Here is a 72,089-nt window from a genome sequence, read left to right as displayed (position 1 = left end):
TGTTTAAACTATTTAGAATATACATTAATTCATATTACATATCTAGAAGGGAGATTACGCACGCATGCATTAGGCAAATACGCAATTCAAGTTTACTTATAACTTTATTACAGAGTCGGTTAGAAAAAAAACATAGCTGTAAAGAGTCTTCGGATAAGGAAATAGATGATGCAGCTAAAGATTGGCGGCGCTTAAGCCTTGACAGAGAAGGTGGCAAGAAACAGAGAAGAGAAAAAAAGAATAACAATTATAAATAATAATGACACTGTTGAAGTTCAAATTGAGGAGGACACTAATAGTGGTGACGACCAATGATATTAAATTTAAAATAAATATAGTTTCATCTTCTGAATTATTTAATTTTCATTCTGGATCTGGAACCAATACAACTAAAATTACATCTCCGAAAAAACTATTTGTTTGATCGCCTAACCATAAGCCATACGTCATTTGTTCTGTTAAAGAAATAAATAAAATTGATATGAAAAAAGAAGATGTGGTATGATTGCTAATGAGACAACTCTTTACAAGACACCAAATGACACAGAGTTTATCTGTTCGATCCATCAAACATTGCCAAAGAAAATATCTTAGCGTCACACAATAAATAAAATTAAAGAGGCAAAGTTCATGAAAAAAACAAGGACAGTAACAACAATGGGTAATACAAAAATACAGAATTGCTACATTAAACTTTGGCAGTTTGGAATACAAAAAAAGATCAAATGCGCTCCGGGGTATTTATCATATACAGCTCCTCATGCAGCATCCATTGTAATTTGGTTGAAACAATAGACCAACGTATTGCCAACATAAAAATGAGAAATACCTACCTTGGACCAACATAGTGCCAACATAAGAAAAGATATTTCTACGTTGGTCCAACGTTGTGCCAACATGGATTTCGTTTTTCATACAATGGGCCAACGTTGGCTCTATGTATTGCATATAACCGTACAACGTTGGGCCAACATGAAGCCATCATGTTGGGCCAACGTAGGCCCACTTTGCACTTATACGTTGGGCCAACGTTAAAATACAACGATGGCCCAATGCAATGATATACGTTGTGCCAATGTTGGGCCAACATACTCATGTTGTCTGGGTAATAAATAAGACACGCAATGTCAACTGACCCTCTAGTGTTAGAAGAAAACATTAAATTAACTTTGTTAACCCCAATATTAATGGACGAAAGTAAATATAAAAACAGACCTTCTCACAGTGTATGCAAAGCCTCTTCCTGATATTTTTTTGAAATGTTCCTTAATATATGTGACAATTTTTCGGGACGACAATTTCAGTCGGGACGACAGTGTCCTTCCAGTTGCTAAATATGTGATCTCAAGTAATGGAACAAAAACTGATGTGTTGGAAGTGTTTGCCAAACCTTAACACTTTTAATTGACTGCGTTACCCCCAATATTAATGGACGATAGGATTTATACAATCAATCGTTTAAGACGACGATTGATCTATGTACAATACAAATAAAAAATAGTTAATAAATAAGACATGCAATGTCAACTGTCCTTCTAGTGTGGGAAGAAAACATTAAATTGACTTTGTTAACCCCAATATTAATGGAAGAAAGTAAATATGTAAACAGACCTTCTCACAGTGTATGAAAAGCCTCTTCTTGACATTTGTTTTGAAATGTTCCTTTATATATGTGACAACTTTTCGGGACGACAATTTCAGTCGGAACGACAATGTCCTCCCAGTTGCTAAATATGTGATCTCAAGTAATGGAACAAAAACTGATGTGTTGGAAGTGTTTGCCAAACCTTAACACTTTTCATTGACTGCCTTACCTCCCATATTAATGGACGAAAGGAATTATACAATCAATCGTTTAAGACGACAATTGGTCTATGTACAATACAAAAAGTGGTTTATAAATAAGGCACGCAATGTTAATTGTCCCTCTCGATGTGAAAGAAAACATTAAATTGACCTTGTTACCCCCAATATTAATGGACGAAAAAAAATATAAAAACTGACCTTCTCACAGTGTATGAAAAGCCTCTTCTTGATATTTTTTTGAAATGTTCCTTTATATATGTGACAATTTTTGTGCGAAAACATCAATCGCCGTCCCGAAGATGTGGATCGATCAACTTTTCGGGTCGACAATTTTGGTCGGGATGACAGTGTCCTCCCAGTTTTTAAATATGTAATCTACAGTAATGGAACAAAAACTGATGTGTTGGAAGTGTTTGCCAAACCTCAACACTTTTAATTGACTGCGTTACCTGCAATATTAATGGACAAAATGATTTATACAATCAATTTTTTTAAAAGACAATTGGTCTATGTACAATACAAATAAAAAGTAGTTTTTAAAAAAAGACACGCAATGTCAATTGTCCCTTTCGTGGTGGAAGAAAACATTAAATGGACTTTGTTACCCCCAATATAAATGGACGAAAGAAAATAGAAAAACTGACCTCCTCACAGTGTATAAAAGTGCCTTTGACTTCGATGTTCAAACAGGTGTAGAAAGGATTCGACAATAGATAATTTCTTAAAGTTAACTGTTCTGATAAACTGAAAAAGCGTCCTAAGGGACGGAAACGTTTTGGTATCACTGAAGTGTACGGCCGCACTTTCCGACCTCACTGAAGAAACGTTTGTGTGAGAGTGAACCCTTAATCTTGAATGGTTTTACACTAGTAATTTTGGGGCCCTTTATAGCTTGTTGGTCGGTGTGAGCCAAGGCTCCGTGTTGAAGGCCGTACTTTAACCTATAATGGTTAATTTTTAAATTGTTATTTGTATGGAGAGTTGTCTCATTGGCACTCACACCACATCTTCCTATATCTATAAACACCAACTCAAAAACTACACAAGATAAAGACATGCAGTCTTCATCATAGTCATGCTCGTCCAAACATACTGTCTCTGTTAGGCCGTTCTTTTTAAATTTCTATCCGATCGTAGCACAGGATCATGGTGAGATTTTGGCTTCTAAAAGAGTGAAGCCTAACCACGACATTAACCACAACATCGAAACTACAAAAGATAAAGACTTAAGGTCCTCATCATAGGTTTGCTCGTCAAGTATTACTGCCCCAAATAGGGCCGATTTTTTTTATTTCAAGACGACTGAATCATAGTATTATACTGAGATGATGAAAAGATCGATTTGAAAAGTACCCAAAACCCTAACCTTACCCCCACCCCTTCCAAACTGTGATTTGTGAGAAATTCGTGAAAAAAACTTAATACGAAAATCCAATCGGTTACCCCTCTAGACTAACCCGTTCCAAGATAAAGTAAGGCCTTCAAAATAACGGTCGTAACGAATTTGGGGTTTTGGTTAGGATTAAGGTTTGAGTTTGGGTTAAGGTTCGGTTTAATGTTAGGGTTTGGGTTAGGTCTATAGACAAAGTTGGGGTAAAGACATAGATGGACGGATATATTATGGTTGTAATATGGCTGGTGTATGAATATTTAGGGGTTAGGGTAGACTTAGGGTTAGGCAGAACTTTTTTTTCCCCAAAAAATTGAAAAGTACAGTGTGCCTTTGACTTCAATGTTCAAACAAGTGTAGAAAGAATTCGAATAGAGATAGTTTCTTACAGTTAACTGTTCCGCAAAGCTGAAAGGGGGATCTAGAGGACGAAACCTTAATGATATCACTGAGGTATACAGCCGCAATTTCCGACCTCAATGAAGAAGCGTTTGTGTGAGAGTGAAGCCTAACCCCGACATTAACTCCAAATCCGAAACTACAAAAGATAAAGTAATGCGGTCTTCACTATAGGCTTGCTCGTCCAATAATACTGCACCTATGAGACCGATTTTTTAATTTTATTTTGATCGGAGCAAAGGATCATGTTGAGCTTAGGAAAAGATTGACTTTGAAAACAGTGAAGCATAACCCCGACATTACCCCCAACTCCGAAAAAAAAAAAAAAAAAAGACTTAAGGTCCTCACCATTGGCTTGCTCGTCAAAAAGTACTGTTCCTAAAGGGGTCGATTTTGAAGCCGATCGAAGCATAGGATCATACTGAGATTTTGAAAAGATCGATTTTAAAAGAACCAAAAACCCTAACCTGACCCCACCCCTCCCAAACTATTATTTGTGAGAAGTTCGTGAAAAATCTTAATACGAAAATCTAATCGGTTACCCGCCTAGACTAACCCGTTCCAAGATAAAGTAAGGTCTTCAAAATAAATATTTTAACGAATTTGGGGTTTGGGTTAGGGTTAACGTTTGGGTTTGGGTTGGGTTAGGGTTAAGGTTAGTGTTTGGCTAAGGTTTATAGACAAATGTCGGGTCTAGACATAGATTGAATGATATATTATGGTTGTGGTATGGCTGGTGTATGAATATATAGAGGTTAGGGTTAGGGTTAGGCAGAACCTATTTTCCCCCACAAAATTGCTAAGTACAGTATGTCTTTGACTTCAATGTTCAAACATGCGTAGAATAGATTCGAATAGAACTAGTTTATTACAGTTAACTGTTCCAAAAAGCTAAAAAGGCGATAAATTCATGTCTTAGTATTGAGATATGTGTCAACGGAAATGTTATTCCTGCAAAGCTTGTCAACTCGACTACTATTCCATCGATATCTGGCTGGAAATTCATTGAAGGAATGTCGCACTGGGGCAGTTTTGTCGCTCTTACAACTATTTCGTTGTTTCTATTCAATAAGTGCGACACTTCCTGATTCGCTTTTTGCCATTCCGACATGAAGTTGTCAGTGTTTTCCTCGGCACACTGATATAAGACTGACTCTACAAGGAAAAAAAGTATCAGCTGTTATTAATAAAACGCCAAACAAACTCTCCTTTTCCTAGTATATATAACCAATATAAGCAGTGGAAACAAAACACTTGCAATTTTACTTGCAGAACATAAAGATATTTTAAGTGATCACTAGAATACAACTTGTGAATTATGTCATGTGAAATAATGCAGAAAAAGTCTGGATAAAAACCGACTGCTGTTATAATATTGAAGTGCAATTTTGATTGAGCATACACCATTTCAAAACAAACATTTCATTACTATTAACTCGTTAAGGATGTGACAGGAAGATCTAATAAAATCAGTGTAACTTGTGAATCTGAGCAGGTACAATTTAAGATGGCATTGAACCGATGTGTTATACCAATCTATGCATCAGCTCGCAAATTTCTAGTAAAAGTGGTAGAATGAACTTTTGTTATCAGTACCATAATTGTCACCGAAATAATTTCTTTTTCTCAGATTTATTCGCTCAGGATGAAATATTGAAATCAACGATTTTACTAAAAAAAGAAGTTTTACTGCAATAATCATAAGTTTACCTGTATTACTGGGCTCATTTTCATCTAGTTCATCTTGTGTCTGAAAATCCAGAAAAAAAATTTGAATAATTCCTGTTATGTAGACGTTTGTTAAGATGACGAGGGAACACTTTATAAGAGGTTGTTTAAAAAATGATTTCAACATACGACGACAATAGTTTGTCCTTTGAGAATAAACACAGTTACTGTACCTAGTTGTGTAGATTAACAACTTGCATGCATGATTAAAAAGTCTCATATATTATTATTCTCAAGTATAGGTTTCCAAATGAGGATGCTTCAATTTGAGCGAATTATACATTTTTTTAATGCCAGTACAAATGTACAAATTGTAATTGATACAACACTGTGACGAGTAATGTAAAATCACGAAAAAAACATTAAGTCGTATAACTATAATGCTATCGATACATGCAAAAAGCAAAGAGGAAAATTCAAAACGAAAAGTGCCTAATCAAATGGCAAAATGAAACGACAAAACATATCAAACGAATGGACAACAACTGTCATACTCCTGACTTGGTACGGGCATTTTTAAATGGTTGATTGAACCTGGTTGTATAGCGCTAAAACTATCATTTGTATGACAGTCGCATCAAATTCCGTTATTTTCACATCGATGCGTAAACAAAACAGACACAATCGGTAAAATAGTCAAAATATGGTCACATCACTGTGTTACAATCTCCAAACAAAAAAATCATTTACAAAAAAGCACAAACAGCATCTATCAAATAAAAAAAACACATTCAGTGTTTCGCATGTTTGGCGTAAGAAAATGTAAACGTAACATAGGAAGAAATTTTGTCGTTCAAAGCATGTTCAAAACAATTATAATTCCGGATGGGGAATGGTGGTATGCAGGGATAAAAAATGAAAAATGATGTTAGAATTACTTTCAGAAACAGACCGAGTTTATAAATTATCCAGAGGTCTTTTTAAGCGGTAGACATATTTATCGCCCAAAAATAGCCCTCTTGTTCTAATGTGACGTTTAGAAACCATCAATAGCTATCAAAGGTACCAGGATTATAATTTAGTACGCCAGACGCGCGTTTCGTCTACATAAGACTCATCAGTGACGCTCAAATCAAAAATATTTATAAACCCAAACTAGTACAAAGTTGAAGAGCATTGAGGATCCAAAATTCCAAAAAGTTGTGCCAAATACGGCTAAGGTAATCTATGCTTGGGATAAGAAAATCCTTAGTTTTTCAAACAATTCAAAGTTTTTTATACAGGAAATTTATAAAAATGACCACATTATTGATATTCATGTCAACACCGAAGTGTTGACTACTGGGCTGGTGATACCCTCGGGGACGAAACGTCCGCCAGAAGTGGCATCGATCCAGTGGTGTGAATAGCTATCAAAGGTACCAGGATTATAATTTAGTACGCCAGACGCGCGTTTCGTCTACATAAGACTCATCAGTGACGCTCAAATCAAATATGTTTATAAACCCAAACTAGTACAAAGTTGAAGAGCATTGAGGATCCAAAATTTCAAAAAGTTCCAATAAACAATCAGAAACATACACAAAAATAATTTTTACCTCTCCTTTCCTCTGTTCTTCTACTTCTAGCTCATGTTCTTCTTCTAACATGTTATCAATCATTTTTTCGACTAACGTTGATATCATGTCTTTAACCTATAAATGTAAAGTATGCATAACTTTATATGTGTGCGAAATTGTTAACAAGGTATGTATTTAGATAAGGAAGATTAATGATTGCTTTCAGTTCATTGCTAATGTTTGCCTATTCGTTTATTTCACCTTGTAAGAGATATAATTGTCTAAAATGATAAACTACAGAGTTCAAAATGAAGAAAACGAAGTACTATTCTGTGGTATAACATTAAATTAATTAAATCAATATTTGCTATATAGATTTAACCAAAAAGACTTTTCTACTTACATGTCTATGTATCCTTCTGATCTTATCAATTTCTAGTTCTAAAAAAAAGTTCAATTAGTTTTAGGGATATCTTTATAATAAACTAAATCAGTCAGAAAGTTATACGAATGTATAAGGATACAACTTTAACACGCTAGTTAATACTTTAAAAATAGTTCCATCATCCGATTCCAAGTGGATAGATGCACACGGCCGATGGAGCTAGGTTGACGACTAGCGAATTGTTGCATATATCTATTCAAAAGTAAAAATAGAACTTTAGAGAAATATTTATGAGTTAAATTACTGACAAATAAAAATAAATTGTTAATAAACAATAATATAACATCGTCACATGCTTAAAACATATTTCTTATGTCTATTTAGAATCGTCTTCGGTATTTTTGTATAGCTGATGTGATCAAGTGGTCTAGGGCGCTGACCATGATGCTTACCAATGGAGTACATGGTTTATCAATGGTGTCAGTTCAAATCCCGTTGAAGAACCCTGTTGGGTTTAATTTTTTGACTTATATAAACAACTTCCAAAAACATTGAAACTAGCGTAATATACTTAATTTTTCCATATTCTTTTTTCATATATACACAATACAGAATATAACTGTAGACAAAGAGAGGAAAATAGTCGTATATACATCGTTTAACATGTTTTACAGCTGGTTGAACACACATTTGTTCTCCAAAATGTCTTGTACCAAGTCAGGAGTATGACTGTTTTTATCAGACAGTCCGCTACTATGTATGTTGCCGTTTGCATATGTGGTAGTTCAGTGTTGCTGTTGGTCCATTTATTTTATATTGTGATTGATGTGTTTCGATCGTTTTAAATTGTTTACCCGGATTTATTTTCGCTAAATTGAATTGTGACCATTGAACATCGATGTACTACTGTTGCTTTTATTAACATTTCCTTATCATAAATATTGAAAAAAATATTTTCAATATATGTGGAATGTCTATATGCAGAAACAAATATTGTATCACATCTTTCTTACCTCCATTCTGCATACTTGCATATAATAGTGAAATCATTTGTATTTTTTCCAACAGCTGAAAAATAAAGACGTTAATCACTTTGTTTTCATCGATTATGTTTGTCGTTTTTGATTATGCATGTATCTATATAAGATGTTCACAACTTTTATGTCCACATTGATGATGTGAGTGATGACTATTTCTTTTGCATTTACTTTCATTTTACATTTTATGACATATATTACATATTTAAAACCATGAAACATTCATTTCATCAGGTATATGATAACTGTTAACCTTTTAATGGATCAGTTGTACTTTCAAAATTGCAATATTCCCAAAACAAACAAAGGCGCTAGAATACCTTATCAATTCTTTGCTTTTTCTGAAAGAGTTAATTACAAAATGAATAAGAAATGTCAGTGTATGTTCAGAAATTGATATATTTTACTCAACATTTCAAAATGTCTGTAAATCTATTTTCATCATTTCGAGTATAGAGTTATTAAAGAAAAGAAAGTCATATCATGATGTGACACATTTGTATTCATGATACATAGTTTCAATATATCAAGATACAATGTAGAAGTATAAGTTTGGATTAAGTTTAAGCCACCTTTTTGATTGTAAAGATATAAAACTTACTTTCTGTGACGTTTCCATTGACACTGAAAATATAAACGATGACATACAACACAAATCAAGTGTAGAAAACGTAATATAAAGTAGAAAAAATACAATTATATTTGAAATAGGGAAGTCTTCATCACATGGAAATTCAATAAATATGCTTCAACGAGCGCATCTGGATCAGACCGCAGAGTTCTTTCTGAACAAAATGGGACAAAAATTGACACAATATTAAAGCTCGATACAGGTCTGAATTTATTTGGATTGTAATTAAATATTTGACACATTATAGATTTTTGACACAGATTCAATGTAGTTAATAACTTGGAATGTGATATTTGATTGAATTTATATTCAATTGAAGCTGTTGTGCAATACACCGTGGTGTTGTGCAATACCTGGTAAATCTGTGATCAGACTATATAGTTATTACAAAGAATTATCAAAATGAATTGTGGCTCCCATTTTTTGTTTAATTGATAATTATTATATCTTGATGACCCCTCCCCCCCAAAAAAAAAAATACTTGAAGATTGTTCTTTTTGTACAATGTGGTATAATTTAAGAGACAACCATACACTTAGCACACACACTAGTGTTTGAAAACTAGTAAAGTACTTGGTTTTGGCCCCTAACTTCTTATCAGTTTGGGCAATTATCTACCTAAAAAATCAAAACCTTCTTCTTGTGGTATCGAACCTTGCAGTGCAATTTCAGAGCAATAAAAATACTCATACACAAGTTATTGTCATGCAACTAGAAGAACGATTTGTAATGACCAGTTTTGGCCCCATATTCGTAAATAGTTGGGACAGTCATCCAAAACCAATCCCAACCTTCCTTTTGTGCTATTGAACATTTTGTTACAATTTAATAGAAATCAATACAATTAAATTGAAGTTAATGTCCGGGACGACGACGATGATGACGTCACAGAGATATGCGACCGCAATTATCTTTTGGTCGTATAAAAACTCAAACACATTAAACGAAAGAAAACAGATGTCGTATGCTTGACTTGGTACCGGCGTTTCCATGTGTAGACAACGGTGGATTCAGCCTTGTTGTACAGGTAACTAAACCTCTCACTCGTACGGCAATCAAACAGACACATTCATGCTTAGTGAACTGAAAATTCGTGGCGGAACAAAGCCGCTGATGGGCGCTTCAGAATTTGTCTGATAAAAGTGAATGACCAGAACAAAAGTGGTTATTCATTTAAAGTTATAGTGAAATGCTGCATGGATAACAGAAACTTGGCGTCAGTAGAACTTCGACATCTTGATTTTTCTTTATCTTTTAGGGCAAACCAGTAATTCATAGTTGAATAATTAAAATAAACTAGATTAGAAATGATACGTTTTAAAATTTATAGCATTCCAATTATTTGTGTCCTAGAAATCAAAGTCCTACTGAAACTGACTTTCCATGTCCTTGACATAATACAAACAAACACAATTTACTATGGTAAGGCGTAAAATAAATACCTTCTTTTTGCTGTCCTATTATCAGTTGATACACCTCTTCCATCTAAAGAAAAAAATCCGATAATGTTTATTGAATTACCTATAAAATGACACATGTATAGACAAACTTTTGAAAAGGGGTGCTAAAGAAACGACTGTTAACAATTATTTAGTTTAATGTATTTTAATGGGAATGATTTATACTGTTTTTTTCAAAGTAAAATAAGACCTGCCTATCATAACAGTATCAATGAAACCTTATCACATAGAGTAATTAATATTATAAACGGTGTTATCTTCCTTCGCTTATTGCATATCACCCTGATCAGTTACTCCGAAATTCTCATACCACTGATTTGAAACATGAGGAGAACTTATCAGCGACGTCGCTATGCCTTAAGAGAGGATATCAGTGACGTCACAATATGTGAGGTGAAATTGTCAAGCTTTACTTTCGTTGAGCGTAAATACTGCTGGGAGGGAATGATACCCTACAAATCGTGTGGTGACCAGATGATCGCATTTTCTACCTTAAATACCAGCCACTCAACAAATCATGAACTTATTAGCTCATTCACTACACGCATCTGCTTTTAAAGTTCACATTGGGGTTCATGTTATATATTTCACGATGTCAATGTGTAGAAAACATGGTAATCTATACTTTAATAGTATATATTGCAACTAACCTTGTATCCTATCATATGCACATACGAAGCCTTCCCTGGTTCTATGGTAACAAAGAAAGAAAAAAATAAATTTATAATTCTTATAAATATTATACGTTAATTATGTCAATTTATATAAAGTAAATCATCGTATATGTTTAAGTAAAGTGCGTCATTCACTTGTATCAACGATTTTAGCAAATTATTTGTCCATTATGCAAAAGTGTACCCACTGAATTAATGTTGAGCAGCTTAGTCTCATGCAACCTACTCAAATGGAAAACCTTTCACACAATTATTAATTTATTAAATAACAGTGTGAAATTATGTGGCTGAATAGGAAAATTAATCAAATGAATGGACAAGGATTAAAACAAAAACACTTGAGTAGACGAATTGGTACATATGTATTAACATTGATTTAAGAGTAACGTTTTAATCCAATGCAAACTGAAGTGATTTGTTTAGAGAAATACATACCCCACAATTTAGTTGCCTCTTCAATCAGGTCCTGCACCTCTTCTACCTACAAAAAATTATTAATCTTTGTTGTCAGATGATCAATGATTGGGAATAGTTAAGATGAATAAAGTGTTTACTTAATTTCATCTTACAGCAAATAAAACTAGCAGTATCCAATTTTCTTGAAAGATCCTAGCTTAAATTACTGCTTTTGCTTTAACATTCTAGTTCATATTGTCATAAGGACACACTTATTTCTGCAGTATCACATGATATATGCTGAGGGGATTAGGGAATGAAATATTGTCAATTGCCCAACAAATAACCGGATTTGGTAGTGGTGCCACCTGCCATTTTCATTTATATTTATGTTATAAAAAAGAAGATGTGGTACGATTGTTAATGAGACAACTGACCACAAGAGACCAAAACAGAAGGTTTTAAATTTTGCATATGCGTTCAGTGCCTTATGTCATCGAATCACTTTAACGAAACATTTCAATATTTGAAGCCGGTACAACTTTATCCTGTGCAAAAAGTGTGTTTGAAAGATAAAATGGCAAGCCATTGCTAATATAAAAATCTTAGATACATTTGATAGCCTTCCATTTGAAATTACTTTTGAAAATTAAGAAAATAATTGCTGTGTTCTGATACATTACCTTATAATATATGATATCCATTCGTTGACCAAACTTGTAGATTCTACATAAAAAAAACAACATATAGTATTATTTCAGAATATTATCAAATTGACTGCGTGATTATGTCAAATTATAATTTGGTTGGTGTCTCAGATTTTCATGAGTATTCTGTTATTTTGTTTATTTTTTTTTTGCAATTTCGACCTAATCCAAATGCTCCGCAGGGCGCATCTTTTACGACCACATAGGTCAAACCGTGAACAGTTAGGGCAAGTATGGACACAACATTCAAGCTTGATACAGCTCTCAATTTGGATTTCGATTAAATAGTTGACACAGCAATGGTTTTTGACACAGAACAAAGGTGGTCTAATGAACATTTTTTTTTCGCTTTTAAGCAATACACTATGCTGTTTACTAGTATTCCCGTTAAAAGAGTTTGCAACAAAAACTACCGGATACTAATTTTAATATATCATAAAATATTAAAATATGAAATGGCATACAGTCACGGTTAAAATTAATTTAAATTAAAAGTAACTTCTAACATGTCTAAATATAAATTTTACATCTAATCATCTCAAGACAATCATCATTTCTTAATACATTATTTTAGTGTAATGGAGTTAATCAAACATATTTATATCAGTATTCTTGACATGGAATTGGCTTACCTCCGTTACACTGCTTTTAAATTATCTAAATCGTCCCGAAGATGCGGAAGCATCAATCGTTGTCCCGAAGATGCGGATTATATCAACTTTTCGGGACGACAATTTTAGTCGGGACGACAATTATCTACCGGATTCTAAATATGTGATCTCAAGTAATGGAACAAAAATTGATGTGTTAGAAGTGTTTGCCGTACCTGATCACTTTTAATTGACTGTGTTCCCCTCAATATTTATGAACGAAAGGATTTATACAAACTATTGTTAAGACGACAATTGATCTTTGTACAACAAAAATTAAAAGTAGTTAATAAATAAGACACGCAATGTCAACTGTCCCTCTAGTGTTAGAAGAAAACATTAAATTCACTTTGTTTACCCCAATATTAATGGACGAAAGTAAATATAAAAACAGACCTTCTCACAGTGTATGCAAAGCCTCTTCCTGATATTTTTTTGAAATGTCCCTTTATATATGTGACAATTATCGTGCGGAAGCATCAATCGTCGTCCCGAAGATGCGGAAGCATCAATCGTCGTCCCGAAGATGCGGAAGCATCAATCTTCGTCCCGAAGATGCGGAAGCATCAATCGTCGTCCCGAAGATGCGGATTAGATCAATTTTTCGGGACGACAATTTTAGTCGGGACGACAATTATCTACCGGATTCTAAATATGTGATCTCAAGTAATGGAACAAAAAGTGATGTGTTAGAAGTGTTTGCCGTACCTGATCACTTTTAATTGACTGTGTTGCCCTCAATATTTATGAACGAAAGGATTTATACAAACTATTGTTAAGACGACAATTGATCTTTGTACAATAAAAATTAAAAGTAGTTAATAAATAAGACACGCAATGTCAACTGTCCCTCTAGTGACAGAAAACATTAAATTCACTTTGTTAACCCCAATATTAATGGACGAAAGTAAATATAAAAACAGACCTTCTCACAGTGTATGCAAAGCCTCTTCCTGATATTTTTTTGAAATGTTCCTTTATATATGTGACAATTTTTCGGGACGACAATTTCAGTCGGGACGACAATGTCCTCCCAGTTGCTAAATATGTGATCTCAAGTAAAGGAACAAAAACTGATGTGTTGGAAGTGTTTGCCAAATCTTAACACTTTTAATTGACTGCGTTACCCCCAATATTAATGGACGATAGGATTTATACAATCAATCGTTTAAGACGACAATTGATCTATGTACAATACAAATACAAAGAGGTTTATAAATATGACACGCAATGTCAATTGTCCCTCTCGTTGTGGAAGAAAACATTAAATTGACTTTGTTACCCCCAATATTAATGGACGAAAGAAAATATAAAAACTGACCTTCTCAGAGTGTATGAACAGCCTCTTCTTGATATTTTTTTTGAAATGTCCCTTTATATATGTGACAATTATCGTGCGGAAGCATCAATCGTCGTCCCGAAGATGCGGAAGCATCAATCGTCGTCCCGAAGATGCGGATTAGATCAATTTTTCGGGACGACAATTTTAGTCGGGACGACAATTTTCTACCGGATTCTAAATATTTGATCTCAAGTAATGGAACAAAAATTGATGTGTTAGAAGTGTTTGCCGTACCTGATCACTTTTAATTGACTGTGTTCCCCTCAATATTTATGAACGAAAGGATTTATACAAACTATTGTTAAGACGACAATTGATCTTTGTACAATAAAAAATAAAAGTAGTTAATAAATAAGACACGCAATGTCAACTGTCCCTCTAGTGTTAGAAGAAAACATTAAATTCACTTTGTTAACCCCAATATTAATGGACGAAAGTAAATATAAAAACAGACCTTCTCACAGTGTATGCAAAGCCTCTTCCTGATATTTTTTTGAAATGTCCCTTTATATATGTGACAATTATCGTGCGGAAGCATCAATCGTCGTCCCGAAGATGCGGAAGCATCAATCGTCGTCCCGAAGATGCAGAAGCATCAATCGTCGTCCCGAAGATGCGGAAGCATCAATCGTCGTCCCGAAGATGCGGAAGCATCAATCGTCGTCCCGAAGATGCGGAAGCATCAATCGTCGTCCCGAAGATGCGGATTAGATCAATTTTTCGGGACGACAATTTTAGTCGGGACGACAATTATTTATCGGATTCTAAATATGTGATCTCAAGTAATGGAACAAAAATTGATGTGTTAGAAGTGTTTGCCGTACCTGATCACTTTTAATTGACTGTGTTCCCCTCAATATTTATGAACGAAAGGATTTATACAAACTATTGGTAAGACGACAATTGATCTTTGTACAATAAAAAATAAAAGTAGTTAATAAATAAGACACGCAATGTCAACTGTCCCTCTAGTGTTAGAAGAAAACATTAAATTCAATTTGTTAACCCCAATATTAATGGACGAAAGTAAATATAAAAACAGACCTTCTCACAGTGTATGCGAAGCCTCTTCCTGATATTTTTTTGAAATGTCCCTTTATATATGTGACAATTATCGTGCGGAAGCATCAATCGTCGTCCCGAAGATGCGGAAGCATCAATCGTCGTCCCGAAGATGCGGAAGCATCAATCGTCGTCCCGAAGATGCAGAAGCATCAATCGTCGTCCCGAAGATGCGGAAGCATCAATCGTCGTCCCGAAGATGCGGAAGCATCAATCGTCGTCTCGAAGATGCGGATTAGATCAATTTTTCGGGACGACAATTTTAGTCGGGACGACAATTATTTATCGGATTCTAAATATGTGATCTCAAGTAATGGAACAAAAATTGATGTGTTCGAAGTGTTTGCCGTACCTGATCACTTTTAATTGACTGTGTTCCCCTCAATATTTATGAACGAAAGGATTTATACAAACTATTGTTAAGACGACAATTGATCTTTGTACAATAAAAATTAAAAGTAGTTAATAAATAAGACACGCAATGTCAACTGTCCCTCTAGTGACAGAAAACATTAAATTCACTTTGTTAACCCCAATATTAATGGACGAAAGTAAATATAAAAACAGACCTTCTCACAGTGTATGCAAAGCCTCTTCCTGATATTTTTTTGAAATGTTCCTTTATATATGTGACAATTTTTCGGGACGACAATTTCAGTCTGGACGACAGTGTCCTTCCAGTTGCTAAATATGTGATCTCAAGTAATGGAACAAAAACTGATGTGTTGGAAGTGTTTGCCAAACCTTAACTCTTTTAATTGACTGCCTTACCTCCCATATAAATGAACGAAAGGAATTATACAATCAATCGTTTAAGACGACAATTGGTCTATGTACAATACAAATAAAAAGTGGTTTATAAATAAGACACGCAATGTTAATTGTCCCTCTCGATGTGAAAGAAAACATTAAATTGACCTTGTTACCCCCAATATTAATGGACGAAAGAAAATATAAAAACTGACCTTCTCACAGTGTATGAACAACCTCTTCTTGATATTTTTTTTGAAATGTCCCTTTATATATATTTGACAATTATCGTGCGGAAGCATCAATCGTCGTCCCGAAGATGCGGAAGCATCAATCGTCGTCCCGAAGATGCGGATTAGATCAATTTTTCGGGACGACAATTTTAGTCGGGACGACAATTATCTACCGGATTCAAAATATGTGATCTCAAGTAATGGAACAAAAATTGATGTGTTAGAAGTGTTTGCCGTACCTGATCACTTTTAATTGACTGTGTTCCGCTCAATATTTATGAACGAAAGGATTTATACAAACTATTGTTAAGACGACAATTGATCTTTGTACAATAAAAATTAAAGTAGTTAATAAATAAGACACGCAATGTCAACTGTCCCTCTAGTGTTAGAAGAAAACATTAAATTCACTTTGTTAACCCCAATATTAATGGACGAAAGTAAATATAAAAACAGACCTTCTCAGAGTGTATGCAAAGCCTCTTCCTGATATTTTTTTGAAATGTCCCTTTATATATGTGACAATTATCGTGCGGAAGCATCAATCGTCGTCCCGAAGATGCGGAAGCATCAATCGTCGTCCCGAAGATCAAATTTTTCGGGACGACAATTTGAGTCTGGACGACAGTGTCCTTCCAGTTGCTAAATATGTGATCTCAAGTAATGGAACAAAAACTGATGTGTTGGAAGTGTTTGCCAAACCTTAACTCTTTTAATTGACTCGTTACCCCCAATATTAATGGACGATAGGATTTATACAATCAATCGTCTAAGACGACGATTGATCTATGTACAATACAAATAAAAAATAGTTAATAAATAAGACATGCAATGTCAACTGTCCTTCTAGTGTGGGAAGAAAACATTAAATTGACTTTGTTAACCCCAATATTAGTGGAAGAAAGTAAATATGAAAACAGACCTTCTCACAGTGTATGAAAAGCCTCTTCCTGATATTTTTTTGAAATGTTCCTTTATATATGTGACAACTTTTCGGGACGACAATTTCAGTCGGGACGACAATGTCCTCCCAGTTGCTAAATATGTGATCTCAAGTAATGGAACAAAAACTGATGTGTTGGAAGTGTTTGCCAAATCTTAACACTTTTAATTGACTGCGTTACCCCCAATATTAATGGACGATAGGATTTATACAATCAATCGTTTAAGACGACAATTGATCTATGTACAATACAAATACAAAGAGGTTTATAAATAAGACACGCAATGTCAATTGTCCCTCTCGTTGTGGAAGAAAACATTAAATTGACTTTGTTACCCCAAATATTAATGGTCGAAAGAAAATATAAAAACTGACCTTCTCACAGTGTATGAACAGCCTCTTCTTGATATTTTTTTGAAATGTCCCTTTATATATGTGACAATTATCGTGCGGAAGCATCAATCGTCGTCCCGAAGATGCGGAAGCATCAACCGTCGTCCCGAAGATGCGGATTAGATCAATTTTTCGGGACGACAATTTTAGTCGGGACGACAATTATCTACCGGATTCTAAATATGTGATCTCAAGTAATGGAACAAAAATTGATGTGTTAGAAGTGTTTGCCGTACCTGATCACTTTTAATTGACTGTGTTCCCCTCAATATTTATGAACGAAAGGATTTATACAAACTATTGTTAAGACGACAATTGATCTTTGTACAATAAAAATTAAAAGTAGTTAATAAATAAGACACGCAATGTCAACTGTCCCTCTAGTGTTAGAAGAAAACATTAAATTCACATTGTTAACCCCAATATTAATGGACGAAAGTAAATATAAAAACAGACCTTCTCACAGTGTATGCAAAGCCTCTTCCTGATATTTTTTTGAAATGTCCCTTTATATATGTGACAATTATCGTGCGGCAGCATCAATCGTCGTCCCGAAGATGCGGAAGCATCAATCGTCGTCCCGAAGATGCGGAAGCATCAATCGTCGTCCCGAAGATGCGGAAGCATCAATCGTCGTCCCGAAGATGCGGAAGCATCAATCGTCGTCCGAAGATGCGGATTAGATCAATTTTTCGGGACGACAATTTTAGTCGGGACGACAATTATTTATCGGATTCTAAATATGTGATCTCAAGTAATGGAACAAAAATTGATGTGTTAGAAGTGTTTGCCGTACCTGATCACTTTTAATTGACTGTGTTCCCCTCAATATTTATGAACGAAAGGATTTATACAAACTATTGTTAAGACGACAATTGATCTTTGTACAATAAAAATTAAAAGTAGTTAATAAATAAGACACGCAATGTCAACTGTCCCTCTAGTGACAGAAAACATTAAATTCACTTTGTTAACCCCAATATTAATGGACGAAAGTAAATATAAAAACAGACCTTCTCACAGTGTATGCAAAGCCTCTTCCTGATATTTTTTTGAAATGTTCCTTTATATATGTGACAATTTGTCGGGACGACAATTTCAGTCTGGACGACAGTGTCCTTCCAGTTGCTAAATATGTGATCTCAAGTAATGGAACAAAAACTGATGTGTTGGAAGTGTTTGCCAAACCTTAACTCTTTTAATTGACTGCGTTACCCCCAATATTAATGGACGATAGGATTTATACAATCAATCGTTTAAGACGACGATTGATCTATGTACAATACAAATAAAAAATAGTTAATAAATAAGACATGCAATGTCAACTGTCCTTCTAGTGTGGGAAGAAAACATTAAATTGACTTTGTTAACCCCAATATTAGTGGAAGAAAGTAAATATGAAAACAGACCTTCTCACAGTGTATGAAAAGCCTCTTCCTGATATTTTTTTGAAATGTTCCTTTATATATGTGACAATTTTTCGGGACGACAATTTCAGTCTGGACGACAGTGTCCTTCCAGTTGCTAAATATGTGATCTCAAGTAATGGAACAAAAACTGATGTGTTGGAAGTGTTTGCCAAACCTTAACTCTTTTAATTGACTGCCTTACCTCCCATATTAATGAACGAAAGGAATTATACAATCAATCGTTTAAGACGACAATTGGTCTATGTACAATACAAATAAAAAGTGGTTTATAAATAAGACACGCAATGTTAATTGTCCCTCTCGATGTGAAAGAAAACATTAAATTGACCTTGTTACCCCCAATATTAATGGACGAAAGAAAATATAAAAACTGACCTTCTCACAATGTATGAACAACCTCTTCTTGATATTTTTTTTGAAATGTCCCTTTATATATATTTGACAATTATCGTGCGGAAGCATCAATCGTCGTCCCGAAGATGCGGAAGCATCAATCGTCGTCCCGAAGATGCGGATTAGATCAATTTTTCGGGACGACAATTTTAGTCGGGACGACAATTATCTACCGGATTCTAAATATGTGATCTCAAGTAATGGAACAAAAATTGATGTGTTAGAAGTGTTTGCCGTACCTGATCACTTTTAATTGACTGTGTTCCGCTCAATATTTATGAACGAAAGGATTTATACAAACTATTGTTAAGACGACAATTGATCTTTGTACAATAAAAATTAAAAGTAGTTAATAAATAAGACACGCAATGTCAACTGTCCCTCTAGTGTTAGAAGAAAACATTAAATTCACTTTGTTAACCCCAATATTAATGGACGAAAGTAAATATAAAAACAGACCTTCTCAGAGTGTATGCAAAGCCTCTTCCTGATATTTTTTTGAAATGTCCCTTTATATATGTGACAATTATCGTGCGGAAGCATCAATCGTCGTCCCGAAGATGCGGAAGCATCAATCGTCGTCCCGAAGATCAAATTTTTCGGGACGACAATTTTAGTCTGGACGACAGTGTCCTTCCAGTTGCTAAATATGTGATCTCAAGTAATGGAACAAAAACTGATGTGTTGGAAGTGTTTGCCAAACCTTAACTCTTTTAATTGACTGCGTTACCCCCAATATTAATGGACGATAGGATTTATACAATCAATCGTTTAAGACGACGATTGATCTATGTACAATACAAATAAAAAATAGTTAATAAATAAGACATGCAATGTCAACTGTCCTTCTAGTGTGGGAAGAAAACATTAAATTGACTTTGTTAACCCCAATATTAGTGGAAGAAAGTAAATATGAAAACAGACCTTCTCACAGTGTATGAAAAGCCTCTTCCTGATATTTTTTTGAAATGTTCCTTTATATATGTGACAACTTTTCGGGACGACAATTTCAGTCGGGACGACAATGTCCTCCCAGTTGCTAAATATGTGATCTCAAGTAATGGAACAAAAACTGATGTGTTGGAAGTGTTTGCCAAATCTTAACACTTTTAATTGACTGCGTTACCCCCAATATTAATGGACGATAGGATTTATACAATCAATCGTTTAAGACGACAATTGATCTATGTACAATACAAATACAAAGAGGTTTATAAATAAGACACGCAATGTCAATTGTCCCTCTCGTTGTGGAAGAAAACATCAAATTGACTTTGTTACCCAAAATATTAATGGTCGAAAGAAAATATAAAAACTGACCTTCTCACAGTGTATGAACAGCCTCTTCTTGATATTTTTTTGAAATGTCCCTTTATATATGTGACAATTATCGTGCGGAAGCATCAATCGTCGTCCCGAAGATGCGGAAGCATCAACCGTCGTCCCGAAGATGCGGATTAGATCAATTTTTCGGGACGACAATTTTAGTCGGGACGACAATTATCTACCGGATTCTAAATATGTGATCTCAAGTAATGGAACAAAAATTGATGTGTTAGAAGTGTTTGCCGTACCTGATCACTTTTAATTGACTGTGTTCCCCTCAATATTTATGAACGAAAGGATTTATACAAACTATTGTTAAGACGACAATTGATCTTTGTACAATAAAAATTAAAAGTAGTTAATAAATAAGACACGCAATGTCAACTGTCCCTCTAGTGTTAGAAGAAAACATTAAATTCACATTGTTAACCCCAATATTAATGGACGAAAGTAAATATAAAAACAGACCTTCTCACAGTGTATGCAAAGCCTCTTCCTGATATTTTTTTGAAATGTACCTTTATATATGTGACAATTATCGTGCGGCAGCATCAATCGTCGTCCCGAAGATGCGGAAGCATCAATCGTCGTCCCGAAGATGCGGAAGCATCAATCGTCGTCCCGAAGATGCGGAAGCATCAATCGTCGTCCCGAAGATGCAGAAGCATCAATCGTCGTCCCGAAGATGCGGAAGCATCAATCGTCGTCCCGAAGATGCGGAAGTATCAATCGTCGTCCCGAAGATGCGGAAGCATCAATCGTCGTCCCGAAGATGCGGAAGCATCAATCGTCGTCCCGAAGATGCGGATTAGATCAATTTTTCGGGACGACAATTTTAGTCGGGACGACAATTATTTATCGGATTCTAAATATGTGATCTCAAGTAATGGAACAAAAATTGATGTGTTAGAAGTGTTTGCCGTACCTGATCACTTTTAATTGACTGTGTTCCCCTCAATATTTATGAACGAAAGGATTTATACAAACTATTGTTAAGACGACAATTGATCTTTGTACAATAAAAATTAAAAGTAGTTAATAAATAAGACACGCAATGTCAACTGTCCCTCTAGTGACAGAAAACATTAAATTCACTTTGTTAACCCCAATATTAATGGACGAAAGTAAATATAAAAACAGACCTTCTCACAGTGTATGCAAAGCCTCTTCCTGATATTTTTTTGAAATGTTCCTTTATATATGTGACAATTTTTCGGGACGACAATTTCAGTCTGGACGACAGTGTCCTTCCAGTTGCTAAATATGTGATCTCAAGTAATGGAACAAAAACTGATGTGTTGGAAGTGTTTGCCAAACCTTAACTCTTTTAATTGACTGCCTTACCTCCCATATTAATGAACGAAAGGAATTATACAATCAATCGTTTAAGATGACAATTGGTCTATGTACAATACAAATAAAAAGTGGTTTATAAATAAGACACGCAATGTTAATTGTCCCTCTCGATGTGAAAGAAAACATTAAATTGACCTTGTTACCCCCAATATTAATGGACGAAAGAAAATATAAAAACTGACCTTCTCACAGTGTATGAACAACCTCTTCTTGATATTTTTTTTGAAATGTCCCTTTATATATATTTGACAATTATCGTGCGGAAGCATCAACCGTCCTCCCGAAGATGCAGATTGATCAACTTTTCGGGACGACAATTTTAGTCGGGACGACAATTATCTTCCAGATTCTAAATATGTGATCTCAAGTAACGGATCAAAAATTGATGTGTTGGAAGAGTTTGCCATACCTTATCACTTTTAATTAACTGTGTTCCCCTCAATATTTGTGGACGAAAGTATTTATACAAACAATCGTTAAGACGACAATTGTTCTATGTACAATAAAAATAAAAAATAGTTAATAAGCAAGACATGCAATGTCAACTGTCCCTCTAGTGTTAGAAGAAAACATTAAATTCACTTTGTTAACCCCAATATTAATGGACAAAAGTAAATATAAAAACAGACCTTCTCACAGTGTATGAAAAGCCTCTTTTTGACATTTTTTTTGAAATGTTCCTTTATATATGTGACAATTTTTCGGGACGACAATTTCAGTCGGGACGACAATGTCCTCCCAGTTGCTAAATATGTGATCTCAAGTAATGGAACAAAAACTGATGTGTTGGAAGTGTTTGCCAAACCTTAAAACTTTTAATTGACTGCGTTACCCCCAATATTAATGGACGATAGGATTTATACAATCAATCGTTTAAGACGACAATTGATCTATGTACAATACAAATACAAAGAGGTTTATAAATAAGACACGCAATGTCAATTGTCCCTCTCGTTGTGGAAGAAAACATTAAATTGACTTTGTTACCCCCAATATTAATGGACGAAAGAAAATATAAAAACTGACCTTCTCACAGTGTATGGACAGCCTCTTCTTGATATTTTTTTGAAATGTCCCTTTATATATGTGACAATTATCGTGCGGAAGCATCAATCGTCGTCCCGAAGATGCGGAAGCATCAATCGTCGTCCCGAAGATGCGGAAGCATCAATCGTCGTCCCGAAGATGCGGATTAGATCAACTTTTCGGGACGACAATTTTAGTCGGGACGACAATTATCTACCGGATTCTAAATATGTGATCTCAAGTAATGGAACAAAAATTGATGTGTTAGAAGTGTTTGCCGTACAGTACTTGCAACCTTAGGCGTTACTATTTCAGCGATCAATCAGCGGTCATCGATCAGTCACCGATCAGTCAAGTTCGCGTCAAACTCACGTCAGCAATCCGTCAGACTTATAGTTAAAGTAATTGACTGATCGGACTGATCGGACGGATAGTACCGATCGACCTTGATGACGGATTGAACTTTAATACGTCACATGATAAACTAATACAAATTACGGAATCTTAGTTTCGTTTAATTTAATTAAAATGGCGACTCGTGAAAATCGAACGTTCAATGATACATTTTGTTTATTAATTATTTAGCAAAGTTTTGTGAATTGAAATGAAAAGAATTGTACAGATAAAACCTAAATTAAAATATTATCATTAAAGAATGGTCTTTTTCGTTTTATTTAGGTTATATATTTGTTCAAACCCGGCGAGTGTCTACATCGCGAAATTGATTTTATTATTTTCCAAACATACTCGGGAAAAACAAAATGAAAGGATCAGTTATTGAAAAATGTAGTCTATTTTTTTCAATATTTTAATTTTTTTTATCCTTATCATCATAAAATTCTTTAAAAAAAAACTTATCATAATCATGGACTTTCTATATAATCTCGACACAATCGAAGCCTTTAAAATAACAAATTACATAAATAAATGCTGTTTTTTTAACAAGAAATATGAATAATTTTAAACATTGCAAACAGCATTACATTATATTTTTCTGATAGTCTTTTTTTTACCTTAATAAAAAAATAACTACTCCTAAACAATAAAAAGTACAAAAATCTAATGGTGGTAAACATAAATATATTCTTTAAAAAGAAAGAAATAATTTTAAGCAGATTTATTCTTGAATAATTCACATTTTCTACAAAATACTTACGAAAATCATTTATAATAACTGATTGCAATTGAAATTACAATATTTTCCAATATGAGAAGAAATATTTGCATTTTTGGCAACGCGTACAAAAAAATAATATCTTTTTCCTTAAAGTAAACATAATTTATGAAGAACAACCAATCCTGATGAACAAAAAGTAATGAAATCATATGGCGGTTAATAATTTATATTATAATAAAGCAAGAACTGCATTCTTATTCCACAAAAATAAAAGTTTAAGTATTTTAATTCTCATTATATCTCAATTCTGATTAGAAGACTTGTCTCAAGATGGTAAAATAACTGATTTTAAATAAAATAGTATCATTTTTGATAAAAAGAAGAATAATTTTGGTTATTTTAAACAATGCGAAGAAAATTTTAGTATGATTTTTCTGATATTCTTTTAATTTTATGAAAAAAACTATTCTAAACTATAAAAAGTACAAAAATTTAATGGTTTTCAATAATTTTCAGTAAAATGAAGAAATATTTGCATTTAAGGCAACACGTACAAAGATTTAATATCATTTTCCTTAAAGTAATCATATTTTATGAAGAACAGCCAATCTTGATGTACAAAAAGTACTGAAATCAAATGACGGTTAATAATTTGTATCAAAATAAATCAATAACTGCATTCTTATTCCACAAAAATAAAAGTTTAAGTATTTTTATTCTCATTATATCTCTATTCTGATTCGAAGACTTGTCTCAAGATGGTAAAAATAACTGATTTCAAATAAAATAGTATCATTTTTGATAAAAAGAAGAATAATTTTGTTTATTCTAAACAATGCGAACAAAATTTTAGTATGATTTTTCTGATATTCTTTTAATTTTATGAAAAAAAAAAACTATTCTAAACTATAAAAAGTACAAAAATTTCATGGCGGTCAATAATTTTCAGTAAAATGAAGAAATATTTGCATTTTAGGCAATGTGTACAAAAATTTAGTATCTTTTTCCTTAAAGTAAGCATATTTTATGAAGAACAGCCAATCTTGATGTCAAAGAGTACTCAAATCATATGACAGTTAATGATTTCTATCAAAATAAATCATTGACTGCATTCTTATTCCACAAAAATAAAAGTTTAAGTATTTTAATTCTCATATCTCAATTCTGATTAGATGACTTGTCTCAACAAGGTAAAAATAACTGATTTCAAATAAAATAGTATCATTTTTGATAAAAAGAATAATAATTTTGGTAATTCTAAACAATTCGAACAAAATTTTAATATTATTTCTTTGACATTCTATTAATTTCATGAAAAAACAACCTATTCGAAACTATAAAAAGTTCAAAAATCCAATGGCGGTCAATAATAACCATTTTCGTAGGAATAAGTTCATGTTAACAGAGTCCTATAATACAATTATGTATTATATGTCTCTGATGTTAACAGTATTTAATACAAAACTAGTAATCAACACAAACAATTTAACGCTCTAAGCATCTTATTCTGTTATACTATTTTCACTTTTTTATTGCAACTAATTTTATTACAAATTAACGTGTAAATTAAGGTGTCTTCGTAGAGGTCCGCGTTCATCGTTTGTAAACACTGTCGAGTTCAGTTTACATAAGAATTTTAAATATATACGTATCCGTCCGATCCGTGCATAAATTTAATTTACTGATCGATCGGTGACAGTTGTCAGGGTAACTCTCACATAGGTTATTTGACTTATCTGACGGATCCTATGGGTCACCAATCACCGATCACTCATCGATCAGTCAAACATCCGTCACCGATCATTCACCGATCATTCACCGATCAGTCAAGTTCACGTCAAACAGAAACGCCTAAGGTTGCAAGTACTGTACCTGATCACTTTTAATTGACTGTGTTCCCCTCAATATTTATGAACGAAAAGATTTATACAAACTATCGTTAAGACGACAATTGATCTATGTACAATAAAAATAAAAAGTAGTTACCCAGTCAGCAGACTAACAGTGGGCCAACGTTGGCAAATGGTCGGCCCGTTGGTCGACCGTTGGTGTTGGCTTCACAACATTGGCCCAACGTTGGCAAATTGTCGGTCCGTTGGTCGCAAGTTTATGTTGGCTGCATAACATTGGCCCAACGTTGGCAAATTGTCGGTCCGTTGGTCGCAAGTTTATGTTGGCTGCACAACATTGGCCCAACGTTGGCAAATTGTCGGTACATTGGTCGCACGTTGGTGTCGGCTGCACAACATTGGCCCAACGTTGGTCTGTTGTTGTAAATTCATATTATTATCTCATGTTGGTTAAAAATAATCGGGCAAATGTTTGCATTATGTTAGTAGCAACATAGGGCCGATATGAAATTTTGTTAATAGAATTGATAATATAATATTTTACGCTTTATTTCTCTTGGGAGGCGGATAATTTCGATTGCAGCAGGCTTTATGAAAAGTTAATGTTATACCGAAAGTGTTTATCAACTGAAATTACATTTACAACTCTATGTTGGGCCAATGCTGGCCCAACGTTGCGTGATTATATATTATACTCTATATATAAGTCAGATAAAATTTATACTGGAATATCATTACTGTAATAAAAAAAATGTATATCGTAAACATAGATTGCCTGGTTAAAAATTAAAATTTATTGCAATCATTATTTATAATAACTTTATTCATTAAACTTTGTGAAACATAATAATAGCAATTATATGCAGAGTGATATTTGACACAGCCAGTCTGTTAATCAAGCCCATTCTGATAGAAGGTTGACCATATGTTCGACAAATTTCAAAGATAGTTGCTATGGTAATTAAGTTTATAGGAAATCTGAATGTAATGGGATGGTCACTTTTGTGATTATTTCCTGTTGTGTATTTGTAAGAGAGCAGCGATACGAAGAAAACAAAAAGAGAAAATCATGTCATCTGAGATTCAAAGAGAAAGATAGTAACATGTAAGTTGTAACTTTAAAAAATCTGATATATATATACGATTCAGAATGACAAATACAATATGATTTTTTAATCTGAGGGATGTTGTTAAAAATCAAAACATATATTAATTTTTATCATTTATAATGCTGATCTTGAAGTTTATACGTTTCGGGCGAAATATTTTCTAGATTTTAAATCATTTCAATCCTATTAATTATCATGAAATATTTGCCATTGAACATTAGTATCTTCAAACAAATGGTAAAATATATAAATCTATAACCACAACATGTATGATCATTACTGAAGTTAATGGAATAAAATTGTCTTAAGATGTACCTTATTCCGTAATTTTTTCAAAAATGTGGTATAATGATTTCTACTTCATTAAAATATAAATGAATTTGTTAGTTTTATTGTATTTCTAAATCGCATGCAAACAGATACGATATATTTGTGAAACCTAATCATCAGTGGCGGATCCAGGGGGGGGGGGTTCCGGGGGTGCGCACCCCCCCTTTATTTTTGCCGATCAATGCATTTGTATCGGGACATATGTTTTGCACCCCCCTGCACCCCCCCCCCCCCCCTTTGCCCTGGTTTAGCACCCCCCTTTCGAAAATTCCTGCATCCGCCCCTGATCATATACACACTTGAATGTGTAACAGTGTTTTTATATATCAAATATATAACTGTTCATTAATACACATCTAAATTATTCTTTATATATCATGTATATTACGAATATATAAAGCATGATACCGAATTCTGAAATAATAGTAATAAGGGTTTGTTATACCCACAAATCCGTCTAATACTAATGAATTTCTGACCATTAGACAAATAACCAATATAAAACAAAATGGTTATTTAAGATTTTATTTTGTATTAAATAGTGTTTAAACTATTTAGAATATACATTAATTCATATTACATATCTAGAAGGGAGATTACGCACGCATGCATTAGGCAAATACGCAATTCAAGTTTACTTATAACTTTATTACAGAGTCGGTTAGAAAAAAAACATAGCTGTAAAGAGTCTTCGGATAAGGAAATAGATGATGCAGCTAAAGATTGGCGGCGCTTAAGCCTTGACAGAGAAGGTGGCAAGAAACAGAGAAGAGAAAAAAAGAATAACAATTATAAATAATAATGACACTGTTGAAGTTCAAATTGAGGAGGACACTAATAGTGGTGACGACCAATGATATTAAATTTAAAATAAATATAGTTTCATCTTCTGAATTATTTAATTTTCATTCTGGATCTGGAACCAATACAACTAAAATTACATCTCCGAAAAAACTATTTGTTTGATCGCCTAACCATAAGCCATACGTCATTTGTTCTGTTAAAGAAATAAATAAAATTGATATGAAAAAAGAAGATGTGGTATGATTGCTAATGAGACAACTCTTTACAAGACACCAAATGACACAGAGTTTATCTGTTCGATCCATCAAACATTGCCAAAGAAAATATCTTAGCGTCACACAATAAATAAAATTAAAGAGGCAAAGTTCATGAAAAAAACAAGGACAGTAACAACAATGGGTAATACAAAAATACAGAATTGCTACATTAAACTTTGGCAGTTTGGAATACAAAAAAAGATCAAATGCGCTCCGGGGTATTTATCATATACAGCTCCTCATGCAGCATCCATTGTAATTTGGTTGAAACAATAGACCAACGTATTGCCAACATAAAAATGAGAAATACCTACCTTGGACCAACATAGTGCCAACATAAGAAAAGATATTTCTACGTTGGTCCAACGTTGTGCCAACATGGATTTCGTTTTTCATACAATGGGCCAACGTTGGCTCTATGTATTGCATATAACCGTACAACGTTGGGCCAACATGAAGCCATCATGTTGGGCCAACGTAGGCCCACTTTGCACTTATACGTTGGGCCAACGTTAAAATACAACGATGGCCCAATGCAATGATATACGTTGTGCCAATGTTGGGCCAACATACTCATGTTGTCTGGGTAATAAATAAGACACGCAATGTCAACTGACCCTCTAGTGTTAGAAGAAAACATTAAATTAACTTTGTTAACCCCAATATTAATGGACGAAAGTAAATATAAAAACAGACCTTCTCACAGTGTATGCAAAGCCTCTTCCTGATATTTTTTTGAAATGTTCCTTAATATATGTGACAATTTTTCGGGACGACAATTTCAGTCGGGACGACAGTGTCCTTCCAGTTGCTAAATATGTGATCTCAAGTAATGGAACAAAAACTGATGTGTTGGAAGTGTTTGCCAAACCTTAACACTTTTAATTGACTGCGTTACCCCCAATATTAATGGACGATAGGATTTATACAATCAATCGTTTAAGACGACGATTGATCTATGTACAATACAAATAAAAAATAGTTAATAAATAAGACATGCAATGTCAACTGTCCTTCTAGTGTGGGAAGAAAACATTAAATTGACTTTGTTAACCCCAATATTAATGGAAGAAAGTAAATATGTAAACAGACCTTCTCACAGTGTATGAAAAGCCTCTTCTTGACATTTGTTTTGAAATGTTCCTTTATATATGTGACAACTTTTCGGGACGACAATTTCAGTCGGAACGACAATGTCCTCCCAGTTGCTAAATATGTGATCTCAAGTAATGGAACAAAAACTGATGTGTTGGAAGTGTTTGCCAAACCTTAACACTTTTCATTGACTGCCTTACCTCCCATATTAATGGACGAAAGGAATTATACAATCAATCGTTTAAGACGACAATTGGTCTATGTACAATACAAAAAGTGGTTTATAAATAAGGCACGCAATGTTAATTGTCCCTCTCGATGTGAAAGAAAACATTAAATTGACCTTGTTACCCCCAATATTAATGGACGAAAAAAAATATAAAAACTGACCTTCTCACAGTGTATGAAAAGCCTCTTCTTGATATTTTTTTGAAATGTTCCTTTATATATGTGACAATTTTTGTGCGAAAACATCAATCGCCGTCCCGAAGATGTGGATCGATCAACTTTTCGGGTCGACAATTTTGGTCGGGATGACAGTGTCCTCCCAGTTTTTAAATATGTAATCTACAGTAATGGAACAAAAACTGATGTGTTGGAAGTGTTTGCCAAACCTCAACACTTTTAATTGACTGCGTTACCTGCAATATTAATGGACAAAATGATTTATACAATCAATTTTTTTAAAAGACAATTGGTCTATGTACAATACAAATAAAAAGTAGTTTTTAAAAAAAGACACGCAATGTCAATTGTCCCTTTCGTGGTGGAAGAAAACATTAAATGGACTTTGTTACCCCCAATATAAATGGACGAAAGAAAATAGAAAAACTGACCTCCTCACAGTGTATAAAAGTGCCTTTGACTTCGATGTTCAAACAGGTGTAGAAAGGATTCGACAATAGATAATTTCTTAAAGTTAACTGTTCTGATAAACTGAAAAAGCGTCCTAAGGGACGGAAACGTTTTGGTATCACTGAAGTGTACGGCCGCACTTTCCGACCTCACTGAAGAAACGTTTGTGTGAGAGTGAACCCTTAATCTTGAATGGTTTTACACTAGTAATTTTGGGGCCCTTTATAGCTTGTTGGTCGGTGTGAGCCAAGGCTCCGTGTTGAAGGCCGTACTTTAACCTATAATGGTTAATTTTTAAATTGTTATTTGTATGGAGAGTTGTCTCATTGGCACTCACACCACATCTTCCTATATCTATAAACACCAACTCAAAAACTACACAAGATAAAGACATGCAGTCTTCATCATAGTCATGCTCGTCCAAACATACTGTCTCTGTTAGGCCGTTCTTTTTAAATTTCTATCCGATCGTAGCACAGGATCATGGTGAGATTTTGGCTTCTAAAAGAGTGAAGCCTAACCACGACATTAACCACAACATCGAAACTACAAAAGATAAAGACTTAAGGTCCTCATCATAGGTTTGCTCGTCAAGTATTACTGCCCCAAATAGGGCCGATTTTTTTTATTTCAAGACGACTGAATCATAGTATTATACTGAGATGATGAAAAGATCGATTTGAAAAGTACCCAAAACCCTAACCTTACCCCCACCCCTTCCAAACTGTGATTTGTGAGAAATTCGTGAAAAAAACTTAATACGAAAATCCAATCGGTTACCCCTCTAGACTAACCCGTTCCAAGATAAAGTAAGGCCTTCAAAATAACGGTCGTAACGAATTTGGGGTTTTGGTTAGGATTAAGGTTTGAGTTTGGGTTAAGGTTCGGTTTAATGTTAGGGTTTGGGTTAGGTCTATAGACAAAGTTGGGGTAAAGACATAGATGGACGGATATATTATGGTTGTAATATGGCTGGTGTATGAATATTTAGGGGTTAGGGTAGACTTAGGGTTAGGCAGAACTTTTTTTTCCCCAAAAAATTGAAAAGTACAGTGTGCCTTTGACTTCAATGTTCAAACAAGTGTAGAAAGAATTCGAATAGAGATAGTTTCTTACAGTTAACTGTTCCGCAAAGCTGAAAGGGGGATCTAGAGGACGAAACCTTAATGATATCACTGAGGTATACAGCCGCAATTTCCGACCTCAATGAAGAAGCGTTTGTGTGAGAGTGAAGCCTAACCCCGACATTAACTCCAAATCCGAAACTACAAAAGATAAAGTAATGCGGTCTTCACTATAGGCTTGCTCGTCCAATAATACTGCACCTATGAGACCGATTTTTTAATTTTATTTTGATCGGAGCAAAGGATCATGTTGAGCTTAGGAAAAGATTGACTTTGAAAACAGTGAAGCATAACCCCGACATTACCCCCAACTCCGAAAAAAAAAAAAAAAAAAGACTTAAGGTCCTCACCATTGGCTTGCTCGTCAAAAAGTACTGTTCCTAAAGGGGTCGATTTTGAAGCCGATCGAAGCATAGGATCATACTGAGATTTTGAAAAGATCGATTTTAAAAGAACCAAAAACCCTAACCTGACCCCACCCCTCCCAAACTATTATTTGTGAGAAGTTCGTGAAAAATCTTAATACGAAAATCTAATCGGTTACCCGCCTAGACTAACCCGTTCCAAGATAAAGTAAGGTCTTCAAAATAAATATTTTAACGAATTTGGGGTTTGGGTTAGGGTTAACGTTTGGGTTTGGGTTGGGTTAGGGTTAAGGTTAGTGTTTGGCTAAGGTTTATAGACAAATGTCGGGTCTAGACATAGATTGAATGATATATTATGGTTGTGGTATGGCTGGTGTATGAATATATAGAGGTTAGGGTTAGGGTTAGGCAGAACCTATTTTCCCCCACAAAATTGCTAAGTACAGTATGTCTTTGACTTCAATGTTCAAACATGCGTAGAATAGATTCGAATAGAACTAGTTTATTACAGTTAACTGTTCCAAAAAGCTAAAAAGGCGATATAGAGGACGGGACCTTATCGGTACCACTGAAGTGTACAGCTGCACTTTCCGAAAAGGATTATGCAGGGGTTGATTATTTGATTTTAAATCTGATCATTTCTACGTTTTGAATATATTGATTTTCACACTGGTCACACTGTTAATGTTTTATTGATATGAGTACTGTCTGTTTACATTATTGTGTAATAGAAGGTTTTCAGGTAGAGCAAAATAGAAAAAAAGGTTTAGAATTTATTTTAATGCATGTATCTTACAATCTTCAAACTGAGTTGAAACCGCAGATGCATTGATCTTCTAATTGACTTGTTTGCGCAGATGAATTGTATGTTACAAAATGTGATGTTTGTGCAGATGCATTGTATCTTTTAATCTTTAAAATGAGTTGGGTCCGCAGTTTCGCGACGACTAATGCTTTACACCCCACACGATCACTTTTTTCCGACTAGACTATTACAAACTGCTGTATTATGTTACTATATATGTTGTTAAAGTTTGTTATTGAATTGTCGGTTTGTTTGTTATGAAGATTAGTACTCGTATAATACTTTGTTAATACTGTATTGTTTTTTATCAGCCCGACATGTTTTGTTTATATTGGTCTGGATATTTTTATCAAAATCCAAGCAATAGATATAGGAAGATGTGGTATGAGAGCCAATGAGACAACTCTCCATTTAAATAACAATTTATAAAAGTAAACATTATATGTCAATGTACGGCCTTCACCACGTGGGTCACACCGAACAACAAGCTATAAAGGGCCCCAAAATTACAAGTGTAAAACCATTCAAACGGGAAAACCAACGGTGTAATTTATATAAAAAACGAGAAACGAGAAACACGTATAAATTGAATAAACAAACACCAACTACTGTACATCAGATTCCTGACTTCTGTCATAGAAATTCCTAATTTAACACTAGATACATATGGGGTGAATATCAACAATAAAACTATACAGTTAGAGCTAGATAAAATTTCCTGTAAAAAGCCTGTATATATCTACTGTATATATCCCTTGACAAAGAACTTACGGTTTCAAAATATTAAACCTTTACCTTTTTACCTTTTTGAGTGTTTATCATATTTGAGTGTTTAATAATTTGCTGTTAGTTGTGGTTATACATGCACCATTATTCGTATATTTGTGAATTATTGTTATGTTTTGAAAAAAAAAATAGAAATATGTCGAAGTGCATTTTTATATTAAGAAAAAGAAAGAAAAGTGTCTGTATCGAAAAAGAAAATAGTAGAATGTATAATTTATATATTCATGTCTTTTTTTGTAATGCAATATCTCTTGAGGAAGACCTTAACGGGTCGAAATATTAGGCTGTATTTATATATTTACGTTATAGTAAACACCGCCTCCTTTCTTTCTGTGATAGTAACGCATAGGCAAAAGAAGAAGCTGTGAATTGACAGGTGGATGAAGGATGATTTTACGTCAGAAAATGCAAGAGAAAGAGTGTCAAATGTCATACATTGAAGAAGGAAGGTCCGCAGTATAAAAACGATAAAAGGGACAGCGATATTGAAAACTGACCGTGCAAAACCTTCCTGGGTAGTCAAGGTTCGTTAAAAAAAACCTTGTTGGATATTAAATTGAAAGTAACTCTTACAGAACAGAAACTCATTCAGGTGTTTTTAAGAGAATGTGTGGTTCGTTCGTCAATGTATTGCATCATGTAGTAATCTACTCTTGGCAGATAAGGTAAAGTATATTTTAATGTGTTCTTGACCCGGAATTAATTGAGAACCAAAAAACCTAGTATATTTACATATAGGTTATTTATTCAAAGATATATATTGAACTATATTTTGTCATCATCTGTTTTAAGGTAACACACATTGCCCTATTTATCATTGTACAACACCAACAGTGCGGCATTGCAAAAAAAATAGTTTGTACTACAATATACTTTAACAAAACTGTTTTATTTTCACTATGGTCTTGCCAGAGAGTAAAATCTTCGCTCAACATTTTGGACTTATCACACTTCTCCTCTCTTTCTTTTCCTTTGCCCTGAAAATATATATAACTTGTGACAATTGTAGTACACAATAACACATTGCATAACATTTATCAATAATGTAGTCAAAAAAAGCAAAATAGTTTTGACAAATATATTCTACATTTTGGTATGAAACATACTGTTTCAAGTGACTTTATCTTTCAGTTGTTTTACGGAAAAGTGTTACACATGTAGTACACAATAACAATTCCATAACATGTATCAATAGCGTATTTAATTGAATTACATTTAAAAAATATAAAAAAATACAATTGAAGCAAATGTTTACTCTGACACATATACTTCTACATTTTTGCATAAAACATACTTTTTTAAGTTTTTGACTTTATCTTTCAGTTGCTGTACTGAAAATTCGTCCTCCATCCATATGTAAAAGTGCTCACCAGCCATTTTTAAGTTTTGCATTACAAAATTGGCTGACGACCAGGTTGGATTGGAATTGTTATTGTACTTTATAATGTATTTTGATTGTTCATCTGTGAAATGTCCTGAAATTAAATTGAAATGGGAGTCAAGATCATGTATGATATCAACTGTACGCAAGTCAAATTAATATATACAGAAATCACTTCCGCGACATAAAGTACCTACGCCTTATTTTCAGCCTAGTTTTTGTATTGTATTGTATTTGTATTGGCGTTTGCTCTGCTTTCAATATAAATCTATTTGAATTCACACGTCCTGATTATAACCGAAAACTTTTTGTAGATAAATTTGTTTGGTCAATGAGTACACGTAGTAGTGTCAACTCCTGTCTAATGAATAAGTACAGGTTATGACCCGTGTATATAACAAATCTCAAATACACAGTTAAGTGGACGCACACAATTAGGTGAGCGCCTGACATATTAGGTAACTGGTAATAGGTATTTTTGGTATTAGTGAAGTATAGCAAATTGTATTATCGAGACAACATAAGCGCCTTAGATGGTATTATTTGTAATCAACTCCGTTATTCTATATTAGTAATATATAAAGTTGATTTCTTTGATTCGTCTTTTTTTTACGTCATGCTCGCTATCAAATTAAAATTTGTCATTTTAGCAGTACAGATGGCTGTTTTTTTTCGTACGTAATATACATACCTTTAGGTTTAAGTTCTGACTTCGATGAACTGGGTTGAGATGGTGTTCTGCTTTGGGTAAACCATTTCTCGCCTTTAACAATCATAGTGTCTGGCAAAAAATAATGATAATTCTTTTACTTAGATTTCTTCTTACCTTGTATTGCACTATCGTAAAAATCCGCTAACGATTGTGATCATTGTGCGACATTTCCATTCATATTGGATCGTGTTTACAAACTTATATTTTTCATTGTTCATTTTTCATTTTGTGAGATGGTTCTGTATGGCAATTTCAAAGTACAGTGCAATTATTTTTAAATGTCTTCAATTAAACATGTTTTGCCACGACAAAATCATGTGTTATATGTTTAATCAAATGTTTTGTAATTCTAAAGTCATCATTTCATTAATTTCCCTTAAGTAAACTTGAATGTCTTTGGTAATATTAAAAAATTAACGGGGAAAATATGAGATTACAAACCTTCCTTTACAGATTTTTTCTTTTCTGTTTTACAAAGGTTATGTTTGGTCTGCTGAACTACAAAAATAGAAAAAAAATTGTTAAAAATTTCAATTTTAAAAACACCATAAGATATTGACAGAATGAATAAATAATAAATGAGTTGCTTACAGAATTTGTACAAAATGCTCTTGTTTGTTTAACTTACCAATGGGTTTGGATGTGTCAGACGGTTCCTTTTCTTGCAATTTCTGTAATTTGTGTGACTCTGTAAAGAAAAATTTGAAAATAGTTATCGGAAATCGTCATTTGCAAATGCAAAGATCAACTATCTGTTTTACTCAATTTATTGCAGTAGAATCTCTTAAATCAATAAATCATGAAATTGTATGCAGTACCTTTTATCCACACGATTGCACTTTATCATTTCATAATGCACGTTTCGGTTTTCTTAACTTTTACATTCTGACCATATAATCGTGTATATATTGTTTGAAAATTTATTAGCTTTTAAAAATATACGTACTTTGCAGTTCTTCAATCACCTGTGTCAAGCTTTTTCCTGAAAAAAAAAATCAGAAAATGTTGGGGTTTTTTTCTACGTTGCTACCTACCCATCACATACAATACAAAACACAAGTCATGCACGTAAAGAGTAGATTAAAAATGTATCCTTACTTTTCGGCTTCCCTTGGGCTGGAAGTATTGGCTCTGGTGGACTGTTCTGTTTTGAAGAAAAGGTATGCTTTGTAGAAGGTGTCACATTTATTGGTTCCACACACAGCATTTCAATCACTGTTGAAAGTAAAGTTTAATAGTTGAATGACATATATAACTTGAAGGTAAAGGTAAAAAGTATAATAAGGAATTACATTTAATATACACACCTTTCTCTCGAACCTGCTCTTCAAAACATACTCTGTCTGTAAAAAAAAACGAATATTGACAAACTTATGAATTCTATTCGGTCGTATATGTAACAACGTATTTGATTTTAACGAAAGAAATCTATGTATAACTGAAAAATTATTACACTAGGGTTTTCGATATAACAAACTAGTCAAAACTTTCATCATCGGATATAGCCACATTTATTCTCAAACTAGTTGTTAGCGTGGTTACGGTTTGTGTTTTTCACATATGTTTTAGGATGGTATTCTAGTAAACCCCTAAATGGGAGATGTTTTTGATTGTCATATGTTGAAGACATAACCCTAACCCGAACCCTAACTCTTATTTTTCAATCATTTTAACTGAGATCTGAAGCGGGCGTATTAGTAACTGCTAGTGTTCCTTTGTTAATTAATGTATTATTTTGCTTAGTTTCTTCTTTTACCTATTCTGACATTTGACTCGAACTTCTTTTTAACTGAGTTTTTACTGTGCGTATTGCTATTTGGATTGGCTAGAGGTTGAGGAAGAGGGTTAAAATCTCTCAAAACACGTTTACTCCGCTGCATATTTATGCATGTTTCAAGTCAGGAGCCTCTGTTTTTTGATAGTCTTGGATATTTTCTTAAAAATTTGTTAATCTTTATGTTTCGGAGTTTTATGTGATGCCCTTTTTCAATGAACTAGGACACATTTTCGTTTAATTGGCAAGCTTGTTGCCCAGTGCTGTATTTTCTCGCTTTCGAGACGTCCCATAGTTGGCCTTAGGCTATTATCTGCTCTGTGATCCAGGTTGTTGACTTTATGATACATACGCCGTTTGCTTGGACATTAAGATAGAGTTGAGCAACGAAAGGTAGATAAATATAAAACTATCTATTTCACCTGCTATATCTGTCTTTTTCTGTTCTTTTGTCATTTCTACTTCATCGTTATCAATCTTATCATCCTTAGCTTCCTCTTCATGACCATCCATATGATCACTGCTATCTACGTCATCATCATCATCCCCACTGTGTTTGTGTTTAGTGTTTCCTTGGTAATGCATGTATTGACTATCTTCATCCTCACTTGAGATTGTGTCATCCCTCGGTGTGCTATCTGTTTGCACGCTACTCTCACTTTTAGTATGTGCTGTTTGAAAACATCAGCAATATTATCAAACATGAAAACAGCTTCGATATCAACAACATAAGCAATTATTAAATTATATTATTTATTTCTATAACAACAGTGAATTTCTGAGAAATAGCCTGTTGAGTTGAAGATTCTCTATACAACTGTATATTGACATTTTTTTATTACAGGTCTTTTCCCAGCCGAACGTTCAGAAATTAATTTAATATATAGAAAACATAAGGACCTTGAATGGCATTATTTTTAATAAACGCCATTGTCCTATATTAGTAATATATAAAGTTGATGTTCGTGATTCGTCTTTTTTACGTCATGCCCGCTATCAAATTGAAACTTGTTATTTTAGTAGTATAGATGGCTGTGGCATATGTTTTTTTTTTATGTAACATACATACCCTTAGGTGTAAGCTTTGACCTCGATGAACTGGGTTGAGATGGTGTTCTGTTTTGGGTAAACCATTTTTCGCCTTTAACAATCATAGTGTCTGATCAAAAATAATGATGATTCATTTACAGATTTTTTCTTACCTTGTATTGCACTTACGTAAACATCTGCTCACGATTGTGATCCTTGTGCGACATTTCCATTCATATTGGAACGTGTTTACAAACTTATTTGTTTTATTGTTAATTTTTGGTTGTATTTTTAAAATCTTTAAGTAAGGAATAAATAAATAACGGCTAGTTAGATTAAAAACAACAATCTTGTACAGTTTTTCTTTTATTCTGTCTTGAAATTGTTCTGTATGGCAATTCGAAAGCCTTTTTTAACAGAACAATTATTTTTTAAATGTCTTAAATTAAACATGTTTTGCCATGATTCCTTCAACAAAATCAAGTGTTATATGTTTAATCAAATGTTTTGTAATTCTTAAGTCATCATTACCTTAATTTCCCTTTAGTAAACTTGAAAGTCTTTATAAACAGTAAGTATCGGTAGTTGACGGATAAAATATAAAATTACAAACCTTAATTTGCTGATTTGTTGTATATGTTTCGGAGTTGAATGTGACGCCCTCTTTCACTGAACTAGGACTTATGTTTGTTTAAAGGGCTAGGTTGCCTCTCAGTGCTGTATTTTCTCACTTTGGGAAAGTCAATAGTTTGCCTTGGGCTGTTTTTACTCTTTGGTCGGGTTGTTGAATCATGGATGCATACGCCCTTTTCATTCTCAATTTGCTTAGAAATAACGATAGAGTTTAGCAATGAAAGATAGAAAACTAAAATACAATCTATTTTACCTGCTCCACCTGTCTGTTTCTGTTCTTTTTCTGTTTCTACATCATCGTTATCAATAATATCATCCTTAGCTTCCTCATCATGAAAATCCATATGATCACTGCTATCTTCGTCATCATCATCATCATCCTCCCTATGTTCGTGCTTAGTGTTTCCTTGGTAATGCATGTATTGACTATCTTCATCCTCATCTGATGTTGTTTCATCCCTCTGTGTGCTGTCTTTTTGTCCGCTGCTTTCACTTTTAGTATTTGCTGTTTGAAAACATCAGCAATATTATCAAACATGAAAACAGCTTCGATATCAACAACATAAGCAATTAATAAATTATATTATTTATTTCTATAACAACAGTGAATATCTGAGAAATAGCCTGGTGAGTTGAAGATTCTCTATACAACTGTATATTGTCATTTTTTTATTACAGGTCTTTTCCCAGCCGAACGTTAAGAAATTAATTTATTGTATAGAAAACATAAGGACCTTGGATGACATTATTTTTAATAAACTCCATTGTCCTATATTAGTAATATATAAAGTTGATGTTTGTGATTCGTCTTTTTTACGTCATGCCCGCTATCAAATTGAAACTTGTTATTTTAGTAGTATAGATGGCTGTGGCATATGTTTTTTCTATGTAACATACATACCTTTAGGTGTAAGCTTTGACTTCGATGAACTGGGTTGAGATGGTGTTCTGCTTTGGGTAAACCATTTTTCACCTTTAACAATCATATTGTCTGACCAAAAATAAATGATGATTCATTTATAGATGTTTTCTTATCTTGTATTGCACTAACGTAAAAATCTGCTCACGATTGTGATCCTTGTGCGACATTTCCATTCATATTAGAACGTGTTTACAAACTTATTTGTTTTATTGTTAATTTTTGGTCGTATTTTTAAAATCTTTAAGTAAGGAATAAATAAATAACTGCTAGTTAGATCAAAAACAACAATCTTGTACAGTTTTTCTTTTTTTCTGTCTTGAAATTGTTCTGTATGGCAATTCGAAAGCTTTTTTTAACAGAACAATTGTTTTTTAAATGTCTTAAATTAAACATGTTTTGCCACGATTCCTTCAACAAAATCATGTGTTATATATTTAATCAACTGTTTTGTAATTCTTAAGTCATCATTACCTTAATTTCCCTTTAGTAAACTTGAAAGTCTTTATAAATAGTAAGTATCGGTAGTTGACGGAGAAAATATAAAATTACAAACCTTAATTTACTGATTTTTTCTATATGTTTCGGAGTTGAATGTGACGCCCTTTTTCACTGAAATAGGACACATGTTTGTTTAAAGGGCTAGGTTGCCTCTCAGTGTTGTATTTTCTCACTTTGGGGAAGTCCAATAGTTTGCCTTCGGCTGTTTTTTACTCTTTGGTCGGGTTGTTGACTCATGGATGCATACGCCCTTTTCATTCTCAATTTGCTTAGAAATAACGATAGAGTTAAGCAATGAAAGATAGAAAACTATAATACAATCTATTTTACCTGCTCCACCTGTCTGTTTCTGTTCTTTTTCTGTTTCTACATCATCGTTATCAATAATATCATCCTTAGCTTCCTCATCATGACCATCCATATGATCACTGCTATCTTCGTCATCATCATCATCCTCCTCTGATGTTGTTTCATCCCCCTGTGTGCTGTCTTTTTGTCCGCTGCTTTCACTTTTAGTAGTTGCTGTTTAAAAACATCAGCAATATCAAACACGAAAACAGCTTCGATATCAACAATATAAGCAATTTACAAATTATATTATTATTTTATATAACAACAGTGAACTTCTGAGCAATAGCCTGTGGAGTGGTAGATTCTCTATATATTTTTATCGACATTTTTATCACAGGTCTATTCATAGCCAAACGTTAAGAAATGAATATAGTTGTGACTGTATTAAGCGATACAAAAAGACATTTATTTACCGTTTATAAGATCTGTAATTATTGCTCTCAATTCCATGTTCCCTTTTGTTACGTCTGCTTTCAATTCACCCGCTTTAAAGTTGTTAAATAATGCTTTCAATTCCATGTTCCCATTTCGTATTTCCGCCTTCAGTTCATCTGTCTGAAAGTAATAAAACTGTGTTTTATTTTTATACTTCATTTTTTTAAATTGAATTATATGTATCTTGTACAAGTGGTAATGTGATTCATAATAACAATAAAACTGGAATTAAGGTTGCATACCTACATTTGTACATGTACATTAAAAGATTATTATTTTTTTTTAAAGAAAAACCATCAGGTGAACGGACAGAACAAAGTGTCAAGCAATACAGATAACAATTTATTGCAGATAGTAGCCGAAGTGTACACATTACTGATTCAGATTTCTGTCCAATCATTATAGATAAAATATTTCTATAATAGTTATCAAAGGTAACAGGATTATAATTCAATACGCCAGACGCGCGTTTCGTCTACATAAGACTCATCAGTGACGCCCATATCAAAACAGTTAAAAGCCAAACAAGTACAAAGTTGAAGAGCATTGAGGTCACAAAATTCAAAATAGTTGTGCCATTACGGCTAAGGTAATCTACTCCTGGGATAAAAAAAATCCTTAGTTTTTCGAAAAATGGAAAGTTTCGTAAACGGGAAATTTATAAAAATGACCATATAATTGATATTCATGTCAACACCGAAGTGCTGACTACTGGGCTGGTGATACCCTTGAATAGCATTGAGGTCCCAAAATTCCAAATAGTTTAAACACACTAAGATTGATTATTATGTTATATACTCAGTACTTATTTTTTATTTCTCACTTCAGTGTATCTGCCTGTAAATGATCCAACTGTCTTATATTTTGTCATTTTATCTTATGTTATATTGTCATGACTAAATTATAGTTTTACATTTGCGTCATGATATCATATGAGTACATACTACTGAATAATTCTTATTATTTTTTACAGATTTATTCTCTCCTTTGACTTACCATTTGATTCATTTGTATTTTCATCCAATTATCCATTTCTGAAGAAGAAAAAAACAAGGAATATAAGTGTAAAAAAATAATGTCATAGCTACGATTATTTCAACATGAAACATTTAATACATGTCATAGTTAAAATTCAACTGTAAAATTGGATTTACAGTCGTTCTAATTATTGATAAAGAAAACATATGTATACCAGTCTACGAAAACTGAAAGGCGGACAAACAGACATGTGTGATATTTGCAAATCATTTAATTGTTTTAAGGTTTTGATAATTAAACACTCTCAATCGTTTTGGCGAGAGAAAGCAATAAGAGTACAAATTCGAAATTTCTTAAAATCTTCTGCAGATGCATTGCTGAAGTGTATTTAGTAAATCGCATTCGTTGAAAATGTCTTTTAAAAAAGGCAATGAGTATTTGATTTTTGCATAGTCAACAACTATATTAATGAAAAAATATACATTCGGGGTATTCAATATAGGGTACAAAAATGTCTACATCACAATTAACACTTCTTTCATAGCATTTTGTTTCATGTTTTCCCAAAAGAAATAAAACATTAATTCAAACATTCATTATTTAAGTGTTCAATGATAACAATAGTAGGCATACAAGTAGTATAATAGTAGTAGATCATTTGATTTTATACCAATAGTTATTAAGTATAAAGTACGCGTAAAGAAAACAAATAACGACCGTACGAGGGCTTGACCCCCAGTCAGTGCCGTACACTCATCTTCAACTAACAGTTGAAGCGATAATATTCACATAAGAAGGTATGTGTAGCAACAAGAGAAAGAAGGATTTTATTTATGACGTTTTACATTATTTTTGTTTTAAATATATAAATGCATTTCCATGAAATATACCATAAAGTATTACAGTACAGTTTATATTAGATTAAAGGGAATAAAAAGGGGTATATGCAAAATATTAGATTTTTTAAAATTTAAAATCGTTATGGAACCGCTGTTAATATCTTTTATAGCAGAACTTCAGTGTTTTACCGAGAAAAAAAACATGTATTCAGATTCTTCATTTATTAGCTGTTCAATAAAATGGTAGACATACGAGTAATAAATATTAACTAACCTGATATTGTATAAGACTTCGTGCCGATTGTGTTTACCTCCTGGTGCTATAGTTTTAAACGATTGACCTTCCTCCTTCCATTTATGACGTATTACATTCTTCCTCCTTCCTTTTCTGACGTAAAGGGAAGAAAGAAGGAAGATGTGGAAGGTCAAGTGGAAGGAGAATGGTGTTTGGTAACACAAATAAGGATAAGGAAGGACCAAGGCATGCAGTAACAAGCGGAAGGAGGAATACCTAAACACACCTTCCTCCTTCCTTTTTCTTTAAAATCACACCTGCCTCCTTCCTCTTATCACAACACATCTTCCTTATTTACACATGGTAACAAGAGGAAGGATGCGGAAAGAGCAATACCTTCCCCCTTCCTTTTTTCTTTTAAAACACACCTGCTTCCTTCACTTTTCCTTCTTCCTCTTGTAACCACATACCTTTCTCCTTCCTCTTATTACAACACATCTTCCTCCTTCCTCTTATCACAACACATCTTCCTCCTTCCTCTTATCATAACACATCGTTCCGCTTCTCGCCGCAGACCTTCCGCCTTCCTCTTGGTGCCACACAACTTTATCCTTCCTCTTGATAGGATACATCCTTCCTCCTTTCCCTTTACGCCAGAAAAGGAAAGAAGGGTTTGAAACGTCATAAACGGAAGGAGGAAGGTCGATCATTGAAAACGACAGAGGAATATCAATCGGTACTAATCCTTATTGATATCAGGTCAGTGACGTTTTACTATTCTTATGACTATTATTGTTTTCATTGAACTCTTCAATTATGAATTATTTGAATGAATGTTTTATTTATTTCGGGAAACACAAATAGTTTGCAATAAAAGAGCTTTTCATTGTGATGTATACAGTTTCGTATCATTATACGTATAATTGGACTGTATTCTTTGTTTTCATAAAATGAGTTGTTGACTCTCAATAATCACATAGTCATTGCCTTTTTGTTAAAAGACTTTATCAACATAAGTAGCTAACCTAATGTACATCAGCAATGCCTATGCAAAAGAGTGTATGGAATCAGAATTTTTACTATTATTTTTCTCTCGAAAACATGATAAGAGTTTTTAAATTTTGCAAATTATGATCTGGCAAAGATTGATGATTTCTCATAAAGCATTTTTTAGATCTGATAAGTATCAACTTCCTGTGTGTCGATTTTTTAAATTTAAGACTTTTTTACACACGGTAACAAGTGGAAAGATGCGGAATGAGCTCCTTCCTTTTTCTTTTAAAACACACCTGCCTCCTTCCCTTCTCCTTCTTCCTCTTGTAACCACATACCTTTCTCCTTCCTCTTATCACAACACATCTTCCTCCTTCCGCTTCTCGCCGGAGAACTTCCGCCTTTCTCTTTGTGCCACACAACTTTATCCTTCCTTTTGATAGGAAACATTCCTCCTCCTTTCCCTTTACGCCGGGAAAAGGAAGGAGGAAGAATGTCAAACGTCATGAACGGAATGAGGAAGGTCTATCATTTAAAACGATAGAGGAAGATCAATCGGTACTAATCCTTATTGATATCAGGTCAGTAACGTTTTACTATTCTTATGAGTATTATTGTTTTCATTGAACTCTTCAATAATGAATTATTTGAATAATGTTTTATTTATTTCGGGAAACACAAATAGGTTGCAATAGACGATCATTTCATTGTGTTGTACAGTTTCTTATCATTATACGTATAATTGGACTGTATTCTTTTTTTTTATAAAACGAGTTGTTGACTATCAATAATCACATAGTCATTGCCTTTTTGTTACAAGACGTTATCAACATAAGTAATTAACCTAATGTACATCAACAATGCCTATGCAGAAGAGTGTATGGAATCAGAATTTTTACTATTATTTTTTTCTCTCGAAAACATGATTATAGTTTTTAAATTTTGCAAATTAGGATCTGTCAAAGATTTATGCTTTTTCATAAAGCATTTTTTTTAAATCTGATAAGCATCAACTTCCTGTGTGTCGATTTTTTAAATTTAAGACTTTTTTACACACGGTAACAAGTGGAAGGATGCAGAATGAGCTCCTTCCTTTTTCTTTTAAAACACACCTGCCTCCTTCCCTTCTCTTTCTTCCTATTGTAACCCCATACCTTTCTCCTTCCTCTTATCATCACACATCTTCCTCCTTCCGCTTCTCGCCGCAGACCTTCCGCCTTCCTCTTGGTGCCACACAACTTTATCCTTCCTCTTGATAGGATACATCCCTCCTCCTTACCTTTTACGCCAGAAAAGGAAAGAGGAAGAATGTCAAACGTCATAAACGGAAGGAGGAAGGTCGATCATTGAAAACGATAGAGGAAGATCAATCGGTACTTATCTTTATTGATATCAGGTCAGTAACGTTTTACTATTCTTCTGATTATTATTGTTTTCATTGAACTCTTCAATTATGAATTATTTGAATGAATGTTTTATTTATTTCGGGAAACACAAATAGTTTGCAATAAAAGAGCTTTTCATTGTGATGTATACAGTTTCGTATCATTATACGTATAATTGGACTGTATTTTTTGTTTTCATAAAATGAGTTGTTGACTCTCAATAATCACTTGTCATTGCCTTTTTGTTAAAAGACTTTATCAACATAAGTAGTTAACCTAATGTACATCAGCAATGCCTATGCAAAAGAGTGTATGGAATCAGAATTTTACTATTATTTTTCTCTCGAAAACATGTTTCGAGTTTTTAAATTTTGCAAATTAGGATCTGGCAAAGATTTATGATTTCTTATAAAGCATATTTTAGATCTGATAAGCATCAACTTCCAGTGCGTCGATTTTTTAAATTTATGACTTGTTTACACACGGTAATTAGTGGAAGGATGCGGAATGAGCTCCTTCATTTTTCTTTTCAAACACACCTGCCTCCTTCCCTTCTCCTTCTTCCTCTTGTCACCACATACCTTTCTCCTTCCTCTTATCACAACACATCTTCCTCCTTCCGCTTCTCGCCGCAGAACTTCCGCTTTCCTCTTTGTGCCACACAACTTTATCCTTCCTTTTGATAGGAAACATTCCTCCTTTACCTTTACGCAAGAAAAGGAAGGAGTAAGAATGTCAAACGTCATAAACGGAAGGAGGAAGGTCGATCATTAAAAACGATAGAGGAAGATCAATCGGTACTAATCCTTATTGATATCAGATCAGTAACGTTTTACTATTCGTATGACTATTTTTGTTTTCAATGAACTCTTCAATAATGAATTATTTGAATAATGTTTTATTTATTTCGGGAAACACAAATAGTTTGCAAAAGAAGAGCTTTTCATTGTGTTGTACAGTTTCTTATCCTTATACGTATAATTGGACTGTATTCTTTTTTTTTTTTATAAAATGAGTTGTTGACTCTCAATTATCACATAGTCATTGCCTTTTTGTTAAAAGACGTTATCAACATAAGTAATTTTCGAAAACATGATAAGAGCTTTTAAATTTTGCAAATTAGGATCTGACAAAGATTTATGATTTCTCATAAAGCATTTTTTAGATCTGATAAGCATCAACTTCCTGTGTGTGGATTTTTAAACTTAAGACTTTTTTACACACGGTAACAAGTGGAAGGATGCGGAATGAGCTCCTTCCTTTTTCTTTTAAAACACACCTTTCTCCTTCCTCTTATCACAACACATCTTCCTCCTTCCGCTTCTCGCTGCAGACCTTCCGCCTTCCTCTTGGTGCCACACAACTTTATCCTTCCTCTTTATAAAATACATTCCTCCTCCTTACCTTTTACGCCAGAAAAGGAAGGAGGAAGAATTCCAAACGTCATAAACGGAAGGAGGAAGGTCGATCATTTAAAACGATAGAGGAAGATCAATTGGTACTAATACTTATTGATAGCAGGTCAGTAACATTTTACTACTCTTATGACTACCATTGTTTCCATTGAACTCTTTAATAATGAATTATTTGAATGAATGTTTTATTTATTTCGGGAAACACAAATAGTTTGCAGTATGAGAGGTTTTCATTGTGATGTATACATTTTCGTATCCTTATTCGTATAATTGGACTGTATTTTTTTTTTATAAAATGAGTTGTTGACTATTAATTATCACATAGTTATTGCCTTTTTGTTAAAAGACGTTATCAACATAAGTAATTAACCTAATGTACATCAGCAATGCATATGCAAAAGAGTATATGGAATCAGAGTTTCTACTTTTATTTTTTTCTCTCGAAAACATGATTAGAGTTTTAAAATCTTGCAAATTTGGATCTTACAAAGATTGATGATTTCATATAAAGCATTTTTTTTCTTATATGCATCAACTTCCTGTTTGCCGATATTTTCAAATTGAAAACTTTTTTACACACGGTGAAAATGATATGAAAAGGTCCTTTGGGCCAAAAGGCCCAGGTTAACTTTTGTATTGACTTTGAAAGATAGGAGTAGTCTGTCCGTTTATACCTTAGTTTGGACATAGTTTAAAAGAAACAAGTTGTTTACCCACCTTGCCCTGTTGACACAAAACGTAAGTTTAAACAGTCGAATGCCTACCCCTTTATCTTCCAGATTCTTAAAATGCCTTACGACAAGACTTTTTTAAATTTGAAAATTTTACATATTTTACATGAAGCATTTATGGAAAGATTGGAACGTGTTCTTAATCTTTCATAAGGCATCGGCCTCCCTAACAACAAGACAGGTTAGCTACTAAATTTATGTTTTAACACTGAAATATAGTTCCCTTTAGTTCTGATGTATGTATTGACTGTGAAAAAATGGATACATTTTTGGAGCAGTTCATTCAAGAATGTATGTCGTTAAAATATTTTGATGTGCAGGCTTTTTTTATTCATTTTGATTAGATTATTGAGATTTGATACAATACTAGTATGATTGACAACTGTCATTCTCAAAGGTCAATTAGAGACAAGATGGACCTCTAATTACAATGCCCCACCTTCTAAACTGCCAATTAAATTGACAACATTACTTTTCAATTTCAGTCTTACATAATTATACAGACTCTTCAATATACATCTAATTCTTAATACACAAGTATTTGACCTCATAATTGAATACACAAATGTGTATTTTAGATGTTCGATATATAAAGAGGATTTATCTATTGCCTATTACTTTTGATCTATACTATATAAAGTGATTCTATAAATTATGTCTGGAAGATAAATGATTGATTAAGGATTAAAAAGATCTTTAAAAAATATAAATACAAATATGATTATTTAGATATATTGGTCGATTGTTGGTTGTTTTACGCCGCATTAGCACAAAGCAACCAACAATCAATCTATCAATTTCAATATTCATATTTATATTTATATTTGTTAAAGATCTTGTTAATCTTTAATTATTTAAAAGGTCTTCAAGTAAGGCTTATACTTTACCTAATAAATTTCCAATAATTATCTGTAATTAATCAACAATTTAGGATAGTTCACTTATTTTTTTTTTCATCAGTAATTGGCTTGAAACAGATAGTAAAATTTTAAAACTCTTAAATATAACATACCTTTTTTTCAGTTTATTTCCCATCAAACATTTTTTTAGTCAAATATCTATTCACAAACTTAGGCATTTGAATATTTATTAGAAGTGAATATATATTTTTGCAATCAAGAAAGAATCCACATTTCAATATAACAAGTTTTTTAGTGTGTTTACATTTCCAATGCCCTGTGCTGAAAAATACCCTAAACATAGATTAAAAGGCTCTCTACAACTTTTAATCTTCACTGTCATATCACCTATGTTTCAATGCCCCCAAAAAATGAAAACTTATTTACACCATTTTTGTTGGCACTTTAAAGTTCTTAGCCTTAGCTACAAGTTTATCTGTTGGTCTTTAAAATGTCTTACAAGGATAGTTGGTAAAATTTACTGTTGAATTTTTGATTTGCATTTTTTTTTAAAACATGTTCAAAACAGGGAACCTTTTTTTTTTTAAGGTATCAACTGCAGTTTAAATAAAATTGTGCAAATTAAGAGTTGAATCGCGCTCGTTTTATCTTTATACTGGGAAAGCACTTTTCTTTTTAAAGCAATTGTCAGAAATAGTGCGTTATTAAAGTTCTTGTTTGTACATGCCATACCGATATGAAATTATTCAAACTACTCTTCCAATCTTTCCAGGAGTGATTTCCATCATTTTGATGTAGATCTGATATGCATCAACTTCCTGTTAGCCGATATTTTAAAACTCAACCACTGTATCCACAAGGACAATTTTACATAAATATCTTCTTGGTTTCCTTGAACGCGAATGATTGTTTCATATTTGGTTTGGGGTTTGGTGATTTTTGGACATGAAAGGAAATTCTTTGTCAATATTTTATTGACTTCTTTGAAAGGAAATTGCTTACAATTGCGTAAGAACAACTTATGCAGTGATGCATAACGATATATTGTCTTGGTATTGTTGTCACATGTTCTCAAAAATAAATACATTACCAGGAATTTGCATTGCGTTTACATGTATTTTTAATGCCACTAAATATACAGTACTGGTAAAAATATTATCATTCAGTACATATAGCTTTTCAGTACAAATAATCATGTGCATATGTTCAATAATCCTTGGAAATATTTTTTTCGTTACTAAGAACTTCATTCAATTTGCAGTATTGAAAGTTGCAGTCATTTTTAAGTATTAAAAATTTCAGTCATTTATCAGTACTGAAATTGTCTGTCATTTTTTAGAATTGAAAATTTCTCTCATTTTCAGTACCAACATTTTTTGTCATTTTTCAGTACTAAAAACCTTTTTTGTCATTTTTCAGTACTTCGATAAAAACTGTCAAATAGTTTTCAAGAATAAGTCAAAAGTATGTGAAACGGAAAAAAATACTTTATCGTGACACTATCCGTAAATCGTGCGTCCGGAGGTGTAGATTATGGTGACGAGAAGGACGCTGACAGAAGTTTGACAACTAAACTTTTTGTCTTTGATTCTGACAAACATATTCCTAGACATATGAATCAATGACATTTAACAGGCAAAGCAAACAAATGCTTTATTGTGGTTTTAATCTTGCTGACGACAACTTCAAAAACCCTAACATTGTGATGAAAACTACGAACTGAGAACTGTCAACAGATTAAGGAAACTGCAAATTTTAAGTAAAGAATTACGACTTAAAACAAGGAAGTTTACATTGCATGGTGATCATGAATTTGAATATGGTGTTCGAATGAAGGGCATGTTTATTTCAATACATACCGTTTCACTTAAGCAAATATAAGTTGAGTGTCTGATACAATATTTATTTTTGTAAACCTAATCGTATCCTAAATATTCAATCAAACTACACTTCCTTTTTTCAGAACATGGAATCTTGGATTAAAGCACAATTTGAAGAGTCGGTAGGTATATTTATAAAGAACTAGACCTGTTATTACTAATTACATAGACATTATCTATATGAATTGAGTAACACTGTTATTAATTAAAGTGAACATTATTTGGCTATTCACGTCAATATAATAATTAAGTGTGGAATTAGTATTCCAATATGAATTGTTGTTTTATTTGTAACTAATTCTATTTGGTTTTTTTCAGAGCCAAGATCTGAAGAATGAAATAAGAGAACAACATATAGGTAGGATTGTTTTCATTGTTGTAACATATGCTTGATCTGGAGAAAATCCCGTTTATCTGGACAAAACGATCTGAAATTGGTTTCTATAGGGACGATTTCGATGATTAATTTTAGTGTCAATATATTTTAATACTAGTAATTGAATGCAGGTTAAGTAATGTACACAAATTGGCATTTACATACTATCACAAGTTTTATTACTATTACTTCGTGACTCCCTTCACAATATAAAAACTACACCATAAGAAGGAGAGTGCACAAAATTTCAAATATTTTATGTGTCTGTCAACATTGCCATGTTTGTGCACTGAATATACAAGGTCCTTTTTATAGCCAACATATGCCAAATGAAAAAATAAAGGCCCTACAACGTAGATAGTACCACTTACGTAGTAAGATTAGTCTTTAAAATTAAAAGTTTAATAATTCAACTTTTTTCAAATCCTAATATTTCTAGAACTTCATATAACAGCTTAAACGCGACTTATGATTGATCTGTTCATCCATCCACCTTTTAACATTTCTGATCGAAGAAATCATTTCTATAGTCTTATTCAGATTTGTTGTCAAAACTTCTTGTGGCATCATACAGACCGAAACGAAAAGAGCTGATATTTCGGTATTAATATTAAGAAATACAGTTGTATGGTGTTATTGATTTTGGCGAATTTTTCAAAAAAAATAAGTTACTTATGTCATTTATCTAAATAAGTTGTGTAAAATATTGAATGTTGCATGGTCTCGTATATAATTGCCTTTTTGATTCATCTTGTTACATGGAATGGGTAAAAACCTAAGAGTACAAGTAAGACCTTCCATATTTCTTTCAGCAACAGTTACAGACCTGAAAATGTTTGTTGAAAGTAAGTTAATTAACATTTAATAATTCTAGAACCAGAGTAATATTGTATGACCTTGATGAAGTTTTAAAAATTATTTTTCTTGCCTTTTATCCAAAACAACAAATATGTAATGTATCTACCAAGAGCTTGAAGATTTAATGACAACAATATAAAGAAATCTAAATGAGAAATATCATAATACTTTCAATTTTAAATGTTTATGAATTGATCGCCACTGAGTAAAACAAATGTTAAATGAGTAAAGTGAAAAATACTATTTTACAATACTTCGGGACACTGAACTAAAACCGATCTAGTTTATACCATTATTTACAATGAGTAAACTTTTAGTATATTTCAAACGAAACCAAAACAAGCAAAATTAAGCTGATTGCATGATTTGTCAAATCCTTACAAATAGATAATTAAAGTTTTAAAAGACTAGACGGGATGTAATGCATATTTAAACTTGCTTATTCTAGGAAAACTAACCAAACAGAAGGAAGCAGAAGAAAGAGGTAACAACTAGTTTTTAATAATCTGTAGTCGTATATGTTTTCAAATCAAGACTTATATATAATTCTCGCAATTGAAAAAAATACGTAAATTAATGATGATAAAGAAAAATATTTTTAACAAGTACAATATCGATCTTACCAGAGGAATAATTCAACTCCTCTATTATAGATGAATTATCAATGCATAAATACATAAAAGAAAGGGAATATGTCAAGAACTGTTAATAGATACCAATTTATTAGATTCAGATTCATTGTCCTACAAGTTCATAGTTTCTGTGTACAAATTACCAGAAGTTTTGGAACATACTGTAGCATATTTATACACTCCTTTTTTTCTTTTTCAGAACATAAAGAGGAGGAGATTTCAGGTAGGAAATTTCAAACAAAATGTAAAATAGCTAATGTATCTTCTTTCATACAACAACTAATTTTACAGAGAAATAATATCTGCAAATAAAGGAGTATGTCGCATAACTGTTATGTGGACTTAATTTAAAAAAAAGGAATATAAGTAGGACTCTGGTGTTAAAGAAAAGGCAAAATAATTGCCTTCAATATATCCAAAAGTTAATTGACATTTTTCTGTACGTCCTGCAGTCTGTAACGTTATGAAACGCTTTAAGTATTCAAACATGCTAATTTGATATAACTTTTTGTCTTCCTAATGTATCTGATGTGTTTCTCTCTGTGTTAGTTTGTTACTCGGATTTATTTTAACTTAATGGAAATATGACTCTTGAACAGCTGTATTCTTCCGTTGCATTTAATTTGTAGTTTTACAAGGTTTTTACCTGCAACAGAGTTAAGCACACTTATGTTCATACAAAAGATTTTAAAATCTGACGTGACTAATAACATTGTAAAAAATGAATAAAATTTAACAATTTAAATAATGATCATGCATATCAAATCATTCATTTTCAAGTATTTGACATTCTAAGCGGTAACCTTTTCTTGTACTTTGAAATGGCAAATTTTTCATTTTTAATACCGTACTTTGTCTTTCATATTACTGCTATTATTTATTCTTTCGTATTGAACCGTAACCATTTGTAACAATTAATGTCGGTAACAAAGAGTATACTTACTGCATAAAATGCAAAAAAAAATTACAGTGAGCCCAACGAAACTTTCATCTTCTAAGAGTTGATATTCGAGGAGAATGACTTTTCTGGTACCTTCAAATGGCATTTTTTCCATGAGTTATTCCGTACTGTAGGCCTTATATAACTACTGTAATTAGCTATGTCATATTTAACTGTAAACGTTTCATGTCGTAAACAATTAATATAGTAAATGCAAAATTATTCATTGGAAGATGGAGAAGTGAAGACATCAGAGAATATGGATGGTAAGGACTTAAGAAGTCAAGTAGTTATTGCTTCCATTTTATCATCATTGGCATCGGTGATGTTTTGATTTTTAACTTTTACCAAGTTGAAAAGTAAAATGACAAGCACGCCAATGTGTTAAATAATGGCGAAATCAGAGAAAGAATTTAATTCATTTGTTATAGACATCTGATTCTTTTTTTGTATCAATGCCTAAAGGCAAAGAATAAGGGGAATCTGTCGTGAACTGTTGATACATTGTTTCATGTACCAATTTATTTACATCAGATAAAAGTGTACAAAGAGTGATATGGTTTCATTGTACAAATTTGTCGGAGTTTTTGAACATAATGGTTGAGCAATACTAAGTAATATAATTTTCTTTTTCTTCAGAAAATGAAGAGCCGGAACTGCAAGGTAAGAAATGTTAACCAAAATGTGAGGTAGTAAATGTATCTTCATTTACAATATTCCAATACTTAGATGAAGAATAAAATAAAGAATAATACTTGCGACTATAGGAGTATGTATGATAAGGGTGGTTTTGGACATAGCCAAAATGGATAATTATAATATTAGTCTTTTAAGTAAAAGCAAAATTATTACCTTTGATACTTCCAAAAGAAATAAGTAAACTGATTCGGTATAGATGTATATCAATTAAGATGGGAAATTAAATTGGTTGTCAAATTTCATTATTTATTGCCTCACATCTCATTGATAATTAACAGTTACATTTGAACATCAGTAGTCCACATATGGTCAAGAAAACATGAAAAACAATATGAATGAATCAACAGTCATAAAATTCAAATTTCAAATTTCCATGCACTATTCAAGGTTTTTTCATTTTTATACTTCAGATTGTAAAAATGAGGCGACCACTTTTATTGAATAACATTTAATGCTGTTTTAAATACAATATGACATTTTAAGATGAGCCACCTATAACATAAGATATACAATTGGTAACAGCTTTACATAGTTTTAATTGCTACTTTATTTCTGATTAGCATTATAATTTTCATATATTAGTGGTTAGGGTTAGTTTGATTTCCTATGTTTCTCGATATCTATATCATCTCAAAACTAACAAAAGTGGTCGTCTATGTCTTGATTGCAATTTGCATGTTTACTAGCCGACTCTTTGTATTTGATTTTCTTTGTGTTGAGGGTTCATTGGTGGCTTTGGACAGTTTTGTGCTTTTTTGTCTTTGACACATTCTCCCATTTTATTAACTGAAATACTTTCAGATGTTGCAGAAAATGAGAGTCGGCTGATGCATTACATGCTAAGTAAGTAGATTAAAACATGTAAATAAATGCAAACTATTACTTTCCTTTTTTGATCAGCAGATCGAAGCTTTGTTTTTGGGATACGATTGCTTTCAAGCAATCTGTAGACTTATACCGGTGGCTCAGAGCAATGCCCTCATGTCAATCGTTTTATTCTAAATATTAAAGAAAATCTCAGATTCTTATGATTGTCTTGCTTTAAAAGTTAAAAACAAACAAAGGGATTCAACTTAAACAATTTTCCTTTAATATTCTTTTCATAATCTTCATGTTTGATAATTCCCTTGGCTTATATGCGTGTTTTTAACAACACGGAAAATCAGAATTAAGCAGTATTTATATTTAGTGTTTTTATAAATTTAGAAACACGTCAGAGGAAATTCCCAATTTTGATAAAATGCGAGAGTTCTCTGAATTCCGATAAATCTATTTCTGTCATAAAAGAACTGAAGTGGAGTTTTTCTTATATGTTACCGTTATGAAACTGATATTTGCGATTGAACTTCCATAAAGAAATAGAGAACCATCTAGGTCGTTTAATAAATATTTTTATATACTTTCTTGCTCAAGGGTTTGTTTTTGAAATTATGCGCATTCGTATAGATTTCTTGACATCAAGGGGTTTAAGATTGAATGGTTCCACTGGATTCCCCACTCAATTAATTAATTTATAACTCATGGGATCTTTTCTATGTATGTCTGTTATTGAGGGTTATTGTTGTTGCATATCTTAAATCAAATGCATCATTTAAATTAAAATATTTGTAGTCATCATCGGAAATTGAATATTTAAAAAGTTAGGAATGGGGTTCCTCCTAGAAATAACGTAGGAAAATAGGTGATAAGATACGAAGTTGAATACGTTCTCTCACTCTGAGTCTCAGTGACTGCTGTGGAAAGTAAACTTCAACCCCGAGAATTGATAGTACAAAAATAAAACACAATAGGCCTAATTACATTGTCCTGACACTTTTATCCGGGATTGGCTATTTTGTAACTATTTTACATGTGCAGTTGAATTAGTTTTGAAAATAATATTATCCAGCTAAATGTATACATGTGTCAATGAAACAACGGCAATCGTATCCCTCAGAGCAATCTTCTCTTTGATTAACTACATTAGTATCGAACCAACACATCGGGAAATGCATGTGGGAAACCCTGCTTACTTAAGCTATCAAAAATCCTAAATAGTAGAAACAAATCCACCAAATGTAACCTATCACTTATGTTAGATAAACTTCTTTTTTATACACTTCTAAATAATGTATGTTATTCTTTTATTTTTCTGCCTAACATACACTGTTACACTTGAACTTTCTTAATTTTATCTGAATAAAAGTATACTTTACTTGTGTCCTGTATGTTGTACTCCTTCGTTACATGTAACATCCACATTTTTTTACATTTTAGGCCAATTTGCACCAGCAAGTTCTATTCCAGGTAAGTTTTATTCAGATTGTATTCAAAGCTCATGCACGTTTTCAATCTATGACTTAAGAGTGTAAAAACTGAAGCAACCACATTATTTAAATAACACTTAATGCGGCCTAAATACATTATACAATTTTAATATGAGCCACCTGTAACATATGGTATCTAATTGGAAACAACGTTACACATTGTTCGATTGCTACTTTTTCTGTATTAAACTTTCTTATATTCATATTTCAGAGTTTGAGTCAATAGCTTCCGGCTCCGGACTACAGAAAAGAAAAGGTAGTAAGTGTATCCATATATCGTAACAGATACGGAACTGCATAGTGCAGAAAATCTCTCGGTGGAAAAGAGGAATGAATAAGGAAGTTTTGAATCGTAATGCAAAATTCTTGTGTGGTAACGTTAAAAATAACAATTATGGAAAATATTTCAAAGGTCATTTTTTTCAGAACAGAATACGTTACCTGATACAAATATATCTTCCTGAAAATAACTAAAAAAAATGCGTGTCTTCGTTTGTTTTTTTTTCGTTTTATACATTACATCGGACATCTGCAATGTTCTATATTTCAAGTCACGTTAAACACCAGACATCTGGTAAGTCTTTTATTTAGATTGTTTTAAAGGATTAAATTAAAGTTTGATGTTAACAAAACAGCAAAAATCGCAAAACAGCAAAAAATTGTAAAGATGTATTAGAAGATAATTTGAATAAAGTTTACCTGTTGTCTGACTTCCATGCATGCCCATTTATGTCTAGACCTCGTGATTGATTGTTAACAGAGTGGATAATTGCACATGAATGCATCGAAAAACTGATGCCTGAACTTTTATACTTTTTACATTCTTTCTAAATTTTTGACTTCGGAATGTAAAAATGCGGCGAACATATAATATGATTACATTAAATGCTGTCTAAAATACACAATGCAATTTCATATGAACCGCCTATAACATATCGTATCAAATTGGTTATAACTTTGTAAAATTTTGATTGCTACTTTTTCTATGATAAAGCATTCTATTTTATTTAAATTATAGTGTCAGATCTCCCAACTACAGCCTCCAAAGTACCGAAAAGAAAAAGTAGTAAGTTTATCCATATCGCGTTATTAACACATATGCAACTGTAATGTACATATATTCCATTGCTAGTAAATATGAATGAACAAGGCAGTATTGAGTGTGAATGCCGATTTGCATGGCTGTATGCTTAATTCAAATTGGAATTTATGGGAAAATATTCAACCAATATATACATGTTACTAAATAACTGAGAAAAATAATAATGTTTAAGTTGAGACTATGTTAACTGATACACATATACTTTCTTAATGAACCATGTATCAATCTATATAATTTCCTAGTTTTCGGAATCCTTTGTTTCATTTATTTTATCTGACATGGAAGTTCTTGTATATTTTAGGCCAAGGTGAACGACAGCAAACAACTGGTGAGTTGGTTTTTTTCCAACGGACACGAATGCTCAAATTAAAGTGTAATTTTAAAGAAGTAGCAAAACTTGACATAACTAATCTATCAGAATCATTTGTTATGATGTTTATACACATCAGTCGATCAATTTAAGATTCATATGGAAGTATGTTTTTAATTTTAATGTAATTTGACATTGGGGTGTGCTAAGAGTAGGTATAAGATTGATTGCAGAATATTCAACGCGGAGTAAATATAAGATTGATTGCAGAATATTATACGCAAAGGCGTGTTACCAAAATACTGATAAAATATGACTTTTTGAATGACGAGGCTACATAAAGTGGTACACATAAACTTTCGGGATGTAATATGTATCAATTTAAATAATTTCCTTGTGTTCGGAATTTCAGGTTTGATTTACTATATCTGACATCCAAATTATTGTACATTACAGATAAAGATGAAATACAGCCATCTGGTAAGTTTTCCCTGATAGTATTTAAAGCTGTATTTACATAATTACATAGTAATTACAAAAAAGTACCAATCATTGACAGTACAATTCCATCAACATTATTGTTAATGATGTATATACAGATCAATAGATCAATTCAAACATGGAATATTGATTTTAATGCATTTTGAAATTGCTGTGTGCTAAATACAAGTGTAAATGCTCTTTCGTTCCGACGTTGGAAAGTTCCGGCCGAAAAGTTCTTCCTCTGGTTTAAAAGTTCCACCGGAACAGAGTGACAAGTTGCAAAGTTCCAACGGAACATATCAACAAGTTAGAAAGTTCCTTTTTTCCAAACTAGTCAAAACCGGAACTAACAAACTAACCCAAAAGTTCCAACGGAACTTATCAACCAGGCAGAAATTTCCATTTGGATAATTGATGCCAAGTAAAAGCGCAACATATCATATTTGAACCTTTCAAAGGGAAACCAAGATACTGATGACAAAAGTCAAAAGAAAATTATCAACTAGTGACAAAGTTCCACTTTGGCAAATACGTCAAAACTGGAACTAACAAACTGGCCCAAAAGTTCCAACGGAACTTATCAACCAGTCACAAAGTTCCATTTGGAGAGTTGATGCAAAGACCCACATGAGGAGGGGATATTCTTCCCTCTCTTGAGGATACTATGAATACTAAATTTGCATGATAATGCAACTTATTCCGTTTTATGTGAGCTTTGAAATACTACTTAAATTTTGCTGGGGAAGTTTGTTCTTCCCCCTCAGTACATCAAAATTTAAATACATTTTCATGCGTTGGGTATTCCTGTTAATTAATGATTTGCTCTTATATCTGCTGATACTCATTCTTCCCCCTTTTCTACAAAAAGGACGAAATATTGGTATATTTGGAACGATGAACCAGTTGTTCTGTTCCACCAGATCTTTTCAATTAGCTACATTGTTCAGGGACTTTTCAACTAGCTACTTTTTCTGGAACTTTTTGACTGCACTCGGAATAAAACAACTAGTTGGAAAGTTCCATCGGAATGAAATAACAAGTTTAAAAGTTCCGCCAGAACAAAGTAACTGACGGAACATACTGGCTGTTACTAACTGTAAAAATATGATTTACAGGAGAATATTCCACCGTTATACGCGTGTTACTAAACTACTGAAAAACTTTCCTTGTGTTCGGATTTTTTTGTGTAATCCATTGCATCTGACATCTGCATTGTTGTATATTTCAGGTAAAGTTGAACTACATGCATTAAGAATGTTATTTTTTAGATGGTATTAAAAGGTCAAATCAAAGTGTGTTAACAAAACAGCAAACAATTATAGTTCCATTCTATCAACATAAAAAAAAGTATGCTGTCTTAAATTCAACAGTCGATTTTCATATGAGCACTGGGTCGCTGCCTCTGCTGGTGGACTATTAGTCCCCGAGGGTATCACAAGCCCAGTAGCCAGTGCTTCGGTAATGGCATGAAAATACGGATTTTTTTGTGTGATTAGAATTTGCTGTTACAAAATGATAGAAATTATAATAAATTAAGGAATGTATCTCCCTCATGCAAAGCTCTGATTCCTTTCACGGATTTGGCTATACTTTTTGAACCTTTTGGATAACAGCTCTTCATCTTCTATATAAGCTTTGGATTTCAAATATTTTGGTCAGGAGCATCACTGAAGAGACATGTATTGTCGAAATGCGTATCTGGTGCAAGAAAATTGGTACCGTTAATTGTATAACTACCACTAAGTCGATCCTCTGCTGGTGGACTATTAGTCTCCGAGGGTATCACTAGCCCAGTAACCAGTACTTCGGTACTGGCATGAAAATACGGATTTGTTGTGTTATTAGAATTTGCTGTTACAAAATTATAGAAATTATTACAAAATTAAGGAATGTATCTCCCTCATGCAAAGCTCTGATTCCTTTCAGGGATTTGGCCGACTTTTTGGACCTTTTGGATTATAGCTCTTCTTCTTTTATATAAGCTTTGGATTTCAAATATTTTGGCCACGAGCATCACTGAAGAGACATGTATTGTCGAAATGCGCATCTGGTGCAAAAAAATTGGTACCGTTAATTTTATTCTAACGTATTGTATGGAATCTGTTACAACTTTATATAATTTTGATTTCTTCTTTTTCTCTGACATAGAATTCTATTTGTTATATTACAGTGTCAGATGTTCTAACTGCAGCCTCCAAAGTACTGAAAAGAAAAAGCAGTAAGTTTATTCATATGTTAATATAAACACATATGCAACTGCAAAATATATTCCCTCGCTGGTAAATGTGAATGAGAATGGCAGTATTGAATGTGAATATAAAAAAGAAGATGCGGTATGGTTGTCAATGAGACAACTAACCACAAAAGACCAAAATGACACAGACATTAACAACTATAGGTCATCGTACGGTCTTCAACAATGAGCAAAGCCCATACCGCATAGTCAGCTATAAAAGGCCGCGATAAGACAATGTAAAACAATTCAAACGAGAAAACTAACGGCCTTATTTATGTAAAAAAACTGAACGAAAAACAAATATATAACACATAAACAAACGACAACCACTGAATATACAGGCTCCTGACTTGGGACAGGCACATACATAAATAATGTGGCGGGGTTAAACAAGTTAACAGGATCCCAACCCTCTCCCTAACCTGGGACAGTGGTATCACAGTACAACATAAGAACGAACTATAAAAATCAGTTGAAAAAGGCTTAACTCATCAGATGGACAAAAATATAAGTGGACGTGGCCGGGTACTTATACATCCCGACACAAAAAGACACAATGAACAGATCTGAGAGTACTCGCAGTTATCTGACAGCTAGTTCAAAGCCACTTACAACTAATAAAAAAATCATGCATCTTAAGACTAAACTATCAATCCGTACACATCCAACATCCAATGGATTTAGTGTAAAGACATCATAAACAGCCAGAGAAAAACATGACCTTGTGCAATGCCAAGTTACAGGTATCGACAGATTGTAGATCCATGAATATGTATATATATAACATACTAGTAAAATTTTGTAAGCTTTTAATCTACTGATAACAAAATCAATATTTATTCCAATAAAAACAATATTTAATGATCTTATTACAGTGTTGAATAGGTAACCGTTTAGATTAATTTTTTTAAAGGAGCGACAAGTTTACATGGATCATTTCTAAATTTCCGAATACGGTTAACAACTTTTCGGTAAAAATGAGGATGTGCTATCCCGTTTGAAATAAGTTTTCTACAGGTACATCCAAACTTCAAAACCAAATCTTTATATCTATGAAAAAATTTAGTAAAGGTTTTCAGTAATTATGAATGCCAATTTGCATGGCTTAATGCTAACAGTAAAATTAGAATTTATGGGATTATATTCAACCGTTCTTTCGGTGTTACTTAAATACTGAGAATTTTGTTTTTTTGTTTAAGTAGAGACTACGTTAACTGATACACATATACTTTCTAAATGTACAATGTATCAATTTATATAGTTTCCTTGTTTTCGAAATGTCTTCTTTCATTCATTTTATCTGACATGCAAGTTCTTGTATATTTTAGGCCAAGGTGAACGACAGCCATCCGGTGAGTTATTTTTTCAATGGTCTTAAAAGCTCCAATTAAAGTGTGATTTCAAAGAAGTAGCGAACCTTGACAGTACTATTCTATCAGAATAATTTGTAATGATGTTTATAACCATCAGACGATCAATTTAAGTTTTAAAATGAAGTATTCAATTTTAAAGTAATTTCACATTGTTGTTTGTTAACAGTAGAAATAAGATTGATGGGAGACTATTCAACAGATTTACGCTTATGCGTGACACCAAATACTGAAAGTTTGACTTTTTTAATGAGGAGGCTACGTAAACTGACATATATAAACTCTCAGTATGTAGGATGTATAAAGGTGAATAATTTCCTTGTGTTTGGAATTGTTTGTTTGATCCATTGTATCTGACATCAAAATTCTTGTATATTTCAAGTCAAGTTGAATTAAAGCCATCTGGTAAGATTTCTCTGATTGTATTTAAAGCTGAAATTACACTTCAATTTAAAAAAAAGTAGCAGAGATTGACAGTACAATTCTATCAAAATTATTTGTAATGATGATATAAAGATCAAACGATCAATTTTAATATGGAATATTGATTTCTTACGTATGTTGACATTGTTGTGTGCTACAATCGAAACAAGATTAACAGTATAATATTCTACGATTACATGTTACATGCGTGTTATTAAATTATTGAACAAGTTTCCTTGAGGCCGTTTTAATCTTCCGTTTTATCCATTATATCTGACTTCCGCATTGTTGTATATGTTAGGTCAAGTTATACAACAGCGATCTGGTAAGTTTTGTTTTAGATTGTATTAAAAGCTCAAATTAATGTCCGATGTTAACAAAACAGCAAACATCGACGGATCTACTCTATCAAAATCCAGAAATCATTAGCTAGGATCTCGTTGAACATAAGAAGATAAATTTAATGAAGCTAACACTTTTTCTGACTTCTATTCTTACCCACTGATGGTCTGCCATTAACAAACATTTCAATTAGATAACATTTATGTTCATAATTTTTTGTTAGTTGTAAACAAAGTGGATAATGGCACATGAATACAACGATGAACTGATGCCTGCGCTCATGCGTTTTCAAAGTGCTTTCTAATTCTTTGACTTCAGAATGTAAAAATGAGGCGACATATCATTTGAATAAAAGTTCATGCTTTCTGAAATACAACATGCAATTTTCATATGAGCCACCTTCAACTTATTATATCTAATTGGTTCAACTTTACATAGTTTTGATTGCTACTTTTTTTCTGACAAAGCATTTTATTTCTTTATATTATAGTGTCAAATGTTCTAACTGTAGCCTCGAAAAAACTGAAGGATAATAGTAGTTAGTTTATCTATATCACGTTATCAATACATATGCAACTGCAAAGTGCAGAATTGTATATGTACAGGAATATGGCAGTATTGAATATAAAGCCAATTTGCCTTGCTGTGTGCAATCAGTAAATTTTAGATTTATGGGAGAATATTCCACCGTTTTAAGGGTGTTACTTAATTACTGAAAAACTTATTTTGTTTAAGTAGAGACTATGTCAACGAATACACATATATTCTTGGATGTACTATGTATCAATATATATAATTTCCTTGTGTTCGGAGTCTTTCGTTTCATTCATGTCATCCTACATGCTGGTTCTTGTTTATTTTAGGCCAAGGTGAGCAACAGCGTCATCTGGCGTTTTTTTTTCGATTGCCTTCAAAGGTTAATTTAAGATATGATGTAAAGAAGTAGCAAACCTTGACAGAACTACTCTATCAGAATAATTTGTAATGATGTTTTAAACATCCGATTTTCAACTATATGTTGCGCATGGAAGTATTTAATATTATTTTTATTTGAAATTAGTGTGTGCTAACAGAAAAAAATAAGAATTATTTGAGTATATTCAACAGCTATACGCGTACGTGTGTTACCTAAATACTAGAATGCATGACTTTCCAATGAAGAGTCTTAGTAAATTTTCGGGATGTTACTGTAAACCAACTAATTTTCGCAAACGATTTATTTCGAGAGATGTAAAAAACCGCGAATATTAATCTTCGCGAAAATTTAAAACTTTGATCTGTCCTTGTCTAATTACATTTAGTAAATTTGAAAATCGCGAAATTAAATTGCTGCGAATTCGGCTAGAAAGAGCTAAACGCGAAATTAAGTATCCGCAAAAATAAGTTGGTTTACAGTATATGTATAAACGTCAATTATTTCCTTGTGTTTAGAGTTTTTGGTTTTATTTTTTATATCATACATCACAATTCTTGTATATTTTAGTTAAAATTGAACTAACGCTATCTGGTAAAGTTTTTCTTCAAGCTTGTATTTAAAGCTCTAATTAGAGGGTTATTTGAATAATGTAGCAAATATCGACACTACTACTCTGCCATGATCATTTGAAATGATGTATATAAACTTCAAACGATCAATTTAAGATTCAAATTGAATATTGATTTTATACAAAACTTGACATTGTTTTGTTCTATCAGTACACGTGTTACCAAATTTACTGAAAAAAAGTATGACTCCTTAAATTAATACACATAACATTTTACGATGCAATATGTACATTTTTTCCTTGTGACGATATTTGGCATTTCTTCTCTTATGTCTGACATCCAAATAGGAGTTTTTCCTTAATTAACTATACAAGAAGATGTTACAAATTAGTTGTATTAATGAAATCAATTAAATGCCTTCTAATGAAGTGTGTACATAAAAAGAATTACCCTAGGGACAAAGGTGTAGTTTAACGGGCTTGAAATTTCTTACAGTAATTCTGCGGTTCCAAATTAACTAGATATGTTTTTTCCATACTGTGCAATAATCAGGTTGTAAAATAATGTCAAAAAATTATTACGGTGAATATTAAACCTTTTCATCTGCATCTTATTTCAGTTTGTTTCAATAAAGAACAGACTAAATTCGTGGGGTCCTTCGCTGCCTTGTTGAATTGGACAGTAAACGAAACTGCCTTAAAAACGATGATGTCCAAAGGGGTTCAACGAGGAGTCTTCAAGGAGGAGGAATTCACCTTGTCCCAACTAAGGGACAAGGTGAAAAACATGAGAAAGTCAGTAATATTGTAATATATTTTGAATGTAGTCTTCTTTATACTTGGTCCAAATGTTCAGTGTTCGACATCTGTGGTAGTTTATATTCTATTTCATTATTAAGCATTTGAGTTTATTACATTTCAGTTTTAAATTGGCATACACTAGTTTATGACAAAAACATTTCTAGATTTTACGATTATTTCTTAAATTATTCAATATATCACAAATTTATTCATTTTTTTTTTTATCATCAATTTATATATTTTTTTCAGGAAGCCAATGAAGCCTTCCCTGTAAGATGGTTTACAGACATTGACTTGTGAGGAATAAACGGTAGAAGAACGACCATTATGTCCTAGGATATCCAGCTGGCCATACAGATTTTAACATTGTGAAAGTCAATATTTTTGATGAATATATGTTTTTCTACTATCATGAATTAAGAAAATCATGATGCCTGTCTGTTTGACAGTGTTACATTTTCCAATTTTTTGTGTGCATTATTCATTGAACTTTGTAACAATAAGGGTATACATATTTTCCAACTTATTCCATTTCACATTTCATGTATATAGTTCCCAAAAAGCATCTTACATTAATGTAGTTATTCATGATTAAATGTAGTCTATTGATCTCTTTTTTCTTTTTTCTTTATTAGCATGCTTTAAGATTAGACACTTTTATCAATATGGAATGATTATAAGATAACAATTTGTTTGATCTAATTAAAAATAAAATAGATTGACTCTATTCTTAGTCTATTTTATATTGTAGCACCTGCTCCAAGACATATAACTTGATATGACACACTTTGTATGTTAGGGTTAGGGTTAAGGTTAGGGTTAGGTTTAGGGTTAGGGCTAGGGCTAGGGTAGTGTACTTTGGCGAGAGTTATTGAGGTGCCCTTTGTCACTTCTGCGCATGTCTGCCCTTTTTTGTGACTGCGCATGCGTCAGAAATGTCAAAAAATATTTCTAAGTACAGAGTATGAAAAGTGCCTTTGACCTCAATCTTCAAACAGGTGTAGAATGGATTTGAATAGAGATATTTTCATAAAGTTAACTGTTCCGAAAAGATGGAAAGATAATCTAGAGGATGAAAACTTATTGGTATCACTGAAGTGTACGACCGCACTTTCCGACCTCAATGAAGAAACGTTTGTGCGAGAGTAAACCCTAACCCCGAAATTTACCCCAACTCCCAAACTACAACAGATAAAGACTTGCGGTCTTCACTACGGGCTTTATTGTCCAAAAGTACTGACCCTAAGGTGGTCGATTTTTGAACGGCAAGCCGATCGAAGCATAGGATCATGTTTATATTGAAAAGATCGACTATGAAAAGTATCAAAAACCATAACCTGACCCCCCCATCCCTCCAAAACTCTAATTTTTGAGAAGTTCGTGAAAAAACTTAATACGAAAATCTAATCGGTTACCCTCCTAGACTTACCCTTTCCCAGATGGAGTAAGGCCTCCTAAACAACAGTATTTACACATTTGGGGTTTGGATTAGGGTTAGTGTTTGCGTTAGGGTCAGGATTAGGGTTACGGTTAAGGTTAGGGTCAGGATTGGGACAGGGTAGTGTACTTTGACGAGGGTTAGTGAGGTGCCCTTTGTCACTTCTGCGCATGTCTGCCCTTTTTTGTGACTGCGCATGCGTCAGAAATTTCAAAAAATATTTTAAGTACAGAGTATGAAAAGTGCCTTTGACCTCAATCTTCAAACAGATGTAGAATGGATTTGAATAGAGATATTTTCATAAAGTTAACTGTTCCGAAAAGATGGAAAGATAATCTAGAGGATGAAAACTTATTGGTATCACTGAAGTGTACGGCCGCACTTTCCGACCTCACTGAAGAAACGTTTGTGCGAGAGTAAAGCCTAACCCCGAAATTAACCCCTACTTCTAAACTACAACAGATAAAGATTTGCGGTCTTCACTACGGGCTTTATTGTCCAAAACCCTGTCCCAAAGGGGGTCGATTTTTGAACGGCAAGCCGATCGAAGCATAGAATCATGTTTAAATATTGAAAAGATCGACTATGAAAAGTATCAAAAACCATAACCCGACCCCCCATCCCTCCAAAACTCTGATTTTTGAGAAGTTCGTGAAAAAACTTAATACGAAAATCTAATCGGTTACCCTCCTAGACTTACCCTTTCCCAGATGGAGTAAGGCCTCCTAAACAACAGTTTTAACACATTTGGGGTTTGGGTTAGGGTTAGTGTTTGGGTTAGGGTCAGGGTTAGGGTTACGGTTAAGGTTAGGGTCAGGATTGGGACAGGGTAGTGTCCTTTGGCGAGGGTTAGTGAGGTGCCCTTTGTCACTTCTGCGCATGTCTGCCCTTTTTTGTGACTGCGCATGCGTCAGAAATTTCAAAAAATATTTCTAAGTACAGAGTATGAAAAGTGCCTTTGACCTCAATCTTCAAACAGATGTAGAATGAATTTGTATAGTGATATTTTCATAAAGTTAACTGTTCCGAAAAGATGGAAAGATAATCTAGAGGATGAAAACTTATTGGTATCACTGAAGTGTACGGCCGCACTTTCCGACCTCACTGAAGAAACGTTTGTGCGAGAGTAAAGCCTAACCCCGACATTAACCCCAACTCCCTAACTACAACAGATAAAGACTTGCGGTCTTCACCACGGGCTGAATTGTCCAAAAGTACTGCACCTAATGTGGTCGATTTTTGAACGGCAAGCCGATCGAAGCATAGGATCATGTTTAAATATTGAAAAGATCGACTATAAAAAGTATCAAAAACCATAACCCGACCCCCCATCCTTCCAAAACTCTGATTTTTAAGAAGTTCTTGAAAAAACTTAATACGAAAATCTAATCGGTTACTCTCCTAGACTTACCCTTTCCCAGATGGAGTAAGGCCTCCAAAACAACAGTTTTAACACATTTTGGGTTTGGGTTAGTGTTTGGGTTAGGGTCAGGGTTAGTGTTACGGTTAAGGTTAGGGTCAGGATTGGGACAGGGTAGAGTACTTTGGCGAGGGTAAGTGAGGTGCCCTTTGTCACTTCTGCGCATGTCTGCCCTTTTTTTGTGAATGCGCATGCGTCAGAAATTTCAAAAAATATTTCTAAGTACAGAGTATGAAAAGTGCCTTTGACCTCAATCTTCAAACAGATGTAGAATGGATTTGAATAGAGATATTTTCATAAAGTTAACTGTTCCGAAAAGATGGAAAGATAATCTAGAGGATGAAAACTTATTGGTATCACTGAAGTGTACGGCCGCACTTTCCGACCTCACTGAAGAAACGTTTGTGCGAGAGTAAAGCCTAACCCCGAAATTAACCCCAACTCCCAAACTACAACAGATAAAGACTTGCGGTCTTCACTACGGGCTTCATTGTCCAAAAGTACTGACCCTAACGGGGTCGATTTTTGAACGGCAAGCCGATCGAAGCATAGAATCATGTTTAAATATTGAAAAGATCGACTATGAAAAGTATCAAAAACCATAACCTGACCCCCCATCCCTCCAAAACTCTGATTTTTGAGAAGTTCGTGAAAATACTTAATACGAAAATCTAATCGGTTACCCTCCTAGACTTACCCTTTCCCAGATGGAGTAAGGCCTCCAAAACAACAGTTTTAACACATTTGGGGTTTGGGTTAGGGTTAGTATTTGGGTTAGGGTCAGGGTTAGGGTTACGGTTAAGGTTAGGGTCAGGATTTGGACAGGGTAGTGTACTTTGGCGAGCGTTTGTGAGGTGCCCTTTGTCACTTCTGCGCATGTCTGCCCTTTTTTGTGACTGCGCATGCGTCAGAAATTTCAAAAAATATGTCTAAGTACAGAGTATGAAAAGTGCCTTTGACCTCAATCTTCAAACAGATGTAGAATGGATTTGAATAGAGATATTTTCATAGAGTTAACTGTTCCGAAAAGATAGAAAGATAAACTAGAGGATGAAAACTTATTGGTATCACTGAAGTGTACGGCCGCACTTTCCGACCTCACTGAAGAAACGTTTGTGCGAGAGTAAAGCCTAACCCCGAAATTAACCCCAACTCCCAAACTACAACAGATAAAGACTTACGGTCTTCACCACGGGCTGAATTGTCCAAAAGTACTGCACCTAATGTGGTCGATTTTTGAACGGCAAGCCGATCGAAGCATAGGATCATGTTTAAATATTGAAAAGATCGACTATGAAAAGTATCAAAAACCATAACCCGACCCCCCATCCCTCCAAAACTCTGATTTTTGAGAAGTTCGTGAAAAAACTTAATACGAAAATCTAATCGGTTACCCTCCTAGACTTACCCTTTCCCAGATGGAGTAAGGCCTCCAAAACAACAGTTTTAACACATTTGGGGTTTGGGTTAGGGTTAGTGTTTGGGTTAGGGTCAGGATTAGGGTTACGGTTAAGGTTAGGGTCAGGATTGGGACAGGGTAGTGTACTTTGGCGAGGGTTAGTGAGGTGCCCTTTGTCACTTCTGTGCATGTCTGCCCTTTTTTGTGACTGCGCATGCGTCAGAAATTTCAAAAAATATTTCTAAGTACAGAGTATGAAAAGTGCCTTTGACCTCAATCTTCAAACAGATGTAGAATGGATTTGAATAGAGATATTTTCATAAAGTTAACTGTTCCGAAAAGATGGAAAGATAATCTAGAGGATGAAAACTTATTGGTATCACTGAAGTGTACGGCCGCACTTTCCGACCTCACTGAAGAAACGTTTGTGCGAGAGTAAAGCCTAACCCCGAAATTAACCCCAACTCCCAAACTACAACAGATAAAGACTTGCGGTCTTCACCACGGGCTGAATTGTCCAAAAGTACTGCACCTAATGTGGTCGATTTTTGAACGGCAAGCCGATCGAAGCATAGGATCATGTTTAAATATTGAAAAGATCGACTATAAAAAGTATCAAAAACCATAACCCGACCCCCCATCCTTCCAAAACTCTGATTTTTGAGAAGTTCTTGAAAAAACTTAATACGAAAATCTAATCGGTTACTCTCCTAGACTTACCCTTTCCCAGATGGAGTAAGGCCTCCAAAACAACAGTTTTAACACATTTGGGGTTTGGGTTAGTGTTTGGGTTAGTGTCAGGGTTAGTGTTACGGTTAAGGTTAGGGTCAGGATTGGGACAGGGTAGAGTACTTTGGCGAGGGTAAGTGAGGTGCCCTTTGTCTTTTCTGCGCATGTCTGCCCTTTTTTTGTGAATGCGCATGCGTCAGAAATTTCAAAAAATATTTCTAAGTACAGAGTATGAAAAGTGCCTTTGACCTCAATCTTCAAACAGATGTAGAATGGATTTGAATAGAGATATTTTCATAAAGTTAACTGTTCCGAAAAGATGGAAAGATAATCTAGAGGATGAAAACTTATTGGTATCACTGAAGTGTACGGCCGCACTTTCCGACCTCACTGAAGAAACGTTTGTGCGAGAGTAAAGCCTAACCCCGAAATTAACCCCAACTCCCAAACTACAACAGATAAAGACTTGCGGTCTTCACTACGGGCTTCATTGTCCAAAAGTACTGACCCTAACGGGGTCGATTTTTGAACGGCAAGCCGATCGAAGCATAGAATCATGTTTAAATATTGAAAAGATCGACTATGAAAAGTATCAAAAACCATAACCTGACCCCCCATCCCTCCAAAACTCTGATTTTTGAGAAGTTCGTGAAAATGCTTAATACGAAAATCTAATCGGTTACCCTCCTAGACTTACCCTTTCCCAGATGGAGTAAGGCCTCCAAAACAACAGTTTTAACACATTTGGGGTTTGGGTTAGGGTTAGTATTTGGGTTAGGGTCAGGGTTAGGGTTACGGTTAAGGTTAGGGTCAGGATTTGGACAGGGTAGTGTACTTTGGCGAGCGTTTGTGAGGTGCCCTTTGTCACTTCTGCGCATGTCTGCCCTTTTTTGTGACTGCGCATGCGTCAGAAATTTCAAAAAATATGTCTAAGTACAGAGTATGAAAAGTGCCTTTGACCTCAATCTTCAAACAGATGTAGAATGGATTTGAATAGAGATATTTTCATAGAGTTAACTGTTCCGAAAAGATAGAAAGATAAACTAGAGGATGAAAACTTATTGGTATCACTGAAGTGTACGGCCGCACTTTCCGACCTCACTGAAGAAACGTTTGTGCGAGAGTAAAGCCTAACCCCGAAATTAACCCCAACTCCCAAACTACAACAGATAAAGACTTACGGTCTTCACCACGGGCTGAATTGTCCAAAAGTACTGCACCTAATGTGGTCGATTTTTGAACGGCAAGCCGATCGAAGCATAGGATCATGTTTAAATATTGAAAAGATCGACTATGAAAAGTATCAAAAACCATAACCCGACCCCCCATCCCTCCAAAACTCTGATTTTTGAGAAGTTCGTGAAAAAACTTAATACGAAAATCTAATCGGTTACCCTCCTAGACTTACCCTTTCCCAGATGGAGTAAGGCCTCCAAAACAACAGTTTTAACACATTTGGGGTTTGGGTTAGGGTTAGTGTTTGGGTTAGGGTCAGGATTAGGGTTACGGTTAAGGTTAGGGTCAGGATTGGGACAGGGTAGTGTACTTTGGCGAGGGTTAGTGAGGTGCCCTTTGTCACTTCTGTGCATGTCTGCCCTTTTTTGTGACTGCGCATGCGTCAGAAATTTCAAAAAATATTTCTAAGTACAGAGTATGAAAAGTGCCTTTGACCTCAATCTTCAAACAGATGTAGAATGGATTTGAATAGAGATATTTTCATAAAGTTAACTGTTCCGAAAAGATGGAAAGATAATCTAGAGGATGAAAACTTATTGGTATCACTGAAGTGTACGGCCGCACTTTCCGACCTCACTGAAGAAACGTTTGTGCGAGAGTAAAGCCTAACCCCGAAATTAACCCCAACTCCCAAACTACAACAGATAAAGACTTGCGGTCTTCACCACGGGCTGAATTGTCCAAAAGTACTGCACCTAATGTGGTCGATTTTTGAACGGCAAGCCGATCGAAGCATAGGATCATGTTTAAATATTGAAAAGATCGACTATAAAAAGTATCAAAAACCATAACCCGACCCCCCATCCTTCCAAAACTCTGATTTTTGAGAAGTTCTTGAAAAAACTTAATACGAAAATCTAATCGGTTACTCTCCTAGACTTACCCTTTCCCAGATGGAGTAAGGCCTCCAAAACAACAGTTTTAACACATTTGGGGTTTGG

At 33.6% G+C, this 72,089-nt stretch overlaps 3 protein-coding genes across 3 annotated transcripts; 1 reads left to right on the top strand and 2 right to left on the bottom strand.

Moving 5' to 3' along the window:
* Nucleotides 1-4,469: 4,469 nt before the first annotated feature.
* LOC143048820 (uncharacterized) lies at nucleotides 4,470-12,519 on the bottom strand. Its single transcript, XM_076222690.1, has 10 exons — nucleotides 12,089-12,519; nucleotides 11,445-11,490; nucleotides 10,986-11,026; nucleotides 10,318-10,360; nucleotides 8,846-8,868; nucleotides 8,221-8,275; nucleotides 7,226-7,263; nucleotides 6,862-6,957; nucleotides 5,306-5,345; nucleotides 4,470-4,750 (listed from the first exon to the last, which is right to left on the bottom strand). Exons 1-10 carry the CDS (start codon nucleotides 12,149-12,151, stop codon nucleotides 4,470-4,472), a joined length of 726 nt encoding a protein of 241 aa, XP_076078805.1. The 5' UTR covers nucleotides 12,152-12,519.
* Nucleotides 12,520-34,398: 21,879 nt separating this feature from the next.
* Nucleotides 34,399-42,280, bottom strand: LOC143048926 (uncharacterized). Its single transcript, XM_076222786.1, has 14 exons — nucleotides 42,245-42,280; nucleotides 41,227-41,368; nucleotides 40,793-40,984; nucleotides 39,296-39,547; nucleotides 38,450-38,539; nucleotides 37,803-38,051; nucleotides 36,914-36,949; nucleotides 36,705-36,821; nucleotides 36,553-36,588; nucleotides 36,235-36,294; nucleotides 36,048-36,104; nucleotides 35,586-35,675; nucleotides 34,808-34,988; nucleotides 34,399-34,490 (listed from the first exon to the last, which is right to left on the bottom strand). Exons 1-14 carry the CDS (start codon nucleotides 42,278-42,280, stop codon nucleotides 34,442-34,444), a joined length of 1,587 nt encoding a protein of 528 aa, XP_076078901.1. The 3' UTR covers nucleotides 34,399-34,441.
* Nucleotides 42,281-50,502: 8,222 nt separating this feature from the next.
* On the top strand, nucleotides 50,503-65,382 carry LOC143048819 (uncharacterized). The gene is made up of 16 exons (XM_076222689.1): nucleotides 50,503-50,686; nucleotides 50,883-50,922; nucleotides 51,753-51,785; nucleotides 52,247-52,282; nucleotides 52,630-52,653; nucleotides 54,010-54,033; nucleotides 54,871-54,912; nucleotides 56,326-56,355; nucleotides 56,587-56,634; nucleotides 57,394-57,441; nucleotides 57,779-57,805; nucleotides 58,244-58,267; nucleotides 60,441-60,488; nucleotides 61,835-61,858; nucleotides 64,746-64,920; nucleotides 65,176-65,382. The coding sequence occupies exons 1-16, from the start codon at nucleotides 50,651-50,653 to the stop codon at nucleotides 65,198-65,200; spliced, it is 684 nt and encodes a 227-aa protein (XP_076078804.1). The 5' UTR covers nucleotides 50,503-50,650; the 3' UTR covers nucleotides 65,201-65,382.
* Nucleotides 65,383-72,089: the final 6,707 nt, after the last annotated feature.

The sequence above is a fragment of the Mytilus galloprovincialis genome, chromosome 10 (genome assembly GCF_965363235.1).
Source record: "Mytilus galloprovincialis chromosome 10, xbMytGall1.hap1.1, whole genome shotgun sequence".
NCBI classification, from domain to species: domain Eukaryota; kingdom Metazoa; phylum Mollusca; class Bivalvia; order Mytilida; family Mytilidae; genus Mytilus; species Mytilus galloprovincialis.
Note: the sequence above shows the minus strand (reverse complement) of the source record. Positions and strands in the feature narration are given on the sequence as shown.

Coding starts and splice junctions, on each gene's coding strand:
- LOC143048820 (XM_076222690.1), bottom strand. CDS start 12,151: ATGTTGTTTTTTTTATGTAGAATCTACAAGTTTGGTCAACGAATGGAT. Junction 11,491..12,088: donor TGGATATCATATATTATAAG/GTAATGTATCAG, acceptor AATTTTTTGTAG/GTAGAAGAGGTGCAGGACCT. Junction 8,869..10,317: donor AATAGGACAGCAAAAAGAAG/GTATTTATTTTA, acceptor TTATATTTTCAG/TGTCAATGGAAACGTCACAG.
- LOC143048926 (XM_076222786.1), bottom strand. CDS start 42,280: ATGGATAATTGGATGAAAATACAAATGAATCAAATG. Junction 40,985..41,226: donor AATTACAGATCTTATAAACG/GTAAATAAATGT, acceptor GTTTTTAAACAG/CAACTACTAAAAGTGAAAGC. Junction 35,676..36,047: donor GAAAAAATCTGTAAAGGAAG/GTTTGTAATCTC, acceptor ATTTTTTGCCAG/ACACTATGATTGTTAAAGGC.
- LOC143048819 (XM_076222689.1), top strand. CDS start 50,651: ATGGAATCTTGGATTAAAGCACAATTTGAAGAGTCG. Junction 56,635..57,393: donor ACTACAGAAAAGAAAAGGTA/GTAAGTGTATCC, acceptor TTTAAATTATAG/TGTCAGATCTCCCAACTACA. Junction 60,489..61,834: donor AGTACTGAAAAGAAAAAGCA/GTAAGTTTATTC, acceptor TGTATATTTTAG/GCCAAGGTGAACGACAGCCA.